The sequence below is a fragment of the Anser anser genome (assembly GCF_964211835.1).
Source record: "Anser anser genome assembly, chromosome: Z".
Lineage (NCBI taxonomy): Eukaryota > Metazoa > Chordata > Aves > Anseriformes > Anatidae > Anser > Anser anser.
The window spans coordinates 70,719,612-70,791,700 of record NC_139723.1 but is presented as its reverse complement, the minus strand read 5'-3'; the positions used below and the strand labels follow the sequence as shown (position 1 = coordinate 70,791,700).

Here is a 72,089-nt window from a genome sequence, read left to right as displayed (position 1 = left end):
CCTTGGGGGTCTATCCTAGCATGTACTTACTTTAACACCTTTTCTCCATGACCTGGAGGAGAAGAGAAAGTTCATCCTGAGCAAATCTGTGAACTACTGTGAGCCTGGGGGTGCAGTCAATATATTAAAGGTAGGGCTGCCACTCAGATGGTTTTCAACCTTTCTGAAAAATCCAGTCTGAATGAAAACAGCTGCATTTATATTGGTTTTGTTCATCTCTTCTACAGATTACAGTGCAGTAATACTAAAAAGGTTTTTGAGTGTTATTTCTTATTTTTAATGAAATTGCCGTCTGTTGTCCCCCCCCCCCTTTTTTTTTTAAACAATGACTACTTGTGTCATATACAAAAAATAACAAATATTTCTTGGAAATAAACAGTTTTCTACAAAAGCAAAGTTCATCAGGATAACTCTGTTGCTTGCTATCCTGAAGCAGACCGTTTCAAATAATGAAATAGATTTCAAATAGATTTTTGAATATATTATATGTGTGTCTTCCTCTCACCCTCACAAACTTCCTTCCCCCTTGATTTTGTTTCAGCGAGGTCTTTCTAGCAGCATTCTTATAAGCCCAGACTCTCTGGCTTATGTGTGACTGCAGGTGGTATCTCATTTTATTCTTTTTTAGAAGTCTCCAAGACTGCATTTTGTTTTCATATATAGAAATGTTCTTCCATTAAGTGTGACCATGACACTCATTTCTATAGTTATACTAAACATTAATAAAATTACTGCTACACTTTTTGGTTTTGCTCTCTGTTAAAAAAAAAAAAAAAAAAAAGAAAAAAGAAGAAAAAAAAAAAAGTAAAACTTCCTTTAAGAAAATGCCAGGAAGCTGGCATTTAGCAGGAGAAGAGCAATGAGTGAAAGGAAAAAGTGAAATCCATATGGCTTCATTTGCTTTTTCTTCTGGTCTCGAGAGGAATGTGCCTGAATAATCAGTATTAAATGGAGATCCCCACTGAACTGGACATTTATCCAATGCATTTATGATATATAATTGATCACCAATGCTTAGCTTCTATTACAGTGTTTTCCTAGTTGTGCTCTGTAAGTGCATACAAAGATACAGTCTTGACTTCAAAGAGCAAATGAATTCAAATCAAACAAAGTATGAATTTATTAACAGCATTAACATATATTAACATATAGAAACAGCAAACTTGAAACACAGACAGTTGATGGGGATTACTTTTTTCATTAGCTTTTGTGTATGCAAAATTTACTCTGCTGGGTTTGGTAGAGCGAGAAGCTCTTGGAGGACCCCTCCACCCTCCCATCCCCCAAATGGTATCTAGAAAAAAGACTGGGGATATACATATATGAAATGCAACAATAGAGGGAAAAAACAAAGAAATAGAATTATTAGCCACTTAGCAGACAGAACATGACTGGAAGTCTGAGTCTATTTTGTATAACTCAATTAGGAGAATTAGGAAAGTTTTTTTTTTCTTTTTTTTTTTTTTTCCTTGTTGCTATTTACAACATGAAACAATGGAAATCTACTACTTAGCTGATGTAGATTCCTTTGCATCTGACAGGTAAAACAGAGCCTCTGATTTATACCTGCATTACTATCTATATCTCATAGGTGAACAGAAATATTTTAAAGCATATGTTGACTTTCACAAAAAAAATGTTAAGATTCCAAAATATGCATAGTGCCTTTGACCCAAAACTTCTTTGATGACTGTTACAGCAAGTCTCAAGATCAGGACAGTGAAACCATGCATTGAAACAAATTTACAAGGGTCTCCTGAACACCTATATGCTAAAATTTTGCCACCTTCATGCAGTGTTCATGCAGAAATAGTGGGTTTTCTCCAATCCAGTTGAACATCTATCCAAAATCACACAGCTGCCTTCATAAATTATTGCATGAGAACATACTTCCCCACTAATAACAGTTATTGAGGTGATAAGAGGTTAATAACAAATGTGGGTTGTATACTTCCATCAGTACTCATGATGGAACTCACACTGAAGTTAATCTATCAAATTTTCTTTCATTCTATTCTTCAAACTGCAGAATAAATAGAGAGCATGTTGCAATTATTTACAGGGAATTCTTTTCTGTAGGTAAGATAATTTTAATTGAGATACTTATTATTAAAATGCCAATTAACCTTGATTTTCCCTCCTTTATTATTATTTAAACTAAACACAAAATAACTTTGATGCAGATGTAGAACTATAAAACATTTAATGAGGTAAATTGCTCATGTAGCTCTAGTTTAATTAGTTCAGTCATTTCCTGTCAGGTCTAATTACCTAACTAAATTCTCTACATTTGGCAAATATCACATTTAGTATGAACTTTTCTTTCATGGCAATTAGCTCAATATTCAATGACCTTATTTGTGTACACTTGTGACTCATTTTATGTTTTGTAAACACTTATTTTGATTCTTATTTCTCTATACAAGCTGCATCAGTTTCAGTATCTTTTATCAATTCAAGATGTAATTTCAGCAATTCACTTGAAATCTATGGAACGTGTTGATAATGATATAATAATGTTTGATAATGAATTATCAAAGTGGCTGTGCACTTGTATTTCCACTTCTTTTTCTAACATCTCACACTTTTATCTATTCAGTGACACAATGAAATACAATTATCTCCTATCTAGGTAAGAAAATCTGGAATCATGTCAGCAGAAAATTTCTCCTGGAAGGAGGAACAGTAAGATAATTCTTTCAGAGCAGTGCTTAAACAAAGCCAAGGTCATATCAGCTTCTCATGCTGCTCTGACAGCAAGGAGGCTGGGAGTGCATGAGGAGCTGGGAGGGAGCACAGCCAGAATAGCTAACCCCAACAGACCAAAGGGATATTCCACAATTTAGGGCTTCATGTGCAGCAATACAGCTTGGAAGGAGTAGGCTGGGGTGTCACTGTTGCTTGGGGATTGTCTGTTCATCAGTTACTGTTGGTGAACAATTATGTTGCGCACCACTTGGCTATTTTTTTTCCTTTTCTTATTAAGCTGTCCTTATCTCAACCAATAAGTTCTCACACATTTACTTCTTTTTGATTCTTTCTCCCATCCCACTGGGGGACAGTGATTAAATAGCTGTGTGGTGCTTAGCCACCTTCCGGGTTAAACACCAAAAATGCCCATGTGCATTCTTCATTTACAATGATTTGATAATAGTTCTTACATCATAACTGGTTTGTTGCAAAAATCTATTTATTTCAATTAAATGTATTTTTAAAATATCTAGCTTTAATGTAATTGTAATAATTCATCATAAAGTAAATAAAATGTGGTTAATCATCAGAAGCATTATAAACAGTGTCATAGGGTCAGTCACCTGTACCCTGTGTCGCTGGGAGACAGAAACTTATTCAGTCTCCTTCAGTAATCTGGTCAGTCAAGCCCAAATCAAATCTATTGTATGCAGAACATTCCCCAGTTGTTTAAAACATAGATGACTAGCCAGTCTTCTAGGAGCCCAGGTTGTTTTGTGAATTATGTGAGGCGGATATATTTGTGCAAGTGGGTTACTATATGGTCAGTAAATTGATGAAATTGGGAACTAATGTCATGCATTTCTTGGATGGATAATGGAGTTCTGTGGTAGAACTGGCAACTTCAGGTGAGCATACTGCTGTAACACCTGGCTGTCCAGTGGTCCTCAAAAGTCTTGCAGGTGATAAAAGGATAAAAAAGTTTTACCTCCAAGAAAGAAAATGTACACCATCTAGCTCATTAAAATGGGCTACCCATGCAGATTATGAAGCATTGATTTTGTACACTCTCAGCAAGCTACTTCTCTCAATAGTTTTCTAGCTCTTATACTGTCTTAATCCACATGATTTGAAGTTGCAGCCCCATATAGAGGGTACTTAAGTTCTTTGGAAGTGAAAAATAATAAGCAGTAATAACATGATCCACTTTCATAAAGAATTTCCAAAAGGACTTTCATCACGGTTCTGGACTTGAAGATTTCTGCAAATGGCAGAAAGCTAACTGAGATAGTGCTATACTCCTTAATTCACCTTAAGATGAATAATGTTATACATACTCTTTTAATATGTAATTACCTCTACCATGACAAATGGTCCTTCCCTAAAATCTACCATACACTCAACCTTAACAATTTTTCACCCATATATTGACAAACATCACTGTCCCATACTTTTAGGACATCTAATCAGAAGTAATGTGTGATTTACAGTATTGAAAACAAGAGATATGTGGAAGAATTACAGAATGGATGCTGAATCTTCATCTGCCAGTGGGAAGAAATCAACCTAACTGACCAGCTTGACATCCTTGTCAAAGAATACTGTAGACAAAACCAGGGAGATAATGGATAGTACATAAAAAGCAAATTATTTTTATCACTATAAACTTTACCTGAAAATGCTAAAATAACAAAAGGTGGTAAATATCTGAAAGATTGCCAGAATCCTCTGAGGACATTTTGGTTCTTTAAAAATAGCCAGATTAGCACTTGTAAAATTGAGCTTGCAGTCTTTCCATGGAAGGCTCCCTGTTTTCTTAGTTTCCTTCACTGGTCATGAGGACTGTAGTAGAATGGACATCTACCATGTAAAAGAATTAAAGGAGAAATTCAAGAGTCTAATATAAATCATTTTGAAAAAATGTGTGTGAGAGAGCTAGTTTCATGCTAAACTGAGAACACACAGGAATTAGATAAATCAAATATAGTTAAAAATAAATGAAAAACAAACAAACAAACAAACAAAACCCAGAGTAATGTAGAGCATTCAGAAACTACTTTGGTTTCAGTTGTGCCGTGGCATTCCTCATCTTTCATATATACCAGAAAGAGCATAGTAAGATTTTTTCCTTTACATCAGAAGTATCTTTCTTGTACAAACCTTCAAAAAATATGGAAAGGTAAACAATAATTCAGAGCAGACAAACAGAACATGTAATTTCTATGGTTTAACTCCTAAAGTGAATGGTGTATATTTAGTGTGATATTAATAGTACATGACATTAGCTAATGAAAACAAATCATGAAATCTGTTTCTATTAATAAAATGATTTTTATACAGAGTGAATAAAATCTGTCAGCTGACTAGTAATAATTAAAAATCAAAAATTCCTTATCATAAAGTGACTTATACATCATCTCTTCTATTAAAGCGTTGTTTGCCTATACTATGTCCAAGAATTTTAAAGGCTTTGAAATCATGATTCTCCAGTTCTAGTTTTCAAACATCTGCAGTACAATAGTACAATTTTATGACAACAGAAACAGCTGATTGGCCCCAGGACACTATCTGCTAGTTATCATTCTATTTTTCTTTAGATAGACTGGTTATAATTATTTATTATTTTACTACACTTTATGATAGTAGTAGTCAGAATCAGGCTTTGAATCATGACATCATCTTTCGTTTCAGAGAATTACATGATACAGCCACTGTTGTTTTTTTTTAAACTATTTTTAAGCAACAAAAGTTGGTGGTTTATTTTTATTTTTTATTTTTTTCCTGCAGGAAAGGTACTACATTGTTCTAGAAATAGCAAGAGCTCTTCTGCCCTAAATGAACACTCCTTAAGAATAAATTGAAATAACATGTTCATCAAGAGCAGTATTGACTTCTATCCTATAGTGCTGTGACAAATCTTTTAACTAAAATGACCATTACAGTGCGAGTCATTTCAAAAAACGTATACCCCTGCGATAGAAATAAATAGAGCCATACAATCTGAAACATTCATTCATGTGTATTTATGTTATTTGTAAAATATAACTGCTTGTGTTTGTGCATAAGTTAAGGATGAATTTATTTTCTAGTTCCTAACGGTAGCTTTCTATTAATTAACTGCTTCTGAACCTTACCTATTTAGGTAAACTAATTCAAGATGTAAGAAGTTATGAAATAGCATGCTAATAAATACTAAGACCTCCTTGATGAATAGGATGACAACTATTTAAATAGACTCCTCTTCTTTCTCTTCTTTTCTTTTTTCTTTTCTCTTTTCTTTTCTTTTCTTTTCTTTTCTTTTCTTTTCTTTTCTTTTCTTTTCTTTTCTTTTCTTTTCTTTTCTTTTCTTTTCTTTTCTTTCCTTTCCTTTCCTTTCCTTTCCTTTCCTTTCCTTTCCTTTCCTTTCCTTTCCTTTCCTTTCCTTTCCTTTCCTTTCCTTTCCTTTCCTTTCCTTTCCTTTCCTTTCCTTTCCTTTCCTTTCCTTTCCTTTCCTTTCCTTTCCTTTCCTTTCCTTTCCTTTCCTTTCCTTTCCTTTCCTTTCCTTTCCTTTCCTTTCTTTTCTTTTCTTTTCTTTTCTTTTCTTTTCTTTTCTTTTCTTTTCTTTTCTTTTCTTTTCTTTTCTTTTCTTTTCTTTTCTTTTCTTTTCTTTTCTTTTCTTTTCTTTTCTTTTCTTTTCTTTTCTTTTCTTTTCTTTTCTTTTCTTTTCTTTTCTTTTCTTTTCTTTTCTTTTCTTTTTTTTCTTTTCTTTTCTATTTTTTTATTCCTTTCTTTCTTTCTTTCTTTTTCTTCCTTTCTTTCTTTTTCTCTTTCTTTTTCTTTCTTTCTTTCTTTCTTTCTTTCTTTCTTTCTTTCTTTCTTTCTTTCTTTCTTTCTTTCTTTCTTTCTTTCTTTCTTTCTTTCTTTCTTTTTCTTTCTTTCTTTCTTTTCTTCTTCTTTCTTTCTTTTCTTCCTTCCTTCCTTCCTTCCTTCCTTCCTTCCTTCCTTCCTTCCTTCCTTCCTTCCTTCCTTCCTTCCTTCCTTCCTTCCTTCCTTCCTTCCTTCCTTCCTTCCTTCCTTCCTTCCTTCCTTCCTTCCTTCCTTCTTCTTTCTTTTTTAAAGATGTTTTTAAAGCATATAGATGTCTACAGATCCTTGTTCAGGAAAATTTACAGTGTTCCAGTGGTATGTTAGAAATCATTTATCTTTCTTTACTGAACCCAGTTACTTTTCAATTTGAATGGCTTTTTAGAATCCATAAGATTACATGCAGATAGATTTCTGTTAATGAGAAAAATTACCTAAAATAATCAAACCCTAAAATAATTTTATTTTAGTGTTAGAAATGGAGGCTTTGACTTTTCAGAAGCAATGCTCTTTCTTATTTCTTGATAAAACTAATAAAATGAAAAATATTTCAATGTCTTTTTCATATCAGGATGATATTTTGTTTGAGCTTTACAAACAAATACTGTACATTTGAACTGAACTTTTGATCTAATAGTTCCTATACAACTTGTATTTAACATCTTTGATCTCTGAGTTAGTGATCTAATCTGCTGTATAACTCAGCTTTTATTGATCTGTTCTCATGCTGAGCAAATCAAGTCTCACTTTTATGGGAGAGATTGAAAAAGATAGTAAAACTGCCTCTGAGACAGCAGTTTAAATCTGTGCAATAACAGTGAAGGCAAGAGATAAGACTTTTATTACACTGCCAAACTTCACATGAACTCCAAGTGTCATTAAATAGGTATGTGTCATTTGCCACATATATTTACTAGATAACTTGGTAACCACCCATTTAGATGCAGTGCATTACCATATTTTCTTTGCATTGTAATTTTTTTTCCACAGATTCTAGTCCTGATACTCAAAATACATTTGAAATATCTTTCTTGTGGTACTTTGTATGCATTTCATATTTTTCTGTTCTCATGCACTTTTCTGAAGGAGTATTTGAATCTCTTGACTGAATTCCAAAAGCAATTCTCAGTAGTTATACAGGTGAAACTATTTTTAATAGGTTACTCTGTCATGATGAAAGGAGATTAATTCTCATATACCCAGAGCTTTTCAATCATGCTCTATAACGTGAGTTCTGTAACACCTAGTATTATTACAGTACTAAGCATGGAGAAAAATAAAAGCAGTGGAAGTGCTGTATCTCATCTTGATGTTATTGAGAGTAATTTTAATTTAGAGGGTTTCCTGTTGTGGCATTTTTTCCATAGTTACCTAAGAAGAAAAACCTGATGAGTACACTGAACATATATGGTATGTGTAATGGGTGACACTTTTCACTGTCATATACAGAACAGTGGTAAAACAGAAAATGCTTGAAAAGGGGTTGCCTGATTTTTATTTTTATTTTTAACAACTTTAATAACTTGGTGCTAGTCCAAGATTGCTGACTGCACCTGATGGTTTGCATGGTATTAATTACGTGATTCTGGTGAACACTGTATATTCCTATCTGAGACTCAAATATTTAATATTATTGGGCCTGTGAAATGTTGAATGCTTTCATGTGGACCATGAATAAAAGATACCCTTTGTTTACATTGCTTCTATGTTCTATTGTATGCTCAACCAAAAGTGCATACAATACATATTGTATGGGCATACAAAAAAAAAAAAAGCAACATATTGTATGTACACCCAAAGGATGGGTGAGGATTGAATGCAGGACAGAATAAACCATAATTTCCTTACAGAAATCAATAGGCAAGGATGTGGGCTAGGAAGACTTATTGCTGTTGATTGTAGTGAGATTATATGAATGAAATGTATGTTCCTGTAAAGGCGTAAGCACATCAGTCAGATCTATTGCCATATGTTAGTAGCTTCATTTTCTCTGAGACAGCTGAAGGATTGGGATTTGCAAATGAGAACATGAACAATGGAGGAATATGACTCAGGTCTAGAAAAAACTGTTCAAATCTAAATTATACGTTATCCACTTTATGAACACATTTTTATTTCCTTATAATTTAATATGAAATGATAGAAATAATTTAGAAGACAACATACTGATTATATGATGTGCCACTTTTTGACTGAGAGTTGAAAGGTGTAGGGACAGCATTTAAAGGATTGCTCTCCTTTCTCAGTGCCAAACACAAATAGACAATGCTTTCAGCTTTCTTTAGGTTGTCATATGGGAGCAATTATGAATTACCCATGATAAACAGCATTAATCTTGATGTACGGTCTCAAAATACCCAGTCTTAAAACTTCAGTTCCTGGCTGAGATACCAAGACTTCCTATCTTTAGCAAATGCTTTTAACATGCATTACAGAATAATATATTCCCATCCATCTATCTATTTTAGGCATGTAGTACTTGGGTGAAGACTTGAAACATAAGTATGTCCGGACTGTGGGAGAGAGTGGATGCAGACTATGATGAGCAACCAAGAGGGAAAGAAACAAATTCATTATATAGACTGGACAAGTTACAAGAGACAGTGGGACAGACTTACAGGGTAGAAAGAAATCGAACATTTCTACATCTGTGTTATGCTGCTGTCAAGAAAGATCTCTGGAATTCGTTGAGAAAATTTGTGCCACCATCCACCTGTTGTGGTTGGGCCACATGAAGGTTATTAGTTATCCTTAATTTAAGAGATTTAAATCTGCCTGTAGTGTGGACCGGATATAGTTCTGGTGAGAGAGTTAGAAGTATTTTAATCTCCTTTCCTCCTTTCCATCAGCATCAATCAATGAAATGAATACTCCCAAGTCCTGCAACATGGCCATATCTGGACAGGCCTACACACTCAGAATCTAAAACCGTCCGTGAAAATCTGAGTATTCTAGCCCTATTGATGAAGAACAGATCTTACAGCATAGGGCAATCCAACTCTTTGTGGGTTTGGCTTGATTCTAGCTATGCATTAAATTAAAAACAGAAAATATTAAAAGGAAAGTAAATGAGTAAAATTCAATGCTCACCATTGTTTTAATAGAAATACTGCTATTGTTTTAATTGACTTGCTTGGTCACAGAAACACTAATCAAATCACCAAATTTTAAGGAAAACAGGCAGGATAATTATGCTAGAATATTATCACCAGTGAAATTAACAGAGTTGAATATATTTAACAAAGCTAGGAATTTTTAATTTTTTTTTTGTAGTGTCAGAAGTATATTAGAAAATATAGACTGAAGATACTACAGCAAGAAAGCTGACCAATTCCTGAATTCAGGTTGTGCATTCATTCTGTCAGGAAGGCATCTTGCCAAAGTGGTATCATCTTGATTTCTGAGCAAACAAGTTTGAAAAGCTCCTGATGGTGTGAGTCTTTTGGCTGCCAAATCACCCATGGCTTTGTTAAACTTCACAGCAACCTCCCTCACCCGCTTGTTTTTCAAAGGAAAGAAACTATGTTCCTAATTTTATTCTTTTGGCTTGCATACTTGAAAATGTTAAACAGGAAATTTGAGGTCTCGGGGAGGGGTTGATTGCTTGTTTTAATTTTTGATTAAAGATGAGTCAAATCTTGAGAAAAAAGCTTTTTTTTTTTTTTTTTTTTTTTTGTAGAACTACACAGGATAGTATGGGACCAAGTCACTTGTTTTTAGGGCAGAGAGAGAACGGTCTGATTTCCATCATTAATAATTAATAAAATTATTTGTATGGTCAAAGAGATGTACTGGATGGCATTCCTGTGGAGGAGTCCCTACATGCAGCCCCTTCTGCCTTTTAATTATTCAAACATAGTTTTGTAAATAGAATTTAGGAAACCTACCAGAGAAATGAGGCATGCCAACCAACATTAGGGGACCCATCCATCTCTCTGCTGGAGGTGTGAGAATAATAAGACAGAAGTCTTCAGCAGTTCTGAGCCGCATGGGACTGACACAGGATATCTTTGGTATTGCTGATACACAACCTGGGGGTCATGACCCCACAGTGGATAGTGAGACTATTCTCTGGGGAATGCAAAAGTTTCCTTTCAGAAACTGAGCGTCTATTTAAATCTGTTTATAGACTTTCTGACTAAGAAGATAAGCTCCAGGAACTGTTTCCCTCACTAATGAATGTATGAAAACAGACTATGGCCAGATCCTGAGACAGACAAAAGAAATGTTGTTCCTCCTTTCCTCCAACTCCTCCTAGCAATTTGCTTTTGTGAGAAGTCCCTGGTAAACCAGGGAACACAAATATTCTGCATAACCAGAGCTTGCCTTCAAAATACCAAAGGCTTCTCCTGGCCCTCCACTCACCTGCTGATGTGGGAAGAGAGTGCCATGTCAAGGTGTGCCGACACAATTTTATTTTCTGCATAGAATGACAAAGTCTTTGAGATGGAGAAAGCCTCAGACTTTAAGTCATGCTGACAGCAATACGATCTCCATCACTGTGGGACTTCTTAGTACTACGTTCATAATAACAGGAAAGCATTCCTCCCCTTCTTGACTTCTAGGGAGCTTGTCAGCTCTCCAAGAGTTTCTGATGTGCAAAAAATCAAGACTGAATGAAATAATGTTAGCTAACATGGGAATATTGTGATGTATTACTGTATCATATTTGGAAACTAAGAATTGAACGTTTAAATAATCAAATTTTAAAAGTGTTTACTTTTGCATAATGTATTTTTTTCTTCATTCTTTTCATGTTAATCTAGGTATATATAATATCTATCATTCACAACTGAATTTCTTTTGCAGATGGTTACATTTTCTTATTGAATATAGGATAATAAAATTATTATTTTACAGCAAAACTTTTTTTTTAATCTTCTAGACACTAAATTTCAATGCAATATGATTTAACTAACTTTAACATTATGTTGCTTTATGATCTAACTGTTAAAATGTTCAGAAATGTCACTTTAATGTCCTGATGTACATTTGAATGTTCCTTGGAAATGTAAATGAGTAGTGCTTAGTGATCTCAGTTCAGTTCCTAGTAAATGTCCACATCACAAAACCACTATACTTAATTTTGCATGATTGATAGTCTCTGCTTAACTGAAACTTAGGGCTGAGCCAGCCTGGGGACTTTATTACCTCCCATTGTAGTAAGGGTGGTCCAGCCAGGTCAAAGTCGAGGTCAATAGTAGGACAGAGAAGGCACTAATTTTGCTTTGAAACAGACTGCTCTTCATGAAACAAAGAACTTCACTTTCAAGCTGTGTTTCATGACCAGATTTAATCTGTCTAGGAATGAAAATTCTTCTGATAAATATTATCTTCTTCACATGCTGCTTTTAATCATTTTAACTGTAATATTTTAGATACCATTTCAGCATTAAATGATCACTGGTTTTATTTGGAAGATGTATTTTTTACCTAATTCTGAATTATCCTACTTAATAAAAGTCACGCTTTTGTATATTCTTTTTGTCAGTGCTTAAACAAACAAACAAATAAATAAAACTTAACCTTTATTTAATTTTTTCCTCAGAACAGCCAGGAGTTTCCTCAGCCTGCTTGAAACAGCAACTAACTACATGAAGATTTTGAAGTCTCACAATAGTTAAGAAAGGTGGGCACAATCAGACAAAGTATATTTTTATGTACTACTTATCTACTTAGTACTGCACCTCTGATGAATTCTGGATATTATACACAAATAGATTAGCAACAGGCTATAATCTGAAAGAGCATTAACAGCAAGAATGGGGCACCCTGAGAAATCCAAAAGGAGGGTAATTCAGTGGATTGGGTTTGCTTATTTTGTTTCTAATTACAACACATTTCTCCAAGGTTAAAGTAGAAGAGTAGGATCCAATAGCACTATGAAGAGCAGAATCACAACCAGAGTTACTCATACAAGCCAGGTCCAAATTCAGCAATGAATGTAAATCCATAAGAAGAATTAAACTTAAGTTGTACTCAAGATTGTACTCAATGTTGAGTGGTGGTGGGTGCCAGCTAATGCTAATCATGTTTTTAACTTTTTCTTTCTTCAGTCAGGGAAGTCCATGATTTATACTAAAATTTGGGAATAATCTGTACTCTAGGATTTTGACAGCCCTTCACTTTTATAATGTATATGACTGCAATATGTGTCTACTTTTCTTAGTGAATGAATTTCACTGTAGCATTTTTAAAATAAAGTGTAGTTATTTTTTTCAGTTTGAATTGTAAAACCTGTGTGATGTTGTGCTGAACCAAGCTTCTCCAGAAACAACCTCTCCTTAACGAAACTGGGGTGTGTAAGGACACTGCTCAGGAAGAGAAAAAAGGTCCTGTTTTTGTCTTTTCTTACAGCTAGGGAGTAGAGATTCACATCCTTTGATAGATGAGAAAATGTGACAGAAAATTTCAAATTCAAGTCTTGAATATCTAAATTCTGGGAGAAGTTCAGATTTCAGATTTGGCTTATCAAAAAGAAAGAAGGCTTTTGACAATATTGGAATGTAAGCCTCATTTAGGATTATATTATTATATATTATCCTCATTAGGAATGAGGAGTCATTCATATGTGTTTGGAGTTTCGTCATTCTGGTATATATATATATATATTTTTAATTCAGCCCTTTCTGAATGAACAGGTCTCACTATAGCATTTTTAAATTGAAGAACCGCTGTTAATTTTTTTATACTTTGTATTGGAAATCTTACGAACATACAAATTATTCAGCTAGCAGGAAGGTTATCCAATTCAGTTTTAAGACATTAAAGGCATTCTGATCTCTGTCATTGAGTTGCATCTCTAAAATATGAGAACGACTTTTAAATTGAAGATCATGAGAACTGGCTCTACAAAAGGAATTCATCTATGGTTCCTCTCTTTTCTTTTCCTCACTTCTCTCAAACCAGTAACTCATTTTCTCGATTTGAATATGTAGTGAAAACTAAGTAAGTGAGGTGAAAGCTAAATAAGTATTTTAATATCAGTGGACTGAAACAAAAGAGATGATCTTTTTGAACTTGAAGAAAAACACGATTAGATGTCCTCAATAAAGGGAATAAGGACAGTATATATACAAAAGCAAACCTGTTTTGGCTGGATTTATTTGCTACTGTTTCAAAATCCCTATGCCACTAAAAGTCTTACAGAGGGATTAGTATTGCACTGTTGATAAAAGATCAAGAAGACAATATACAATGACTTTGCTTTGTAAAAGTAAAGATTGAGTATCTAAAGACTTCTGGAAACAAAGCGTAATCTGCAATGAATTGGAACCATATGGAGGAGGGCAAAAAAAACAAGTCCAAGAAGTAAACATTAGTTGACGTTCATAGTGAAGATCAAAAGCACCCATAAACCATCTCCCACAAAAAAGATGGAGAAAGCTCAGATTGGAAAGGTAGTTTATATTCTGCAATTCCTTTCACACTTCTGAAATCTAATTCTGAAGAAGGGAGATCGAGAATTGTATGACTTTGATAGCAGGTACTTTATTTACATTAAAAACAAAACAAAACAAAACAAAACAAAACAAAAAAAAATGATTCATCTTTGTATTCCTTTAGTTTTACAGTAAAGTAACTTTGAGAGCAATATCATTGTAAAACAAGGAATAGTGCCATGATGAATTACAGCCACAGTACTACATTCTGTTTATTTATTTATTTGGGGGGTTGGGTTATTTTCGGATTGAGTTATATTATACAAATAGAAGAATATCTTTTTTCTGAGTCTGATGGTTATTCTCATACATGACTCCATACTGTTTAAGCAAGATGACTTATTCTTAGATGTTTTCTTCCACCTTCTTGAATTCTATAGGCTTTTTTGTTTTCTAATGGTTGATCTCATTGATCTGTTTTGTACCAACAGCTAAAAACTCTGAGTTGATATTTGGTTCATTCATATCTGATTCTATAATATAACAGCTAATTATTCAAAGGTGTGTGCATTCTATCCTTTATATATATGAAGGTCTAGAATTATTTACAAAGTATTAGATAAACATATGGTAAATATATTTTATTCCATTCTTGAAAGACGCCAATTCACACTGGACATGTACAAGTATTTGGACCTGTAACTGTACTGTAAGACTATGGTCAGCATTCTTGGTACAAGTGTCTGCATGTGTTTTACACTAGCTGTAATCTACAAAGTGCATAAGGGACCTGAATTCTCTTCCTGTCAGGCTTCTCTTGTCCAGCACATCCTTCACTCCATGATGTTTCCTATTAGATTTTAGCTATATAACTTATATACTCTTAAAGAACCCTGCTCAGAGCAGCCCACCCTCAAGAATATGCAGTACATAGAGAACAGAGAGAAGACTGAACATGATTGAAAGATGTTTTTGCGGAATGGCCAATTCAGAATTCCTCTGTAGTTCTGGTTTGGAAAGTGAATTTAGCAAATAATGGCTGTAACACCCATGGTCCATTGATATAAAACATTGATTTCAAAACCCATGGAGCTACTCTCCTTCTGGTCATGACATCTCTGAGGCCTTTGTGAAGGCCAGCAAAAAAAGAAAGTGCAAGTACATATGTTTGTGCTGACCAAAATAGTAAGAAAAGTTTCTTTAAAAAAGTCTTCTTTAACACTTTAAAAAATAATAATATTAATAAATAAAATAAAATAAAATAAAATAAAATAAAATAATAAAATAAAATAAAATAAAATAAAATAAAATAAAATAAAATAAAATAAAATAAAATAAAATAAAATAAAATAATAAAATAAAATAAAATAAAATAAAATAAAATAAAATAAAATAAAATAAAATAAAATAAAATAAAACAATAATAATCCAATGACCTCTGTCTCTTGTATTTTGCTTTCCAAACAACATGGCGTGTGATTTCTATTAGCATGTTGCTAGCATCCCTGGTGCACCCTGCACCATACAGAGCATGAAATTAGGCCACAAAAAGCTTATTATTATATATATATGTATTTTTCCTCAGGAATTTACAACATGTATGCAGTGAAGGGACAATGCAAACACAAACCCGCAAGATATTTAGAGGACAGGGCAGGAGTGAAGGAGGGAAGCTTCAAGGAATAATTCAGTCTGCAGAAGTTTTTTTTTTTCCTTTTTTTTTTTTTTTTTTTTTTTTGAGGAGTGTGGATAGGAGAGTATTGCTTGGTTGTTTCAGGTGTCAGACAAGGTAGGGAGAAACACAAGGTGCAGCCTGGATGAAGACAAACAGGAGCAGAATACAGCGAGCAATGGGAGAGCAGTGGTGAACTCCAGTGAGAGATTTTCCCACATTCATTATAAGGGTTCTCTGCCATATGGATTCAGTGAAGGTTTGAATGAGCAAATGCTGCATGCCACACCTGCAGTCACAAATGCCAAGGGCAATCAACCCCTACAGACACTGCTTATTCGTTCTCCGGTTTAGTTCCACAGGGAGTACTTGTACAGCTCCTTTTCCAGAATTCTTGATGCATACAGTCAGAAAGATGTGTATGTACTCATCTCAATGTACAATGCTTCCAGCAGCCTTTTGGGCATTTTCTGGAAGCTGAAAAATGCTGATTCCTAGCCTAGAGACTGATAGTTGGTAGTACAAGGCAAAAATCTGAACTGCAGAATTCATGAAACTCTTTGTCATGACAAACAACAGACAAAACTGACATTGCCTGGAAGGGGAAATTTGAGTCTGCAAGCTGTTAGACTTTAGGTACTGATAAGGGAAGAGATCCTGCACTGCATTTTGAAAAAAAAAAGTATAGTAAACACAATTCCAGTCAGACCAGGTCATTTAAAGTCTTTCCTGCCTCAGGCTTAACATGACACTTAAGTGCTACTACCTGTGAAAAGGCAATTCAGCACTCATTACAAACTGCTTTTTCTCTATCATTGGTGCTAAAATACTGAGGGATTCCTGCAAACTAGGGAACTGCTGTCTGCAAAGATGTGTTATGTTTTCATTGGATCCCATTTTTGTGCAAGTTGAAGAAAGAAATATTGTTCTAAATAAGAATAAAGTGAAAGTATACTATATATATATATATATATTCCACATATATAAATGTAATAAACGGGCATCTCTTTTCAGACTTACTGTGCTAGAAGAGCAAAAGATTTTCAGTTCAAAAGCAGAACACTTTTTGCACCACAGAAAATTCAAAGGCATTAGATTCCCTGGGTTCTCTGGAAAGAATACCTTTGGTAATTGTTCTCAAAATTCCAATTCTTGCACTAGAAACATGTAAATGTGAAACACAGCTTCTTTATCCCCAGGGCAAAAATATTTGTTAACAAATTAAATCCTTTGAAGCTGAAGTTCATTTTGATGAAAGTAAAACTTTGTATCTTGCCATACTCCTGACTGTGAAACCACTGAATGAAAGGCAACGTGTGAAATGGAGAATTCAGCAATGCATAGGAAGGAACTTCTCAAGAACAGGGCAAAATAGTTTCCCATTCAACTAAAAATATGTAACTACTCTGAAATCAGGACAAGATGTCATAATTGTTAGACCTATCCTGAAACTTTTTCTTGCACCTGTGCCAATCAAAATGACACATTCTGAAATTTGGGACAATTTGAATATGTCACAAAAGTGACAATTTTCAACCTGCAAATTATACAAATTAGTTAATTAGTTTTGTTTAATTAATTACATAAGTAATGGTTTAATTTTCCAGTTTGTTCCTGATTTTTTTTTTTTAACAAAAATTCAAATCCATCTAAATGTACCTTTCTATAGCTGAGTATAACTGAATACGTTCAGAGGATCTGCAGCATACTGACCTCAAAATGGAAACATAAGTATGCCATTCCTTGAGCATGAGCTACCTTGCTACAGATTAGTAGAAATGAGGTTATCCAGCAAACAAAATTTAGACCCAATCCAGAGGGACTACCCTTAGGGAAGAAAAAGACATTTCATAGTCCATGGACTCAGAACTGCTGCTGAAATTGTTGCCTATTGTCAATAATATCATTGAAAATATGCTTTTGTGCTACAAATTTAATACCGAAAGAGTGTTTGTTATGACTTTAAAAATTAATAGGACTTGATAAATTATTTCATCCTATTCTCTGTCTTGGTTCTAGAAAAAAAAATCCTTGTCACTGAAGCAAATCTTGATTCATCCAGAACTCCTGCAATCATATTTTGTTTGCTTCCCCAAATGTACAGCTAGTCTTTAAATAAAGGGAAAAAAACACATACATATATGTAAGCAAGATTCTGTCTGGTGTCACTTCAGTAATAGGTGACTACAACACTCCACCATAATAGTGGAATTCCAAGAGGTACAGCCCTCCTATAGCTACTCCTGAAGTCCATGGGTGGACTTCAGTACAACGTGTCGTGAAGTACAATGTGAGCAGTTACGTGACCTTTAAAATGAACTCTTTTGTTATGAGTAATTGAGCTTACTTATCAAGGTATTGAACATAGCTTAAACTTCATGACCTTTCCATGCAGACCAATACTGAACTGTTTGTGCTATTTCACTCAACCAAATGCTTGGGTGAATTAAGGGATACACAAGAAGGTTCTGGGGTAGTTACTTCAAAGGGAAGAAGGAAACCCCAAATCAATGACAGCAGGATCAGACTCCCGCAACACCCAACAGGACTATAGCAAGACTCCTTTTCCTGCTCACAGCCCCTGCAGCACTGGAGGATGATGGTGCATGGGTAGGTGTTGTGGCTCCTGCTGCTGGGTGGAGGACAAAGGGGTAGGCTGGCTGCTTTGTGGTGTGGGCACAAGAGTGGCAGCATGGGGCAGGAATATAAGAGGAAAGTGATGTCTTTCACAGGGGGAAAGAGAAGGAATCCAATCTACAAGGAACTGTGAAGGGTCACAAACTGTTTTTCGTCCTTAACTGTCAAGATTGGATCACTGTGTTTTAGATTTTCAGACTTGGTTTTGCCTCTTTCTTTCTTTTTCTCTCCTGGTACTAGTATACATGGCTTTGTACCATCACTCCCATGGATTTGATTTGAACATGGACTCTGACAGTACTTTGGCTATTTGCAAGCCAGAAGATAGATGTGAAGCGGAAAAGGATCTTTGACCTCCATTCTCTTGGTCCATTACACCCTAACGAACACCCCCATGCCTTCAGAAGCAGCTTTTTAATTTTGTCTTGTTCTCTTCTTATCTCTCCTCGTAAGATATTTCTTTTAAATCTTTAAATTGTTTTTGTTAATTGTTTGTATTTTTTTTCCTCTTTACTGAAGTCTTTCCAGTTTGTCCTAGTGCATTTCATGTATCCATCTTCAAATGCTATTTCTGTTCTGCACAGCCCATACTCAGCACAGTAACTCTGATATTTCCAACACAAACAGCAAACAAATGTTCTCAGAAAGAATAAACATGTCAAGGACAAGCAAGTTCTTTTCTCTTACCACAATAAAAAAAAAAAAAAAAAAAAGAGGATATCAGCAGTATGCAAAATTATAGATCTTTCTGCCTTTCTTACTATACTGAGCATGTCCCAGCTGAAAATTCTCTGAAATGGTAAAAGTTGAAAATTAAACCCTTGATAATGGGTTGGGTAGTATAGGGGGTGTGGGGTTGTATTATTGCTTCAGAGATGCCTTTGTTCATTTCTTTGTTTTTCTTTTTAACATTTCATTCTCAACATAGGGAAGTGAAAAAATGATGTTATGAATTTTTAGAAGTATTGACACAAGAGAATAGTTTATCTCTTTCTAAGCCACTGCAGTCTATTATATAATAATACACATAGCGCATAATAACATATATTTGTGCAGCATTTAGGAAGTGTGTGCTATTTACCTGATGGACTAAAATAACTGCCTCAAAGCTGTTGCAGTCTTTAAGGTAAACATGTGTTTTGGCATGCATACTAATCTTAAAAACATATACTATTTACCCCATATGCTGTAATTACACAGTCCATTGTACACACCTGTAGAAAGGCACACTTAAATGGATTTTTGTCAAGATGGTTCATAATAGATCCTTCAGATTTCTTAAGTCTATCACGTACAGTAAGTACTTAGATGATAAATCAATCATTTTTGTATCACTTTTACCTGTTTGTTGTTTGGGTTTTAAATAGATTAGATCATAATAGCCAACACTGTGGCCAAATGTTATGAGGAGTAAGCATGAAAAAAAATGTCTGTGAGAAAGTGCCAAATGGCTTGTTCATTAAAACCCAGCTGCATATTCAGGGGTGGAATGTGTCTTTGTGCAATGTGTTAGCAAAATGCCTGGCATAAAGTGTTGCTGGAAGGGCCCTGAGATCCTGATCTAACGTGATTAATGCAAGCAGTTTACTTATACTCAGATAATATCATATTTTAGACATGATATTCTGATTACATAAATAAATTGTATTTTATTACGATTTTTCTTTTTCATACCTAATTTCTACAAAACACAGACAAATTATAAGTGAGCTATGTTCAAGTTAAATAGTGTGGCTGGGAAAATTAAGATTATCACTTACCGAATTAAATTATGACATTATTCTATCGACAAAAATCAGAGCTTCTTTGTGATATAAATAGAGACATTTTTAGAGGTGGAAACCAAAATATAGTTATTGGGGATGCCTCTTTATAAAGGCTCTAAGATGCTTGAGAAAGGAAGGTATTAGGAATTATTATAGGAATATAAATAGTTAATAACATCTATTTACTCAATAAATGTTTATACTTTTATATTAACAGCAGATTCAGACGTTTTTTCATGCTATGTAGAACCCAAAGTAATGGATAAATTATTATTCATTGTGAATAAGGATACCTAACCTCAGATGTCCTTTGCAACATGAGGTCTCTTTTTAAAAAAAAATACATTATGCTTTAAATTATATAGAATGTATACTGCAAGCACTCATTAAAACAACAAATAAATGCTACATTAAAAGGATAATAAAATTGGAAAGATACAAAGGACACCCTGAATAATTTAGCTTATGACTGCTTCTACATAGACAGTTTGTAGGGTCTTCAACATTTCCTTACTCAGAGCAACAAAATGTTAATACGGGACAGCTGTGATAACTGGGAAATGAGAGCATATTTGAAGATCTTTTCTTTTTTTGAAGCCAGCTTTTGGATACCTAACACTACAATTGCAATCTCACTCAAAACAAAAGTAATTTATTGAGTGGTGGCTTGTATTCTTTTCACAAGTGAACCATAACATGCTTTGGTACTACAACTAAATATATATATATATATATTTAATTTATATATATATATAAATTGTATAAAACTTCTGGGTTAGAGGCAAATAAATGACCAGAATCATTATTCTTAACATAAACCAGAGACAGTTTAACCTCTGCAATGTTTTATTGTTCTGCGTCAGAACAGTGTGACAGCTACTAATTGTTAGCTGTTGTTTTTTGTTGCCTGAGGATCAGCTAAAGAAAAAAAGCTTCAGAGAATTTGAGGGAAAGAGAGGGAAGGTTACACAGTGTGCTATCATGAACAAATATTTGCAAGGCATCTTCACTATAAAGCGTAGCTGTTTAGAGCAATGTAGACCACTTTTGACTCTGTGATCTTTCACACTAAATTATGCCACCTAGACAAAAACCCTTCTGTTCAGATGAACAAAATATAAAAGTAGTGCTAATGGGAGTCCTTCCATTTATTTGACAGTATCAAAGACACGAAGTCTAAAAATTTGACAAAGATAGTAGATTTTCAAATATTAGTTATGTAACAGCATCCTTAAATTGAATGGTTGAATTCAATGGTGCACCCATTGTCTCCATTGGCTTACATATGGGTTATAAAACATACACCAAATCCACAGGAGAAAATATGGCTGTGATTGTTTAGGCTGGCAGTACTCTGTTTTCCTCAGAAAAAGGGAAATATGAAATGTGAGTATATAAGACACACAAACACACATGAATAAATAAATAGAGATGGAGTCTAGATTCTATGTGGTTTTGAAAGGACAAAAAAATTTAAAAATGCCCATCTTTTATACAGAAACATAAGATGTTGCCAGGGGTACAAAAAAAAAAAAAAAAGTAAATATTTAAGGAATACAGTTTCATTCAAATTAAAATCAATGGGAGAACCATGAACAAGTTCTCAAAAGAAATAGTTAAACATTTTTGGAAACAGATCAATTTAAAATGTCTTATAAAAGTCAAGTGGTTGGAATTATTGACCAAATTGCCTGAAAAATAAGTTATATAGGGACTTAATGAAATATTGGCAAATATGGGCCAAGAATCTTTAATGTTCACAATAAAATCAACAATAAATGCCCTCCTAATGCCCATATTATACAATAATAAAATTTTAACAGATATGGGGTATAATCCTACTTTCCTTAAAATCAATAGCAGGTCTTCCCTTAATTTCTTTAAGAAGCTGGCCTTTGTTTATAATCAATAACATACCTGTGAAAAAACAGTCATACTGAAATCTTTTATTTTTTCTTTCTTCTTTTTTTTTTTTTTTTTTTTTTTAAGGAGAAACCAAAATCATACTATATTGCATAATCTATTCCAGGAAAATGTAGAGGATACCATGTGACCTACCACAAGTTTTTTTCTGCTTTTATTTTTAAGTAGCTAATATATTCACATTCATATATTTTTACTGTATTTAAAAACATAGTAGATTGAAAACATCTTGGCCATTTTTTTTACACTTTAAAAGCACATAATAAAAGGCATATATAAGGAAAATTGGTTAAAATGATAGGCACATCAAAGATTTTGTAGATCATGTAACCACTACCTAAGGTTATAAAAGCTTGTATATTATTTGAAATACACAAAACTCTCCTTATGATGTCTCCAAATTACTGCTGCAAAATATGGGATAATGTTAGATCACTGTGGAATATAGAAAAGTAGTATCCAGATTGTTAAATTATCCTCCTCTGTAAGGGACAGTTTAATGGTCTGATTGTGAACACACAATACTCATTTCTAATAATAGAGGGGAAAACATTGGGGATACTCAGAAATGCTAATAAGAAATCAGGCCAAAAGAATATGTAATAATCTACCAGTTCCTGTGCAGTCTATTGTAAGTTTTATCTTTAAGGGGGGTGGAAGGAAAAAAAAAAAAAAAAAAAGCTTAAACAAGGCCTATTAGCAGTAAATACTTCTGCCAATATCCCTCACAGTAGGTGAAGTCCTCCAGCAATTTTCACGATTAATTACCAGTGGCAAGCGTATTCATAATCTGGTGTTAATTTTGCAATGTCTGAATGAACTCGGCTCTGGCATGCTCAGTTATTGTTTCCCTGCTACTAGTAGGATGTACTACTTGTTCAGGTCATGCTGTGTCAAAAGAGTGCTAATGTGTTTATATAAACACTACAAACAGCACCTGCTTTAACCATACTTTTTATTATTTTTTTCCATCACCAGTTGGAACATAAAATCCTTTGGTGCAGGAATGCAAATGATGAGAAAATATTATTTCAGCTTGTGCTTGGGAAAGAAATATCAAATGCAGACATATAATGAAATAAAAAGTAATGCCTTTATGACTTCTTTGAATCAAAGCTTTTCTGCCCTTAGTTTACAAGGTTTGAAGAGACTATTAGTGGCTAATTTGTCAGCTGCTACTTAGCACTGTGGTGCTTTCATTGAGACCATCTCTTATTATCAAGGCAATGAACTGCATAGAAAGAAGGAGCAGAGTGGACAAATGTAAATACACTCCTCATGCTAGGGTTGATTTCATTTTTTGTGTTTTTCTTCTCCTGGTCATATTTTAGAATAATTTTGATAATACACTTTTGCAGATCCTATGGGCTGCCCAAGGAGAGCTTTTCCTGATAGGATTAATTGCCTGAGATGTCCAACATGCCAAGCAGAGACAACCCTGCTTGGTTAATGAGGATTCTTAGATGTGTAATTGTGCAACAACATCTGCCCAGGTTGGAGTCCGTTACCCAAGTCATTGAAAGAAGTATGATTTTTATAAAAGCAGTAATACGCTCCAGGGTGTACATTTTCAACCTCATACTCCTACTGTACTTGAGGCTTGTATAAATGACACTGTAACTGCACACCAGGCCCTATATTCACTTAAAGGATTTATACATACCAATCAGTACTATTCTCACATTTATTGCAGTAAAGCCAATAGAAAAATCTAAGGTGCACGTATTCTTTCCTCTTTTCAGATGGAGAGAACCATTCAAGCATTTAAATGCAGTGGGTTCATATATTAAAATATAAAATTCCACAGTGTTTTAAATGGTGTAAAATTAAAGTGTTACTTAGATGACTGCAGTGCTAAATGAAATAACATAACACAAAATGAGACCTTTTCAGACAAGATTATAAAACAAGGACTGGAGTACCTTTAAAAGTTCTACTGTTATAGACAAGAAATTAGATAAACCCTATTGTGCGCATGATATTTCTACAACATTTTTTATTTTCTCTAGTGGTCTGCATTTATTCTTTATTTTAAGGTCTGGACTTGGTCGTATTTGTAAGAACTGATTAAAAATATTTTAGGTAAATCCTAACCAATTAGACATGTATTAAACAGCACCTACAGAACATTGGTGCTTAACAAAAAGAAGGATTTTTAGGCCAAGTTATATTGCTCCCTGTTCCTGTTAATGTTCATTCACACTGATTTCTGCACATTGCTAACTGAAGTTAAGGTGATATGCATGAAGCAACATGTAATGAAACCACTACATCTGTATTATTCATAGCAAAGAGAAACTCATAACCATAATTCCACTACAGAGGTCTTAAAAAGAAATAAATAAATAAAATCAAAACATACCCAACACAGTGGGCTGGGTGCACCTGTGAAAGGGATGAAACAAAACTGATTTTACCATCTCACAGTGCCTCCAGAAGTTGTCAATGTATTTGGTCAATATATTTTCTCTGCCAGGTGAGAAGAAAATCAGCCTACAACCCACTAAAGCTAAAGCAAGCTCTGTGATTATCTTCCTATTTGTATATGTACTCTTTTTCCACCCTCAGCTCAACTAAGGCCTCATTGTACCCAGATTTCTGCAAGCAAAATGCTTTTGAAATGATGTCTGTGTACTCAGTACTGGGTCTTCCAGCTTCATCCAAAGTGCTGTGTTAAAGAAAAGCAGCGTAAGGTGAGGTAATGTAAGTATCAAATTCTCAGCTTCGATTATGGAAGATATGCCTAAGGATGTACAACATGTCATTACTTCATGGCATGAGGAAAGCTTCAGACTCCCCTTTTGAGCTTACCTCACTATGTCTTGCACCTCTGATATTTGATATAAAACAAAAAAAAACAAAACAAAAATTTTTATTTTATTTTTTTTTCTTCACAAATCAGAGGCCTGTATTCAGGTTATAATAACTGTGTTGGGCTCCATTCTCCAACATTTATCGCTGTGATAGTGACAGTGGTGTCAAACGGCCATGAACAATAACCTCATTCTGCACTTGCTCACGATGGGACAAGGCAAGGAACAGACGGAGACATCTGAGGAGGATTAAAGGCCAAACATATGGAGCCTGAAGGAGCAGGGCATGCTCCTCAAGCTAGCAAGGGGCCCACACTAACCTTTATTGTTGAAAAGAAGCCGCCAGCTGGATCAAGATTGGATTTCATGAAAGGAGTGTTTCCAGGCCTTAGCAGTGCAGACAGAGTAAGCATCTGCCTCCTTAGGGAAGGGATGAGTCCTGCACCCTATAACGGGCAAGGGCAGCCATGCACAGAGAGCTATCACACCCACCATGCCAAGGGTAACTTTTACTGCAATTCATGCACAGAAAGAGAGCCCAACTGAAAGAAAATTAACCTGGCAGAGAGCTCTGCCATATCTACATTTAGGATCTAAAAGAAGAAATTACACAGGCAGTAAGAACATGCTGCATATTACTGGAATGCAGATTAATACTGATGCTGGTCATATTACCAAATTCTACACCCCGAACAAATGAGATCTGTTTTTAATGAATAAAATGGTAGTAAAGTCTCTGGTTAAAAGCTTCTGGGTGAAAAGCATTACTGCCTTCTCATTTGAGATCACTGATAGGACAGCACCTCTGGATACTGAATGGAATTTCAAGTATAGCTGGGGTATCAGCAGCAAGGTGGAGAAATGAAGGTGGTTGTGAAAATGTATTTATGACCTGTTGCTTATGACATTGCTTTTTGGTCTCTTAATCTGCTCCCTGATTTCATGCAGCACATTCCAGCCTAGACAGGCAGGGCAGCATGTCCTGCCCCAAAGATTGCTTCAGGATTGTCATCACATGCTGTCCCCTGGCAAGAGTACATGACATAGTTTATCTAATCCAATAATAGAAGAAATGGGCAGATGGCAGCTAGAATTCCTGAAAGGCTTGTTACATTATTATCATCCAAAAGAAAGAAAACAGAGATAACAGCCTGCAATGGGGTATACCTCTATATTTTAGTACCTGAGCACAGTGTACCAGGGAACACATCCAGGAAATAACTCCAGCTCCCCATTCTTCCAGCCCACAGCCACCAGAATGTGCTGTTTAGAGCAGCCTGCAGTTGAACTTGCACTAAGAAGATCGATATAATCAAAGTGCAATGTACCCTTTCCCTGTATTTCTCCTCATGGGCCACCTTTGAGTGCAGTTATAGGAATGGGTAGATGGGATGCAGAGAAGGAGCAGTGAAGCTGTTCTGACTATATGCACATCTAGGCATTTTCCACGTGAAGGAACAATCCCCTCCACTGTATGACAAGTGCTTTCTATTCTATTTGTACCATCTTGGTATAAGAAATGGAGCATGGCCAAAAAAATCTTCCCTCACTTGTATTGAAGATTCCCGGTCCAGTATACTTAAGCTAGATGTTAACTGTGTATGCTAGTTGATACATACATGTTTCATTGGGAACTCTATTATAGTGAAAACACTCTTGTTTTCTTGCTATGTCATCAGATTGCAAACTTCAACAACCTTGCCATTTCTTAATCATTTCTAGATTTGAACTTAACTGGTTAGGAATTCCATAAATAATGGTGTCTTCAAAGTAATTAACTTGAACCCTGTGAATCATCACAATAAAGCATGACTACAACAATGTGTAGAAACTGTGTACAAAATTCATGATCCTGCTTCTTTGCATTTATCTCAAAGAAGCCAAAAAATCCTGTAGTTTAAAGTTAATAAAAAAAGGAATCCAGCAAAGAATTCATAGCTATTTTGAGGTTGGTTTTCGTCACTAATTTCCCTATTCATGATTCACTATTGCTGGCTAATTAGCACAGGTATCAGCACTTTAAAATAAATGTTTAATGATTTGCTAAGGAGGAAAACTTCCCCAGCAAAACAATAACAAGAACAAAGGAATATCTTCTTTAATTTTATGAAATTGGCCTAATTATTTGTCTTTTGGAATCTGTGAATTAATAATATTTATCTGAACTGAAATTAAATAGATTTTCTATATTGAAAATTATGTCACTTCATTCATGTACATATGTAGTGTTTTATTTAGCATCAGACTGCAGTAAGTTCATTTGCATATCTTCTAGTACATTACGGAATAATTTAAAGGATCCTTAAGTACTTTGCAAATTTGTAATTTGTAATTTAAAAAATATATATTCACTTCTCTCAGCCTACTTCATGCCAAGAAGATAGTATAAATAACTGGCTCAATACCAATGTAATCCCTTTTAGCAATGATTTCTCAGTATTTACTGGCAGGCAGCAAGCACAAATTTGCTGTAGATATTTTGCCTATGAACAGAGGCTGAAGCAAGGGATGATGGACATTATACTACCCAGGAGGAAGCTCAGGAGACAATATTTCTCAGGGACTATCTCTGTGAGCACTTCTTAGAGACTAATAAAAATATCTCCCTTACATTTGCAGAGGCTAAATAGCAGAGTTCTCAATCTACGTGAATTTGTGAGAAAGTAAAATCCAAAGCCACAGAAACAAAACATTTCTGAAGCAAAACATGCTCCTTGGATTAATTCAGATTTATAAATTGCACAAGGACTTCCAGCTCATGTTTCAGCAAAGCTGGTAACTTCATTTGTGACTCTTAGATTGTATCTTTTTCTTGCCACAGAGCCCAGTCCAAGAAAAGCCATTTCCCACTGTTCTATGCTGAGCCCTGAGATACTGGCTTTGCTGTGTGGTGCCTACCTAGGATTTTGTCCTAGGGTCCCTGACCACCCAACTATGGCTCAACATAACAGTAAGATTTTTAAATCAACTAAACGTCATAAAACCTCATTTTACTGTGTAAAGGTATGTATCCTCTTATTTTGAAGCAAGATTTTATTATAAATAAATAAATAAAATCAGCAAATCTAATGGTAAACCAGTACTAGATACTAAGTACTACTGAGACTACTGAGAACTTACAGCTCACACATGTTCATAATTACTTCTGAAGAAAAGGAAGAGTTTGTAATGGTTGTCTGTGATCCTGGGGGACTAATTTATAATGCAACTGTTAATTAAGTAATCCATCTACTTTGAAGAAATCCTGATTAAAATAGGGACAGTAAATGATGTCAAACTGGTAATTTCAAACTTGTAAGGTTGAAACTTTAAATCCACATTAAAGTTGGGTAAGTCAACTAAACCACCGGTTCCTCATCATATTATGCATTTCTCTCTTTCTCTTGAGCAGGATGGGAATAGTCATTTAATTTCTTACCTCATGAGTCAGCTTCTGCATTGAGCACTGCCACAGATTTAGACAAAGTGGCAAAAGAGGGCAGCTGTGTTCATGCCAAAGACATGGTACATGTACCTAACTTTTCTCTTCACTGCAAAGCAGATACTGTGGTCAGTATTTCCCACTCTCACAAGCTCTGACACAACAATCCTGGTGAACACAACTTAAAAACAAGATACCTGGAAATTCAGGTAATCAGTAACTGATTTGGGTACTAAAGGACTGGAATATCACACCAGTTCTTTTATAAACAGCTGATGATGTAGGTGAGGTCTATCTGGCCCTAAAATGGGAAGGAATCCAAGGAGCTGCAGCAAGCTATTTGGCCAGTACTGAAGTGGGTGTGGGTGGGGAGGAATGAGAGCTGTTTCCAATCAGTGAAGGCATTGTTTGCTGGGGCATATGGAATAAAACACTTTGCTGACCTAAGATGTCAGTTTGACCAGATGTCATCATTTTTTTTGGTACTCTTTGACAGGGGAAGCTCAGTGACTCCCTCAGCAATTCCTCTTCCTGTCTACATCCAGTTTACCATTTAATTCTGAAGCTGTCCCTAAGGTAGAATTTACATATATACCATGTATCAGTAGCTCTTTTATTTTATTTTTTCCAATTTCTCTTTCATCTACATACACCTATTTGCCAAGGTGAGCCCCTTGTTCCTGTTCTGCCAGATTTTTCCCTTGTTCTGAACATTGCTAATTGCAACTATTTCCTTGTTATGCCTGAACTGAAAATAGTGGGAACATTTAGATTGTTTTTCTGTGGTACCAACACAGCTGCCCTCTTTTACCACTTTGTCTTAATCTGTGGCAGTGCTCAATGCAGAAGCTGGCTCAAGAGGTAAGAAATTAAATGACCTTTCCTAACCCATTCAAGAGAAAGAGATAGATGCATAATACGATGAGGCACTGCTGGTTTAGTTGTCTTATCCATCCCATGACTTGTTTCTTCTCATTCACAGAAGAGCCTGGTATGTTACTAGTAACGGTATTTATATTTTCTTTTTTTTTTCTCTTATCCTGTTTATGCTTTCAGTTTTCAATATATTAGTCTTCCTTCTTTTACAGTATCTAAAATCTGATATAAAGAATGTTTGTCCTTGCACATACTGACTCCTTGAAGATTATTTAGTTAGTCAGTTATACTAGAATAATGCACTTTCTGTTGTTTCCACATTTGTTCAGGAAGAGTATCAGTGACCTTGTTCACCTAAGGTAATATCCATCCGCTACCATTGTCTCTGAGTAATAAAACTACGGTTAACTTTAATTTATTTTCCAACTGTTTCAATACATGGTTGAAGATGACACAACATCTCATTACAAGATGTAGTTCTCTTGCTCAACAAAAAGAGGCTGCTAATGGTCTCTGCACCACTGGAATTGTAATACAGTTCTAGAAAGGCAGTGATGTATTTTCTAATTCTAAACACAGTAAAAAAGATGTTCTTGAATTGTTTTACTCAGAGGCCAAAAGAAAATCCCTTTTTCCTCTTTTGGTTTCTCCATATACCAAATATAAAAACAATGAAGTGGCCCGATCAAAGACAAAGTGCAAAAGATTTGTTGCTATGTACTCTAGGCTAGGTAAAAGAATGGAAAATTGTGAGTTGACTCTACTAAATACCTGAGACTTATAGAAGATGTTTCAGAGCTGACTACTTCACAAGTCAGCTGGAGAACTAACTCCTTATCTTATATTTTAGGCAGGTCATAATTGAAAGATATATAATTTATTACTAAAATACGTATTGTGTCCAGATTACTGAGTTCCAAATTATGCTTGATCTTTACTACTTGTAAATAGTAAAACACTAGTAACAATAACTCAGTGATTTAATGTTGAGTCTTTCAATAGAGGATAAAGCCCATCAGAAATATATATATATATTTATATTGCAAAAGTCTGAAATAAAAAGAGAGAAGGAAAAAAGGTTTGAAAACATGTTTGGAATAGTTATTGATATAGAACTATCTCTTTTTCTAACCTGATGTAGGTGTTCAAATCATGAAGGGTCTAGGGGGGAAGCTATTTTAGGAGCAGCTGAAGGCCCTTGGCTTGTTCAGCCCAGAGCAGAGCAGGCTGAGGGGAGGCATCATGGCGGCCTGCAGCTCCCTCATGAGGGGAGCGGAGGGGCAGGTGCTGAGCTCTGCTCTCTGGGGACAGCGACAGAACCCGACGGAACGGCATGGAGCTGGGACAGGGGAGGGTCAGGCTGGGTGTTAGGGAAAAGTTCTGCACCCAGAGGGTGCTCGGGCACTGGGACAGGCTCCCCAGGGAAATAAGTGCTTATGGTCCCAAGCCTGTCGGAGTGTTTGGATGACGCTCTCAGACACTTGGTCTGATTTTTGGGTGGTCCTGTGTGCAGCCAGAGTGGGACTTAATGATCCTTGTGGGTCGTTCCAGCTCAGGATATTCTGTGATTTTATGACTCAGTATTGGTGAGCCAAAAAAAAAAAAAAAAGCTGGGAATGAGTTTAAAACATTAAAACAGTGACTGTGCAGCATGTAAACTGTGAAAAGATAGAGTAAGAAAAAGTCTAATGGATCAGAACTGGCCTAAATGGTTCAATTGACTTAATTCCTAAACTGACCAGACAGTGTCTGTTTCAAAGTTTACTCTTGGATTTAATACTGCTGTTGAAGCAGTTACAAAACCATGTAGTTTGTTAGGAAGTATGAAATGTACCAGTACAAATCAAAAGCATGAAATCAATTTTCTAATTTTTATGAAGACAAGTCAAAAAGTTATTATTATGAAAGGTGATACAATTTAATAAGACCAAAAGGTCAGACATGCTGTCCTGGCTCACACATCACAAGCACAATCACAGCCCAACTCACTCAATGCTCACTAAGGAAAACGCTTGTGCATGAAGTTTAAGCATACAGTGAAGCAAAGAAGAGCTGAAGTTCCCTATCTAACCCATGAAGATGTGGGTGTCTTTCTGAAGGGTTATGGAGCTATCCTGTCCATCTATTTTAAGCATCAAAAATGTAGGCAGATATGACACTCTCTAAGTGAATCTAAGAAATCTTCCTCCTTATATCCCACTTCTTTTAGGAGTGCTACTTCTTTAAAAGTAGGCACAAATTAAATGCTTAAGGAAAATGGAATGAATCCATTTCTTCCATATTCTTCCTCTCTGTGTTACAGTGACATGGACACACCTTTGCCCTGTCAAAACCCTGCTTTTTTTTTTTCCTTTTTTTTTTTTTTTTTTAAAGGCAAGAAGACAACGACAGCTCCTGCTGGTCGCAGAAGTAATTTACCAGGAAGAGACCTATTTCTTGTATTCCGTCTTCCTTCAGGGATCACCATTTGTTTTAAATGGAGTAGAGGAACTTTGAATTTCCTTGATTGCCATGTGTTCTGCAATGCTTGCTGAGGTTTTACAGTTGAGAAGCTCAGTCTACAACATAATAAAACCCTAAGTGAGGTAGGACTACATATACGGGGAACTGTTGTGAAATATATACTTAAATCATACAGTCTCTTTTCAAAATTTTATCCATGTCTCCAGGAACAAACAAACAAACAAAAAACAGGAAGTGATATATGATTACCATGAACTGTAACAAAATCTAATATGTGTTTTCAAAGCTTAAAAAAGAGTTGGGCTACATAAATTTGGAAAATTGGACTGGGTAAATTTAAATCTCTGTTTCTAATTGATATCAGCTGCTAGAGCAAACTAGATTTGATCACTCAGTTTCAGATATCCTATCTCTGGAGTCAAGTATTTCTGAACTTTCCTTAGGTTTACATTTTGCTCTATCATTTGTTTAAAAATCTGATTCTTTAGAATTAAAAACAACAAACAAACAAAAAAACTCCAAATGAAGTTTTTTTTCCTTCTGTAGAAATCTTTTTTTTTTTTTTTTTCCCCACCAAGACTGTATACCATTCCTGCAGAAACTTTAAGATTCTTTAAAAGTATGTTCAAAATTAGGTGAAGGGTAAAATTATGAATTTCCCACTTGGAAGAAAGTGGCTTAAATTCTATCCAATTATTTGCCATGGCAACCAGCTAAACACAAAAAGGCTGGAATGGATGTAGAGTACTGCCTCTATAATCATCACTGTATGTCCTTCAAATCATGGATATGCAGCACCACTATCCCAATCTACTTCAGGGCCATAAGCCTACACAGTAATTATATGCTTTGGAACACTCCACTTAAGTGCATCAATAATATAGTGAGTGAACACGTTCTTTAATTCTGCACCTGTAAATGGAGAAAAAAAATAAAGAAATATTTCTATCAGAAGATGGGGAAAAAGGAAATTAGATGATTACATTATTTTTTAACCTACTTTCTGATATATCAAGTCCAGCAAATTGCTCATTTTAAATGATCTATAAATAATCAACAAGTAAAAATGTTGGCGGAGTATCTTTCAGAACTATGATACGTGCTTACAAAGAAAGTAAAAATGAGGGGTTCCAGATTAAGGGCTTCATCCCATCGGTTCTTTATTTTGCATAGGGCTTGCTTTGTTTCCATGACTTTGCAGGGGAGTAATTTCGAGTCACAGATGTATTTGGAATATGCAGAACAGTATATAATATAATGACATATGTAGGGTCCACCTTGACCTCCATACATGCAAGTCTATTGTGTTGAGGGTTACAGGGGAGGAACTGCCGTCCGAGTTTCAAATGTTTGAGGAGGTATGAGTTCCACTCTGGCTCTGTTATGGAGCTGTTATATTTCACCTGTGTGTGTGCCTGCTTGCCCTCCTGCTCTTCCTCTGCTCCATGTTTGGCTTCTGAACTCACCAGAGATGGTGCTGTCTCATGTTTCCAGTTTGTTCAGTGCTTTGCACAATGGACCTCCTTATGCCTGGATGTAGGTACTGGTACAAAACATGGTCAAGGTAAACTTGGGTTGACTTTGAAGTTTGTTGTTTCTGTTTCAGGTCTAAGAAAATCTTGTGTGTTCTTGTTGATTTTTCACAACCATATTAGTTAGCTCATAAAAAAGATAAAATTTCTCCCCATGATCTTGCATTCTTAGACTACCAACAGCTATTGTGATAATAATTATTGTTAATAATAATCCCTGAGACCATTAATGCTACAACTAGTCCTACTAACAGTAAGATGAATACAAAAATGGATATGACACAATTTTAAGGATTTGACTCTTGTTAAATATGTGTGGTTGGAGTGAGTGTCAAGTGTTAGTTTTGGAGCTACATACTTTGTATGAGCAAATGCGTGTTCATAATTGTAGTTTTTTTCTTAGACATGGAAAGAAAGAAGCCAACCCTATGGACAGCAGAACTGACAGGATTGAACAGCTCTCCAGCACACCAAGGCATTTTAAGGGAATTAAAATAATAATAAAAATAATAAAAATTGAAAAATCTCTCAGCTGTATAGGACATATTAATCCTACCCCAATGTCTCAACTAACACACCAGCTTCTAAAAATGCTTTTTATTCTGGTGAGTTACCATAACTAGAATGCAAAAAAAAAATAAATAGAATGAACTGCGAAAAGTTTTATCTATGCGTCTCTCCTATGTCTATGGCAAGGCATTAGAAAATGTCACAGCCTATGTATGCCTCCTGAATATAAGCAAGAGTATACCATAAGAAATCCATTAACGCTGGTGCTTATGTCTAAATCTCCCCTAAAGTAACAGTCTTTATTTGTATACTGTTCTACCAAAATGAGACATCTGAAAATTAAATAAAATTGTTTAATATTTGCTCAGGCTGTTTTCACATTTAACAATATTATAGAAGTAAAAAACAAAACAAAACAAAAAACTTTAAAGCTTTAAAGACAAATAATTTATGTAGTTTAGTCTGAAAAAAAAAATAAAAAGTGGATCTTACTTGATTACTACTCACAAATTTTTTATAATAAAAAATTGTGAAGGAACAGTGTTCCAATTAGATATACATTTTACCTAGTAGAAACTTTGCTTTCAGTGCTTCAACACAATGCATTTTGTGTGTGAGGAAAACCGTCATTTTTATGAGGCAATTTGAACTGCCTGTAAAACTGTTGGGGGCAAAAACGGTTAGATTTTTAACAACTCTGAGTCAAGAAGAATATTTGTTTCTTTCACTGACAGTTGTCATTGTTCCATGTAAAAATGGAACCTGATTTACTCAAGTAAATACAAAATCAACCATCAAACGCATATAATTTTACTCTACCTGTATTAAAACTGACCTCCGTGATTTTTTTTCTGTCCAAGTACACACGAATCAGTCGGTGTAGAATCCCTGCAAGCATAACTATAGTGATCATATAGAAATGATATCTCATATACATTCTCAATTTTATTCTGAAGAATCTTAAGATATTTTACAAGCCACACTTTAAAAAAAAATAAAAATCATTGAAAAACAGGAAAGAAAGTTACACTTTCTTAAGTGAGACATCAAAGATGATGCTGTGCTTCATGTGTTCTCCAAAATCATAGTCACAAAGTAACCTCCATGTCTTACAGGAAGAGGTCATGCAGAGGAAGAGGACTTTACTTCTTCCAGTTTATTCAAGTGCCATATGACCCCTGTTTATAAGCCTTATAATTTCCTTGTGAGATGACTTGGTGTTCTTTCTCTCCTTTTCATATACTCGCTTATTTACTATATCCCCACACCCTTGCTTTAGCCCTGGGCTGGTGACTCCTCCAAAGAAATCATCTGGGCATGCTGTCCACCTCCCACCAGCAACTACAGCCATCGCATTGTCAGCACCAGGTTTTCTATAGAGCCATGCACCTAAGCAGCAAGTGTCTCCTGGACCAGGCAGTAGGTGATATTGGGAGAGACACCCAGCTCTTGGGGCTACAGTGATTCCAGGCAGGAGTTCATCCAGCTCGCAACTCAGACCCAGCCATGGAGCAGGGATGACAACAATTGTGTCATGCTGGTCAGGCAGGCTGTGAATGAGAGATCACATCAGTAGATTTTAATTTGTTGCCTGATAGCAAATGCACTTGAAAATCCAAATTACTGGTTTTGCTACAAATATGCTCAATGTGTTTTTATGTTTTATTCTCTGTTGTTATATGCAGAGTTCTACAGCAAGATCCTCATAAGTACTGTCTTCCTGTTAATTATCACTACCATAAAGAACACAGTAGACATAAAGTACTGCAAAAGTTTAAGGACAACCATACTTAGTTAAATTTCTTCAGTAATAATGTTGAGGTGTATGAAGCATATAGGCATACCTAAAACTTGCTCGTATGAGAAGAACCTACTTTACTTCACTTTTGTTGTTGTTGCTATGGTAAAATAATGAATGTTTATGAATGATTGCTTTTGGTGAATGTTTATTACTTAGTTACAGTGGAAAATATAGGGGAAGAAGTAGAAAGAATTACCAAAAAAGATTTGAAGAGAGTTGTTGCCCTATGACTTGCATATTTTTTTCTATGACCAAGATAACTCTCTGTATCATCAAGCAGGCTCTGCATCTGTAATTGACATTAATAAGTGACATTAGTCAAACTATGTTGCTTTTATGAATTTATACACAGACACATGAAACAAAATTTCTACCAAGCACTTAGAAATGTGGGCCACTTTACGTTAATGTAACATCCATGCAGACATGCCAACCTTGGATATTTATATATATAAAAAAATGATGTTAAAAATGAAGTGTAACTGTCAATTATTAAAATGCCATAGCAGGATAATCTCAAACTTCCTTCCCCTTTTCCATTACCAAAACCTAAATCTCAGAAATTTACAGTAAGAAGTATTAATAGTGACATTTCTTTCAGTGAGGAGAAACATTTCTTATTTCTTATTATCAAAACCTGTAGCTTTAGCTCATTTTGAAAGAAAAATGAAAGTAACAGAGAAGAGCAAAACTGGAATAAATAAAGGATCCTGCAATGAGGTTTGACAATACCAAGCGTTCACCTTGCGTGGATTTGCAGAGATCAGCTGTAAGCCACCACAACTGCAAAGTTTGCTGTAGGAGTACTGGTAGGCTCAGGGCTATGGCAATACAGATGATGCTCCTGTAATAACAAATTAAAGGTACACACAGCAGGGAAGTAGAGGTAATATTTGAGATCCACGGTCCAAATGATTCTAAATTTCAAGCTCTTTGCACTCTAGGGCAGTAATTGTTAATATTAAAGTAAAGTAACTATTAATACTTGCCAGATCACTTAATTTGTATACCTCTGTAATCTTAATTACAATCTCAGGAAGAATATCACCTTTTGTACAGGCAGAATGTTCTTTGAATAAAGAATAAAAGAAATCAGATCTATAGGAATTATCTCTTGGTGTCATCTAGTGGTTACATTCCCATACTGCAAAAAGAAAATTTTTTGTGGACTTATTTATTTAAATATATATATACACACACACAGGCACACACACACACATATAAAGTATGTTTGTTTCTGACTGAGTGGAGTAAAGGGAGCTTCCATTTTTAGCAGACAAGGCAAGGTTAGCCTTTCTCTGCTCTTCATCCTGGCCTTTTTGCTGTGTCTTCTTATGAGGTCAAGACACATTGATAGAGAGCTCAGTTAACACACACTGGTGTGAAGGTGCTGTCTGCTGCCCCATTTAGGCTGCATGACTGAGCGACTGGGTGTTGTGAAAGGACATCCTCTGCCAACAGACAAGGTATTTCCTTATGGCTGACTGAGTCATGCTCAGGGGATGCTGACAGATTGAAATGACATGCTATCAATCTGATTGACCATGGCACTGGAGAAAGACTCAGAACAAAAAACAAGCATACCCTGACCCTCTTGCCAGCTCTCTCCTCTTCTCCGTGTACTGTCCTGAGAAGGTGACAATCTTGGCTAACACCAGAACAGGTGGCACTGCAAGACACGCTTGGATATACAGGTACTGAAGTGTCATTTGAAAAAAAATAAAAAATAAAAAGACAATAATTTTTAATATAACTGTATTATTATATATGTATATATATTATATGCAATTGGAACAGGCAATAAACCTCTGCTTAGAATGGTAATGGATTAAAACCCACAAATTTTGTCAGAGACACCAGTCAGGCATACACATGATGTCCAGACTTAGAAGTCCTTTATCAGGAAGAATAACCATTGTAAGACCCCACTTGGAGTACTGCATCCAGGTCTGGGACCCCCAGCAGAGGGACATAGACTTGTTAAAGCAGATCCAGAGAAGAGCCTTGAGGATGATCAGGGGGCTGAAGCACCTCTCCTATGAAGACAGGCTGAGAGAGATGGGGTTGTTCAGCCTGAAGAAAAGAAGTCTTCGGGGAGACCTTACTGCAGCCTTTCAGTACTTAAAGGGGGATTGTAAAAAAATGGAGATCAACTTTTTTCTCAGTCAGATAGGACTGAGTAAATAATAGGACAAGAGGGAATGGTTTAAAAATAAAAGGGAGGAGATTTATATTAGAGGTTAGGAGGAAATTCTTCAGTCAGAGGGTGGTTAGACACTGGAGCAGGTTGCCCAGAGAAACTGTGGATGCTCCATCCCTGGAGGTGTTCAAGACCAGGCTGGATGAGGCTCTGGGCAACCTGATCTAGTGGGAGGCATCCCTGCCCATGGCAGTGAGGGCTGGAACTGGATGATCTTTAAGGTCCCTTCCAACCTAAGTCATTCTATATTTCTATGATTATGCCAGTGAATTTTCTATATGTGTTAAAACAAGTTGTGTTGCCACATGAAAGGGAGATGTATAGCCCTAAAAAGCTGTGATTCCAAAGAGAAAAGGCTGAAGGAGGTTTCATCACTGAGTCAGTAAACTCTGTATTTCCTTTCTAAGCCAAGATTTCCAAAGTTCATACTGATATCATAATAAATGTTCAGATATTCAGAAAAGTTTTGTCTGCAGTGTTATCCACTGATTTTGGTAGGGCTTACTGAGTGTTCAGCCTCTACAACAGTATTTTTAATAGTGATGATATCTACTTTTTATTGCTTCCTAACAACTTCATTAGTGCTTTACTCAGCTGTTTATGAATCTATATATGGGCTCTGTCACCCATACTTCGAAGTATTGATCCAAGTTGAGTATAATATTCAACAACACAAGAGTGCCTAAAAGTGCTCCAAAAAACCATCAACAAAATAAACAAATTTTGAAAGTAATTTTCAAAAGTGAGTCTGACGATGAAAATCAGAAATATGAAAATAAAAGTTTGTTCTCAATTATGTAAAATGTATTTCCAGTATCAACAGAATCCATTCTTTGAGAAGTTGCACACAAAATCATATTCCTGGTCTCTGACTCTTAGCAAAGGTAAAAGGAGCAAGTACCAAAGGATTTCCAGCACTGGAGATTTTTGTTGTGAGGAACATGAAAAATTCAGCACCAGTAAGGACTTGATTCTGTCTACCTCTGAAAGAGCCCATAGCCAGGACTAGGAATGAATGAAAAAGAGAGAAATAGCCAGCAATGTTTAGCTCCAGCAGACAAATAGACTAGGGCACCACTAACGACTAGCACAAGCCAAAGCAGTGTAGAAAAACATCCAAGTGATGGAGATCCATTTAGTCTCCTCCAAAGGCCGCTCCAGGTCTGTTCATCGAATTTTGGAGAGTATTAGACTACATGGACCTGCATTCTGAATTGGTATAGCCATACTTGTGTTTTTATCTTTAAAATTAGCATTTCACAGGCTCATAAGAAGCCCTGTTACAGACTGGAGCTCAGTTGCATTGCACATGACACATACATCCAGCCTTCAGAGACTTTTCAAAAATTCAGCCCCAAATGCTTTTACATTTTAAACCTGATTAGAAATAACTCATTCAGATGGATGTTATGCAAGGGCACTAAAATATTTACTGCTTTGTATAAAAATAACTGCTCCAAATACAGAATTTTGATGGTAGGTAGAGAGGGAATCTATCCAAATAAGCCACTAAAGAAACTATTAAAAGAATAAGACAAACTATACAATTATGTATGCTCTATCAGGCTGAGTGAAATGCATCAGTAAGAATATTTTTAATCTTGTTAAGAGTCCTTATAAATCATCACTAAGATCTTGACTACAACAAGGCATTTACACAAGGGCTTGTTTTTATGCTTGAGTAAACCATGAGAGCCAATGTGTTTTTAGATGTGCTTAAAGAGAAGCGTATGCTTTTTTTTTTTTTTTTTTCCTTCCCCTTTTCTGGATTGTAACACCACTAGGTAAATCTGTTCTTGAACAATATAAAAAGATAGCTCTCAAATATTATCAGAATGGGCTCAGTTATGAGTCTTATTTCTCACATTTTATTACCATATATTTATGATATCACTGGAGTTATATTTGCTATTTACATCAAATTAAAATGGCTAAAGAAGTTTCCTAAACATGTGGCGAGGCTATGACCAGCATGCAGGGAGCACTGAACATGGGGACACTGATCTAGACTCTCATTATGCTTTTTGTACAACTCAGATGTATTTTAACTTCTATATCATAGAATGGCTTTGGCTAGAAGGGACCTTAAAGACCATCTAGTTACAACCCCCTGCCATGGGTAGGGACACCTTCCTCTAGATCAGGTTGCTCAGGGCCTTATCCAGCCTGGTCTTGAACACCTCCAGGGATCAGGCTTCCACAACTGCTCTGGGCAACCTGTTCCAGCACCTCACCACCCTCTGACTGAAGAGTTTCCTCCTAACATCTAATCTAAATCTCCCCTCTTTTAGTTTAAAACATTTCTTCCTTGTCCTATCATTATCTACCTGAGTATATGTATTGTAACTCTATATAGTACAATTAAGCTTACTTTAGATTTAAAAATATTTAATAGAACATTTATAATAGATGTAAATAGATTTACAATAGAACACATATCTCTAACCCTACTGTTCTAAGCTGCAGAGTAAGTCTGTTGTTATTGCTATATTTATTAATATTTATTTTTGTTATGTAACTTCACTATTACATCCTGGCATCTTAGTGGAATTTGACTGTGAAAGCAATCCTTAAGATACAACTGTGAAGTCCAATTTGCAGTGTTAATTTTGTAAAAGACGTCCAAAGAAATAAGGCAACATCAGCAGGATTAAGATCTTGATTTGGCTTACCTTTTTTGACTACACTTTCACCATCACAGCACAATCAATGACTAACAGTTTCATTTAGTTTAAATGAAGTTAGAGTTGTTTATTCAGAATGGATAGTCTAAAAGTAAGAGAAACAATCCAGTTTACATGTGTCTAGACCTGAGTCAGAACGATACCAACACTCAGGGAAGTCTGAGTTAACAGGAATTGAGAAGAGAACACAGGATGTTAAAAAGGGAAAGTGGGGAAAAAGGAAGTCATTTAAAAAGAAAAAAAAATCTTCAAGAAAAATTCTTTTACACTGAGGACATTTTTCATCAAAAATGACAGTTGCACAGTCACATTAAATACATACACGAATAGGTTATTACTATTCATTGCCAGTAAAGTTTTCTCTGTAAGAAAAAAAAATATTATACAAGAACAGAAGACGCAATCTGCTATGAATATTTTACCTTTCTTTAATTCAAGCCTGCTTTCATAACTAAAACGTACAAAACTTAAAGTCAATAATTTTGCTGTTTAGAGATTTACAAAAGTAATTAAACTTTTGTAAACAAAAGTTTGTGAACAACAGTTTGTGAACTGTAAACAGTTCCAAGATATAGCAGAATATTTTCTGATTTGCACATACAAATATTTTTTTTTTCTGTGTGCCCGCAAACTGATTTTATCTCCTAGATTGCCATGAGAAGACATAATTTGGTCACCAACTTACATTCATATGATGCAAAATGCTATGTTTTATGTTGACAGACTTGAAGTTACGGTCTGAACCAAATTTCTGTAAAGAAACGTTACTCAGAAAAATCTGAGAATATAACTGCATTTTCTTTAAGAAACAATGCATTTCTCCTAAGTGAAGCTTGGAGCTTAGTACATATTTTAGAAAATGAGCCAAAAATGCTTTGTTTTTATTAATATCAAGACTTGCAAAGTGGATAAAATGCAACAACTACCTCTGCCATTATTTTTATTTGATCATGCTGAATTCCTCCTAAGACCCAGCAATGCCAACAACAAGTACAGTAAAATTTCTTGTACTGTCTGAGTTGAAGAATTCTATTTTTTTTCACGCACTTTCATTGCTGCTCCACTATTTTCTTCTGCTTTTTAATGTACCAGTTCCAGCAGGGCTGTTTTACTGCACTTCCCAAATAGAAAATTAGGTTAGACGAACTCTACTTCTTCCCCAAGGTAAATTACATTAAGTGCTGACCTGGAGACAATTTGATATAATAAGAATACTTTTGTAACTTTTTCCCCATGTAGCCATAACCTGATTTTTCTCTAAACACAGAGAAATCAAGGTTATAACTCAGAAACTGAAGTAGTAACCCTTTTAACAGATTTTTTTTTTTCCAAATGCAATATTACTATGTAGAGCTAGCAAAAAGCTGTATATTGCTTACATTGTCTCTTGAAGTTTGGCACCTCCTTCTGTGAATAATCTCATTGGGAAAAATAAAAAGGAGAACTATTTTTATTTCCTACTTTAGAAATGAAACTAAATACTATAGGAAATCTCATCATAAATATGGTGGGGAAAAAGGACTTTAAGGTTTGAATCAGAGCAACTAAGACAGGTGCTGGGTTAGGAGCTATATATGATGCTTTGAAGAGATCAACTACTTCCCTGCCATTATACTAGAAACAGAGTGCTGAAAGTCTTAAAATGTTTAATATGCTCAAAAAAACCTGTATGGAATAAGCGGTGCAAAGTTATGAAGACCAAAATTCAGGACATGATTTATCTGTGGTTATGCAAGAAATTCTTCAGAAGTAGTATTGCTTGTTTCCCTTTATTTTTTAATTCAAGTTTTGTAATTCATAACTAATGCCAGAATAAATTTTAGGTTAAAAAAATAAAGGATTAACCTATTTGATATCTTCTCACTGGCTAACAATATTGGCTGTATTATCATTATTGCATGATCACTTATTAGCTTTGTGTCTGTGAAGAAAAGAATTTAAAAATTCTATCTTTATAAATGATTTAGTATGGCTCTTGTTTTCCATGCTGAAGACAATCCTTTCCGGTCTATGAACACAGCACTTAATAGGTGTTTTCTGTTGTTTTGTTTTGTTTTTATTTATTATTTTTATTTATTTTTTCCTCTTGTTCTTATGTCTCTGTTTTTGTAATTCTTGCTTTTGGCATGCTTCCTAATGTATATGTACTTGAAGAAAGAGACACACTTTTTATTATGACATGAAGGCTTTTTCAACAAATCAGCTGATTCCATTCAGATTGCACTTGAGACAGACTCAAAACTGCAAGGGATGGGCCTGCAACTGCTTCTCCAACTATATTCAGACCTGAATGTCTCTACTTGTTTTGCAGGTTCTTATCTTCCAACATTTAAAAAGTCTTTTCTGAAGACGGTATAAAGATCATTAATTGAAAACACTTTTTTTTTTTTTTAAGGTTTTGCAGTAAATAAATAAAAGTTAGATGCTAATAGTTTTCCAGAAAAGTTGATTATAATCACTACCAGTAGTTCCAAATTCAGCTGTAAATAAATCTATTAGTCATTTTTTTCCGAATCTCTCTCTCTCTCTCTCTTTTTTTTTTTCCTTCTTCAGCTGCCTTATTATATAACATTTCTGAAGGCATGTAAAATGGAAAATTGTGGATATGATTTAATATTCAATTTGAAAGAAAGAGATTAAGAGTGCATCCTTAGCATCTCCACCTGTTTTGTCCCCAGCTCTTGTTTGTTTTAGTAATGTCTGCCTAATCAGTCTTGGAGAAAAAGGCTTGTTATACAAAAATCAATTAACCCCCAAAATACAGGTGTCTCCTTGGATGTATACGCAATGAAGCATTCTCTGCAGGTGAGCATTGTACTCTTCGTTAATTAATTTAATCTGATGATGCTTTTGCCTCTTCAGAGAATTATCTTAAAAAATTCTGGGACAATTTTCTTAGTGGAATAATTTCAGATTACACCAGTTTCAACTCATTGTTTCATTGACTGTGCTGCATTTGTATCTAGGAAAATTAAACAATGAAATATTAGTAAATACTGGATTTACATAATTTATTACATATACAGTATATTAATATATTAATATATTTATTATAATATAGATATATTTACTATATATACAGTAAATTTGGGCATATGGAGGTCACAAAACTGAGTTGTACTCTTCTCATACTAAGGATAAATCAAATGAAGTAAAAAATCTGGCCCATTAATCTGATAAACTAAAATAAATGTATATCATATCAGAGTATATTTCTGACCTTTCACTAAACAGCATTAATCCTCATTTATCATGAGCAATATATAACATCTTTTGAAAAAGAGCGTATCTATCTATTTATGTATCTCATACATACATTATATATATATACAGATAAAGAGAGATGAAGAGGTAGATGTATGAATATTATTATATTATTTTAAAACTGAGAAAATATGTGAGAGAAGAATGTATAGCCAGTCTTTGCAGTAAACAGAAGTGAGAAATCCAATAATACATTTTGGATTTCTTTCCTCTTTACACAATATAGAGTAATACTCTATTGAGAGTTTATACTGTAATTTAATACTCTATAGAAAGTTTACGTAATATAGAGTTTCTTCCTGTCCTAACTAATTCTGATTTTTTTTCACAAAATAAACAAACAAACAAAACTCATTTGGAAATTCCTAAAAATGTTCTTAATCTGCACTTACAAAGTCAGAAAGAATCAAACCCACAAAATCAAGGCCAGAATATAGTTAATTTAAGAATTCCTAATGTAAAGAGTTTTAAAATTATTCCACAGACCATGTATTCATTGAATTTTTTTAAGGTCATTTTACATTGAATTTCTTAACTTTTTCAAAAGATAAGGATTGTCATCCACATTGACTTATTCATGCAAGATATGACAAGAAACTCTTTTGAGCCTAGAGAAGACAGAAACTATTGATCCTTTAGCTATAGTATCTGATGAAAACAAAAATGTTGATGAGCATATTTAGCATATACACTTACTGGTTATATTATAATGGAGAAAATAGAAAATTCTTCAGCAGAGCCATGGCTAAAGATCTCTAGTATGTCCTTTTCCTGACAAATATTATTAGTGATAAGTTAAAAGTTTGTCTGCTGTCACTGGTACACTAGCTGACCTCTTAATTTCTTGAGTTCAAGTCCAATTAACCTTTGGGAAGAAGCACAACTGCTCTAACCAGACAAGTCAATAGAATCCAATAGTAATCATTTCATTTTCTGGTTTGTCAAAGGGCAGTGGTCCCACCTCAACCATTTCACACAAAGGTGGTAATTTATCAATGTTTGGAATGATCTGTACTGGCCCATACCCAGCCCTCTCTCAAGTGTACTAATCAATTAAACAGGCAATATCTCAGTCATGCCACCCCGTGTGGTTCCACTGAAGAAGGCGCCAGTTGAAAGATTATTCTCCTCTCGAGATATTTGCTGATTTAGTTTCTGGAATGAAAATATTGATATACACTACAAACTTTTTTGTCAAAATAGGCTTGGATTAGATCTATGAAAGTATGAAGGGAAAAACTGTCCGGTGTGAAAAAATACTTCTCAGCATTGTCTCTCTTCCACCATCTTGTCTTGCATGTGTAACTGCTGTTGAGTTTATTGAGATGTAACTATAGGATTGTGGAGAGGCAGAAAAGCATCTCAGGAGACCAGGAGGAAAACAAGATTAACTAAAGGTGACATCAGGATTAAGAAATAGAAAGGGGCAAAGAAAGGCCTGGCAAAAAAACTATTATTTCAGTGGTACTTCCTGTCTTTCAACTCTGACCTAGAGAGCAGCCCCAACCCATGAATGAAAACATCATCACCAGGGAAAGGCTCAGTATGTAGTATGTAGTGTGTAGTGGAAAGAGGTAGTGACACTTATACATGTGGCAAAGCTCTGCTGATACTTCACTAGCTATCTAGGTATGGGTACCAAAGTCAACAGCCATCTAATTATGGGCGTGAGGGTATTCTGCGGAAACGGGTGAAGACAGCCTGTAGTGTACAGTAGGGGCCGATCAATAAAAGGAAAGAGATGAGAGAATCTGCTAATAAGGTCAGGTTCCTGCTCCCCAGTACATCTCTAAGGTGACAATCAGGTTTTGCTGCTGTCATGTGAAATAAACATGAAATGTGAATTGTCCTGAGATATAAGAAAGCTGAAATTAAATTCTTCTTTCCAGAACAAGCAACAATGAGAAGAACTCTGGATGAAGATAAGGAGGAACAAGTTAGGTTCTGAAATATGGGGCCTTGGACTTAATGTCACAGATAAGAAAAGTCCCACACGGATTCAGCACTGAACAAGATTAAGACTTAGCTGTGGGAATACCTCATTGTGGAAGAAGCATCCAAATGATGGGAACGAGAAATGTGCTGAATTTGTTGTTTGCTTTTTCCATGTTTATTGTAGTGACACATCAGTCCACCTTCTTAGACCAGAGCCCAGCAAAGAAATAAAAAAATCTGGAGCTTATAGGGACGGAGTTTTTACAGTAAGTGAACTACAAATGAACTTCCTAACCAAGTGATTACTTTAATAAGAAATTTTATTTCTAATTACTTACTTTCTGCATGTCTAATTTAAAGAGGATGTTTTTAATTCTTCGCGTATCCAAGTAATTTTTCATTGACTCATGACTACATTAATATATAGCAATATTTGACAGACAGACTCTAAATTCTTCATTCACTAAAAGCAAGAGCAATATTTCTATTGCCAAAGCTGCTTGAAATCATAAGAAATCTATAAAATACAACTGGAGCCATTTTTAATTTACCTCTTTTCTTGACTGTTCTTGTACAGAATATACAGAGAAGATAGTAAAAGAACAAAAAATCCCTTTAAATTAGTTTTGCAGTTTCCTACTGTCCTATATTAAAGGCAGCCTAATAGAATTTATAGTAGTAGAACCCTTTTAGGCAGCACTCTTTGTATTTTTTATTAAGTCCATACTTGCAGAATCTACTTAATGTCAATTTTGTACAATGGTTACACTGCACAGAGTATTTTATTTTAAACCTGCAGGACACAATGATAAATTGATAATTGACCCCAAGGCCATAGAAAATAAAGAAGCCCTGTTTTTCATTAGTACAGTATTACACAGTTGTTAGGGGAAGGGAGAGCAATGCTAATTGAGTACTGAGGAATTGCACAATTAAGAAATCGTCCACGGTTTTAATTTCACATGTTTAAGGCTGCAAAATTCCTAACTGTGAACAGTAAAATAAAATAAGATTAATGTGAGATACAATTATATAAAGCTTAACTATCCAGAAGCAATTTCCAGCCCTTTGTATTTGACTGTTCAATGGGGGAATAGTCAACAAATACTGTATTTTTCTTTTGTCTCTGCTCCCTTAAATCCATAGTATTTCCCAAGGCTTCAGTTATCATACAGTCCAGAGGACAAATACTGTGTTGGCTGTTAAAATGAGGGTGCTTGTTTTCTAAAGGAACCCCAGAGACTCCCATTGTTAATGAGTTGATTTTGTATCAGGCTTTCTTACATTAAGACCAGGGCTTATTCATATTCTAATCAGTACCAGGCTAATTCTCTGATGGAACAACATGGAACATGACACAGTGTGTCACGACCTGTTTTTGTTTAGTGTTAATTAGTTGACTATGATGTTTGTAAGGAGTTTTCCAAGCATTCAAAGTTTTAGCACCTTCCCACATACAAAATTAGCTGAGTCTGATTGCCCCATTAAGGACCTCATACTTCAGCCCCTGATTACTTTTCCCTCTCTCCAGCACTTTTGAATTCCTTTAGCTCATGATCACAAGTCTTCTTTGGTTCTTTATCATCTGATTTTTTCTCAAGCTCTGAGATAGACTGTGTTCATTAGTGAATTACACATTTTATGCAAAAGTGGTATTGCAGGTGGTATTGTGACTGTAGCAGCACAAGATTATATCCAACGTTGCAGCACAAGGTTGCAAACAGTGTTGCATTACATTCAAAATGATCAGAGAAGAAAGGGACATGCCCTGACTACTTGGGAGAGCTCCTGCTTTACACCGAAATATTTAATAATATAAAAAAATAGCAGTTTATAAATACAATTTATCTAAAATTTGGAAGTCAGGCAGTAGTATGTTCAGGTCAGCCAAGCATTGATAACATCCTCCCAGAGGAGTGAAAAGGTTGTATGGAGTTAATTCTCTAGGTTCTGGAAAGCCAGTTATTCTAACCTGTTTTGTCACGTGGGGTAAAGCAGAAAATTGGGATTTATGCAAAGTACCATAAGAGTTTTCCCATGTGACCTATCCCAATCAACTAGTATTAAGTATAAAATGCACTAGGAGAAAATTATCAAAGCTGAAACATATAAATAAATAAATAAATAAAAGTGAAAAAAAAAGTGATTCAGAAATACAATTCAATCATAACACACAAGCGATTTTTTTCAAGTTAGATAATTCATACAAGGATATAAATCACAGTCGTTATTACTCTGAACATGGAAAACACATAGCTTTCACTGAATCATTGATCTGATTTATCAGTGACCTGGAGGAGGCATTAGAGTACTCTCAAGTTTGCAGATACCTCCATTTTGGACATCGCATTCAAAACACCCGAGGGCAGCTCTGCAGGTTAGAGGGAGCAGCCTGGTGGGATGAATAGGCTAATAGGAACCTCATGAATGAGGACAAATGCCAGTTCCTGTATTTGGGAAGGAAGAGCTCCTGGCAGTAATAGAAGCTGGGGCAGGCATTGGAGCAGCTCTGCTGAAGAGGCCCTTGGGGGTCCTGGTGGCCAGTGAGTGGGCTGAGCCTGAGCCAGCAGTGAGCCCTGGAAGACTAATGGCAGCCTGGAATGTTTTAAAAAGAGCAGTCAGTAGATAGGAAAGTGATTGTCCCTTTTCACTTGGTACTCATTAGACTGCATCTGAAATACTGCACACAGCTGGGGGTCCACCAGTAAAAAAAGGATGCTGTTAAACAAGATGGAATTCAGAGAAGTTCCAAATTGTCTGTTTTGAGTGAAACGCAACTCCATAGGTTAATCTAGAACAATGCCTATCTGGAAGACAATAAATTTTACCATTTAGTAAATGTCTCTATATTTTTAGTGGTACTGTCACACAATACTGCAGTTTTGCTATTTAATTCTCTTACAATTCCATGGTTCATGAGTCCTTGCTATCTCTTTTGCTTCTGAGCATAGCTTCCAGGTCTAATCTGTGATACATTTAAAATAAGATTTCAGGTATGAAGAATGTCTTTTCTTTCAGCACCTTAGTAAAAATAACTCCTTTGGGATGATAAAGAGCAATTGTGTAACTGTGAAAGAACTAACAGCTAGATGTAAAACATTTTGGAAATGGTGCACAGACCCTCTGGTTAGCTCCAAAGGTGGTCACAGAGTTTAGGGCAGAAGGAGTGAGCATCCTGTCCACCTGGTCTGTGAAATTCCTTCACTGAGGAAACCCAGGGAGAGGGGCCAGGATGAAAGAGCCAGCCAGCACCCTCCCTCTGTCACCTGTCCACCAAATGCATGGTCTAGGCCATGGGCAAGCTAAAGAAAGATGGGCAAGCTGGCTAGAGGGGACAGGGAGATGGAAAATCCATAGCTATCAGGAAGGCAGAATCCCACTAACAGATGAACTAGCAAGAATCAGTCTATCCACCTGACTTGCACCAAAACCACAAAACTGATATTTTCATCTAGTTGAGGTTTTTTGTTTGTTTTGTTTTTGAAGAAATTATTCCTAATAAAGTGTGTTTGCTAGTCTTATCAAAAGTGGCTTGTGTTCAACAGTCACTGACTTCTGTTGTTACTCTTACTTTTTTATCCCCCTTCTATTGAGACACTTAAAGAATTTCCCAAGAAAACATATGAAGACAGAACTACAGAGCTAGAAGGCAGCCAGAAGACCACATGTGAAAGTATTTTTTTCTGTGAATTACAGCAGGAAGTGAACACTAAAAGGAAGAAGTTCTACAGTAATAAATAAACACAAAGAAAGAAAGGCACAGCAAGGCTACCATCAAAATCAATACTTCTTTAAATTCTGTTTCCCACTTAATATGAGAAAGCACCTCTTCCTGTGAGACTTTACGATTGATATATAATAGGGTAGGCATACAGTCACATATCTGGACCAATCTTAATCTACAGAAAGAGGAGTGATACTTCCTATTGGATATATTCTCTGATAGACAGAAAATCTTGTCTGGAGGCAATACTTTACAAAATTCTGAAATTGTAACACTACAAATTTTGGATACCAGAAGAAGAGGATAGAACTCACTTTTTCATCACTGAAAATGAAATAAAAATGACTATCACCTTATTATTTGGAAAACAAACAAACAAACAGACAACAACAAAAAACAAATGAGTATTTAATTCCATAAAGCAGTGACATAAACTAATTACATTTTTTCTAAATGACGCATATTCTTGGTGAAAACCTCTGTGAAAAACAGTGAATAAATCTTGCTGTATTTTCTTTCTTTTTTTTTTTTTTCTCATTATGATGTCATTAACAACAAGAAAGTTTTATCAGAGGTCTAGGAGCAGCCGTAGATCAATGATTATAATCTGTGTGAATCAAATGCTTTGTTCTTTCAGTTTCCTTTTCATTCCATCCTTTTTTTTTCTTTTTTTTTTTTTTTTTCTAACTGTCGCCTGCAGTAGTGCAATAGTGCATGGAGTGCAGTAGTGCAGGTGAGCCACAGATGCAGACTATTTGATCAGTGTAAGATAATCTGCTCCTTTAAGAATTTGAAAAGTTGGCTCATACCCATAGTAAAAACTGTGGCTAAATGTTGCAGATCCTGACTTTAGGCACCTCCCTTTCTAGGACACCGAGATCCCTGTAGAACAGGTATTGACATCTGTGTGGAAAACATAGTGCACAGATAAATGTCATCAGTACACCCATGTCAACAGGGATGGTCTCATCACCTCTCCAAGTCTAGATCATGAAGTAAAGCGAAAACATGATGAATCCCTTTAAGATGTTCATAGATTTGACTCATGAGGATGACATATTTATACATCACTGTTCTCTAAGTTTATCTTTGTAATATATTATTAATACTTGAAATATATATACTTGAAATACTTTCACTTTTCCTACAGTGTCAGCTTTCTCTAAAACCAAAATTAGTTCAAAAAATATAAGGAATGGAAAACAGGCTTATACATACTCTGTGCAAACTCATAGTACATTGGGAAGTAGCAACTAATTTTATTTGTTTCTTTCTTTAAGGATACTAAATAAAACATTAACACCTGCTGATAAATATGTATTAAGAGAATAAATTACTAATGAAATGTTCTTTGGATTCATTACCTTTGTATTGTTATTAAAACAGATGACAAAATATTGCAAAATATATTTGACCCAAATATCTGAAACCCTTATCTTTACAGTGGTCTGTTCAAAAAGAAGAGTTTGTGTGTGAGTCATTATCTTTCAGGATCAAAGAACATGACATTCAATCTATGGAGAGTGTGATAGCCAAGAACAATTCAGTTACAGTTGGCAGATTTTATTAAGTAGCTCTCTTTAGAAGACCTACACCTCTGCTAAACAGGAAAGAAAGAAAAAAAAAAAAAAAAAAAAAAAAGGCCTTCTGTCCTTGTCTTTGACTAATCTGTTGTCACTATAACAAGTGTGAAATCTCTAAATATACGCACATCTACTACAAGCAAACAAGCTGTCCAGAATCTAATTAGACAAAAATCTGCCCATCTGTTCTGCATTATCATGGGGCTTGCTCACATGCATGTTGTCTCATTACTAAAAGGCAGAGAGGTAAATTGAATTGAGCTGGACTTCCTCTTAAAGTGGGATCAGGACATGAAGTCAGCCCCTTGCTGTGAACCAACAAAGCACCACTGGGAGAAAGTGGGATGAGAGAAGTTTCTTGTTTCTAAAGCCACATGTCCAGTGCTTAGTATGAGGCCTAAGGGGGTGTTAATACCATTGTTGTGCACTATACAGCACACACTACAACCATATAAACCTTGTTTTCAGTGAAAATTGTTTGGTTTTTGTTCTTAGTCTCCAGTGTCCCATGTCTTTTTATTACTATTTGCCTGCCATGGTATGCTGCGTTTCAAACTTACAGCTTGTTTAGTGGGAGGCAGGAAAGTTTAATTGAAGCAAACTTTTTTATAAAAAATGAGAAAAATGTCTATTTTTTATACTTTATTTTATTTTTTAAAAAATAATTACACATTAATTAATTTTAAAATTAATTACACATTAGCACTTTAATCAGGTTTTTGAAAGTGTTACTCAAGGACACATGTTTTTGAGAATCATTTAATATGAAAATAAGAAATTTTATATGAGCATAGTAATTTACGTATTTTCTAAGCACTTATATTATTAATACCTAGCACTTACAAACATTTATATATTTCTCCCACCTTGCAACAGTGGTGAAAAACTCTGTTGTTTCTGAGAATAAATTTCTCTAGTGCAATGTTATTTTACGTGAAACAAATATAATTTTATTTATAGTTATGAATGCTGTAAGTGAACAAATACTTTTGTGAAAACTGGTCAGTTCTGAAGATTAAGCAGGTTAAGTACAAGATCAGTGCAGATATGCATTCAAAGGAAAGGAAAAACTGGGATATATTTCTACCTTTTAAACAGTTCCCATTAGCAGAGCATTTGAGTGCATCATGAATTATGATTTGCTAATCCTCCTCAGTTAGCCTGAAAAGTGTTAGGGTGCTAGATCATCCCCAGGACCAAGATGAACTCCCTTCTTTCCTCCTGTTCCTTCACTCCCTGGAGTCCGTCTCGTCTGCTTTCTTCAAACTACATGACTTTTCATTGATCAGATGCAGTAAATCAAAAGAAATGGAGAGTGGATATACACGGGACACTACAGAGTTTATTTGGATAATTTTTATGCTAATGATAGGCACACAAACCTGAATACAGGGAAGGATATATAACATTTTCCTGGGAAACAGAAGGGGGACTGTAACTGAATGACTGGATCCTCCTATGCAGGCATCTTTGATTCTTCTACTGGGAAAGCAGTTTGCCATTGGAATGATATCCCCTGCTCCACTCTGAAAGTGTATTGGCCATTTCCTATCCAGTGTCAATTTAATGCAAAATGGAGAAACTGACCTGGAAAATAGGACCAGAAAAAAAGCTTACAAAGAACCACAAGAAATTGTTTGCTATCAGGTAAGTTCAGAAGAGCTGGTGTCCCTTATAGGAATAAATTCATTTGAGCAAGCAAAATAAAACAATTGAACAGAACGAATAATAGGAATTTTGATACATTTAATTTCTTTGAAATATATAGAGTCCATAAAAGTTCAGAAAGTACTGCAAAATTGTGCCTCTAAGGAAAGCAGTTCTTTTAAAGTGTAGAAAGCAAAAGATTTGAAAATACTAATAAATTCCCATGCCAGGATTAAGTTCAGGTTTGGAACTATGTTTTCTCCTTTCCTGTGAAAATTTTTACCTATGCTGTGCATAATCTACAATCATCTGCAAGGATTTCATAGACAGTGCTGTGCTATGCCTAGCCAAAGCAGCTGTGGTAACTGCATTAATCCTGTACATTTCAGAGAAATGGAATAGGAATGTGACAAAATAAGAGACTTATGTTCAGAAACTAAGAGCTAACTAAGGGCTAGAACAAAGAACAAAGGGAAGAGAAGGGGAGGGAAGCTCAAAGAAAGAGTGAGAAAAGTTAAAAAGAAAAGAGAGAATTGACCTGCATAGGGGAATAAAAGGAGACAAAAGAAATAAATTCAGACAGAGACCTAAGTTTTATCCTAGGAAAAATCCAGCTTTAAGATCATCTTCATGATCCATTTAACCACATATCATATGGGAAATTCCAGCAACAATTTGGAACATTCTCTTGTGGATTTATTTGTGTATACCTACACTTAACCTATACTGAGAGTGGCTCTAATAACAGATGATGTGGAATAAAAAATTCATTGTTTAAGGTGACTGCAAAAATAGGTGCTCTTGTCTCTCTCTTTAGACTTTGTTTCTTTCCTTTTTTTTCCTTTTTAAATACTCTTCCTAACAAATATATTTGGCACAGTTTTTCCACTCTAATCTATATTTTAGTATTTTAGATCAAACTATGCTGTGCAATACTGGTATTCATCTCACATGCACACTGTAAAGATAATATTTCTCCAGAAATTATTTAATAAATACCTGTTTTTTCAATTTTAACACTGTCCCCTTTTGATTCTTGCAGCTTCTTAGAGTCTAAACAGAGTAAAGGTATCATAAATCCCTGAACTATGTGTTCAGTATTTCTAAGTGGACATGATACTTCACCTAACTATACATTTTTTTTCTGTCACCTATATGGAACATATTTTTTATGCTTGTGCTGCACAAATAATTAAAGAAAAAATAAATAATATTTTCCTTTTTAAGCATCTTATTATCTTTATTCATAGAGGCGGAACGTGAAAGAAGTCTACAGATTTCCCATAAATGATTGCTTGCCAAAAAAAAAAATATATATATATATATTTTTTTAAAATATATATATATATATATATTTTTTTTTTTCCTTTAGAAAATATCCATTGATATATTGAAATAGCAGGGAAGGGGGAAAAAAAGCCCATAATGCTTCATTAGTTAATTGCGCAGAGTACAGCTCTTTAGGGGTAAACAAGTGAAGGACATTTGCTGAATGGTCTATGCCCATCATGCATATTATGGTTTAATGGTGTTAGTAATGGTAGGAGGCTCCCAGAGAGTCATCTGTCAAATTAGCACACTGAATTATTTATTGCCTCAGAATAAAATTGTGGAAGGAAGCAGCTGAGACCCATGCATAAGAAAATCCAAAATAAACATTCTCTCCCCAAAATAACTAGTACAATTACTTTGCAGTTCAGTAATGTCACTGATATTTGTAAACATACACAGTATTTAAATAGTATGTGTGTGTAAAGATATTGAGATCTGCATATGGCTTCTAATAAAGAGTAAATAATATACATATATACATTATCTCTATACATACAATGAAAAGACATGAAAATATATTTGCAATTAGAATAGAATTAGATAATTTTCATTTATACAACAGTGATTGTACTACTTACACTATGTATTTCATACATAGTAAATTTAAAGATTTATATTGTATATAAGTTATATATATGTATAATATGCAATTAAAATTTATAAAATGAAAGTGTATAAATGCAATAAGCAGTGTAGTTCAGTTGGAATCACTTATTCGTTCTTTGCAAATACTGGAATGTAGGTTTTCAATAAATAGAAAGTGTTAAAACTAATTCATAAAATCATGAAATAATTTCTGTAATTACTGCAATCCATAACTGCAACTATATCTAGAGATTATGAAGGCATGTAAGACTTTGTAGTTTCATTGTGATAAAACAAGTCACTGCTGGAGTTTCCCACTGGTAATGACTTAAAATTAATCTTAATTACTCAATATCTCTTTTTAACTCTTTTCTGTTTTTATCCACAGTAAGTTATCAAAGTTACAGTAATTTACCAACACCTCTGATGACAAATCTCTTCTGTGAATGAATCTTCATCCCTAGATGCTTTTTACTGCAGCCATGTGCCCAGTATCTTAGTCACCAGGTTTGCTGTACATCTGCTTCCCTCAAAGTTGTTTGAGTGAGATTTTTGTGGTCTGTCACCATAGGAAGAGATGTGCTGTGAGTTATCAATCACTTGTGGAAGGTTGTTTTATTCTTCATATTACTTATCTTGCTTGATACTTTTCTGCAAGGCACTGAGCATTCCTATGAAAAGTTTCATCATGAATTTCAATGGGGTCAATCTCCAAGAATACAATTAAATATGTTAATGTAAGATCTGCTTCATTAAAAAATACAGAGCCCCTAAGAGACCTTTTACAGATCATTTACTCACTTTTAAATGTTGGTGGCTACAGATTCGTGTTTCAGACATTTTGCACATAGGTCTTTGGAAGACAATATTCCCCTCCAAATTCATAGACTTGATCTCTTAATATCCTAACTATAAAACTAACCTCCCCATCTTCAGTTAATCCAGAGAACCTCAATACCTGTCTTTCTGCAGTATCTGATATTCATTGGTCTACTCTATAGGTTTGCTTTCCTGTTATGATATAGAGATAAAAATGGGATTTTGGAGGTTTTCTTATAAGGGCACTAATAAAATATTCTTTAGCATGTTATAGAAATGATTACTGCTTGACTTATATCTTTGAGGTTTTCTGTAGCTTGTTGTCCAAAGACAAAAGAAGTGTCTGGGGGCAAAGCATGATTTTCCATAAAACAATTCTTCACAGTTTTTTTATCTATGTTATAGAGAGAAGTTTTAAGGACCAAGGCAAATAACCAATAATATACATTAGCTAGCACATGAATACCTGCAGAATTTACAACTTCAAACAAAGAAGAATTGTATATTTGAATCCATCTGTGTATATTTTTATATTGTATAATGTATATTTGAATCCACCTAAAATTGATGTTACTCACTTTCCAAATACTTGTGTAAATTTTTTTTTTATTGCAATATTAACTTCAAGAGCTCAATATTTCTTGTGCTAAATAGCATTTAATCTCTCTAGCCATGATATTTCAAAGCTTCCACAAACTCTTTCCTGAATGGCAGTGGCTATACTCTTCAGAGCACTGGGCACTAGGAGAGGAAGAATCAAAATGTGCATGAGGAAAACAACCTCTCAACATACCCAATATTCCCAATATTAGAAATATCCCTTGCCATGAATCACATGTGAAGAGACTTAATTAAAGGAAACATTTATGTTGGCAAATGTCTACAAGCCAACAATGATGTTAATATTGATGGTAAAACATTGTCGTTTGTTGAAAGTTTTTCTGCCTAAATTATGTTCTCAGAATGTATCTCTTTAAATCTGTGACTCTTCCCTTTTATTTCCTATCTCTCTTCTTTGCGTTTCTTACAGAGGTAGATCTGGGCTTACACACACAGAAAGGTCTCTAATGCTACTATTTTTATCTAAATATACATGCTGGTTTAAAGGTCAGTAAAAGAACATTTTAAAAATGACAGCATACAGTTGCTAAAAACATTCCAGGAACTCGCATTTGTGAAAATCTTGCCATTAGATGTAGGCTTCCATGTATTTTGTTGTTGTTTAACAGTATATGCTTTTTATAAGAAGTAAATTTAACAACTCTGACTGGACAAAGAGAAGAATAAAGCTAGTTGTCTGTATAACACAGGATAATTGTTCCTGCATAATTCACATTTAAATGAGTTGTCTGTTGAATGATTATTCATTTGAATAAACTCTAAAAATGTAGTGTTAGAATGAAATCTGAATTTCTGAAGGCCAAAGATCTTTAGCTGTCCATCTAAGATTTCATTGTAAGTTTTTCTCTGAGAGAGAGAATGAAGTTATGCCTCCATGTTCACTGCCTAGCAATAAAGAACTGAGCAACCTGCAAGTCCACATGACAAGCAGACCACCACCTAAGCACTAGAGGATAGGTAATATTTAGCTCTTCAAATCCACGTAAAGCTTCAAGAAAGGAACCTGTTCCCTGAAGCAAGGCCAACATGTAAGACATCATTACCATTTATTGACCAGTAAAAAGAAGAAAAAAAGAATAGTTTCAAAGGCAAAACACCAGCTCTAGCAGAGCAGCTGATGCAGCAAAGGACAGTTGGTTGTACTTTATCATCTTCTCAATCAGCCCCCCATAAAGATCTAAAGCAAATGTGTTCTGAAGTACTGTTTATATGTGTTTGCAACAAACAAACTGTGCCTTGTAAACAGCTGACATCTGCTCAGGATCACATGGGTGCAGAGTCTACTCTCGTTGCATTCAAAACTATTATTCCAGGAATAAAAAAAAAAAAAAAAAAAAGGAGCTAAATGACAAGTGAATAGTTTCAATTCAGTATTATGTTGAAAATCCTTTGTAAAAGAACACCTAAGTCCCTAGCTTGCTTACAGGATTATCTGTAAACTTTGTGCAAAATGGAATTCCTGTTTGTGTTTTCAGTTATCAGCTGAAACTAGCTTTGGAGAGCAAAAAGTTATTTAATAATAACCAGTTTTCTAAATTAATTTCATTTTGTTGTCACAAGGAATATGTTCTGTCAGATTTTCTTTGCTGAATATTACTTTTTTTCCAGAAGCCTTGTTGGAATTAGTCAGACTTTCCACATACAAGCCTGGATTAATGAGTCTTCATAGAGCAGATACGGATCTTGACCTGAGGGAATAGCATGAATCTGTGTCAGGGGAGATTCATACTAGATATTAGGGAAAGGTTCTTCACCGAGAGGGTGGTCAGGCACTGGGACAGGCTCCCCAGGGCAGTGGTCACAGCACCAACCTGCTGGAGTTCAAGAAGCATTTGGGAAACGCTCTCAGACATCTGGTCTGATTTTGGGTGGTCCGGTGCAGACCCAGTTGTTGGAGTCAAACACAGAATGGTTTGGGTTGGAAGAAACCTTTAAAGATCACCTAGTCATCTAGTCCCTCCCCTGACCCGCGACCCGGCACCTCTTCTCTGCACCCGCCCCCCCCCCCCCCCCCCCCCCCAGTATGGTTATGGGCAGGGACATCTTTCACTACATCAGGTTGTCTAAAGCTGCATCCAACCTGAATTTGAACGGTTCGAGGGATGGGGCATGCACAATTTCTTTGGGCAACCTGTTCTACTATCTCACTATCCACATCTAGAAAAAAATATTTTAAATGTTATTCTCACAGCACTGCCACTGTATTAAAGCTTTATTGCTTCCCTTCAAATTAAGTTTGAATTTCTTGTTTTTATTTCCAGGATAATTTCTATTCTGTCCTTTCACCAAATCTGTCTGGACTGCATCGCTGCCCTCTTTTGGTACTTCTTCCTTCTTTAACAATCCCACCCTTCTGATTCAGTGATCCTTGTGGGTCCCTTCCAAATCAGGGTATTCTGTAATTGTATGATTCTATGATCTTGGGAAGGCTGTATTCTGATGACTGATAATGTAAATTAGTGCTCTGCTGGATCAGGCAGTAGCATATGTTTGAGCTGGATTAAGCATGGATACATAATCTCATCAGTGTCAAAGAGAATATAAGATGAAGGTTATACGAGATTGCTTGTTTAATATTAGATGTATCCTTGTTGCAGGAAGGCAGGCAATGCCATATCAAACCTAAAGACAGGGTAGTATATGCTGCCCCTTCTTGCTGTGGTAATGTTCCCTTTTCAAATGTTTTGGAATAAATTTGACTATAAGCAGATCTGCACTTCACATCCTGAGGCCAGAAAGCTTTGTTGAAGGTCCAGTTAGCTTTAAACCGTTAACAAGTTACAGCTACAGTAGGTACATATAAATGATGCAGCTTGCTTAAATATGAACCTGCTCCCAATCTGTGGTTCTTAGATAGCACCCACTGCAAATACATTGACTTATACTGTGTCCAAAGGCTGGGCCAAGCCACGTCTGGCTCACCTAGAGAAACATAGCCACAGTTGGAACAGTGTCTTGAGCCTGTCACGTCTGGGAATCATGGGTGCAGTGCTGGCTAGCTCTCTCCCAGTCCTCACTGGGTGACCACACAAGCTTCTTTGCCACCGCACTGTATCCTGCCATGATGTCCCTGCAATGGTCTACAAAAATAAATGCAGTCTAAAATCTATATCATCTGATTGCTATGTCAGTTCTCCATGCCTATCAGGAGGATGATTATAGGATACAAAGCATGACTTGGAATTTGTTAGCAAGGAGGAACATTTGGGTTCCTCAAGGGACACTCCTGTATTAAGTCCTCACAAATAGCATTGGCATTTGCAGAATAGTTTAACTGTGCAATATCACAGTAAGATTTTATAAACTGTCTGCTCTAAAATGAAAGACTATATTATTCTTCCTATTAAAAGTCTATCAGAATGCCACAGGATCCGGCTGGTTCATTAGAATGAAATTTTGAGGAATAATAATAATAAAAAAAAAAAAAAGTAAAAAAAAAAAAAAGTCAAGGCATTGGAAAATGCCTTTCCCTGGACTTTCCCTGGGCTGATAGGCAGTCCCCTTCTGTGTCTCAACCTAGAAAGTTCCCAGGGGCATGGACCTCTGCCATGGCCCAGGAGCCTGACTAGTGTTGTGTTAACTGCTCCATAGGACAGAGAGACACAAGGGTTACATTAAAAGACCAGGTGGAATACACTATGGCTGTGGCATTAAGGACAGGTGATATAGCAGGCACATTTTTAAGGACAGATTATACAAGGATAACCACGGCATAAGAGGCCTCCTCCCTACCTACCCCCTGAGGCCACGCAGGGGGACAGAGAGAAGGGAAGACTTCTTTGCAGGAGCAGTGTGAATGCAGAAAGTTTGTAGGAGATTGGTACAAAACAGAAGGATGGGATGTATATTTTATTGAAAGATCAATAGAGAACCACCCTGGAGAAGCCGGAGCACATTACAAGCTCATGCCTAGTAGTAAGGAAGGCAGTTTCAAGGACTGAGGAAGAGGATGAACTGTTAAATGTAGAATAGGGAGCGAGGGAGGGAGGGAGGGAGGGAGGGAGGGAGGGAGGGAGGGAGGGAGGGAGGGAGGGAGGGGAGAAGGGGAGAAGGGGTGAATGAATTATGAGATTGTGGGTAGAAAGATTTGAAGCTGTGGACATATAACAATGGATGTGATAGAGGGCCAAGAAGATCAGAGGGCTGGAGCACCTTTCCTGTGAAGAAAGGCTGAGAGAGCTGGGGATGTTCAGCTGGAGAAGAGAAGGCTCCAGGGTGACGTCATTGCAGCCTTTCAGTACTTAAAGGGAGCTTATAAAAAAGATGGAGAGCAACTCTTTGCTCAGTCAGCTAATGATAGGACAAGGGCGAATGTTTTTAAACTAGAAGAGGGGAGAGTTAGATTAAAGGTTAGGAGGAAATTCTTCACTCAGAATGTGGTGAGGCCCTGGAACAGGTTGCCAAGAGAAGTTGCAGATGCCCCATCCATGGAGGTGTTCAAGGCCAGGTTAGATAAGGCCCTGAGCAACCTGATCTAGTGGTGTCCTTGCCTATGGCAGGGGAGCTGGAGTTAGATGATCTTTAAGGTCCCTTCCAACCCAAGCTATTCTGTGATTCTATGATTCATTCTATCTGGATTCTTATAATGTCTTTTCTATAGTAGGGTCAGGCTCAATGGTTGGCTTTTGGGGGGTTGGTATAAATGATCATTGGCTCTCTTCCCTGTCCAGTCTTTTTGCCTGAGCACTGCGAAGTGTTCAGAGACCTCTGCCTGGCCATTAGCAACCTCAGAGCACAGTCCTTAGTACCCTGCAAATGCCAAGATCCTACTCTAGGCGTTGTGATTGTTCACATTTTCCTGCAAGACTAAAGGCTGTGACAGCAAGAATTATGATACAAAAGAGAGTCCAGTCTCCCAGACAGGAGCATCTTCTTGTCCACGGAGTGGAGATTAAAATGCAAATGCACCAGAGGAGATTTGCTAGCAGCAGAAGACATCATGCTTAAACATCCAGGCAAGTTTGGATGTTTTGGGGCCATGGTAAGCAAGTTTCTTACACAGAGTATGCCACAGGGGCATGGAATGTGCCTAGTCTGAGTAAATTGGATAAAAAACAGACGAGGAGGGCTGTAAAGGCATGAATGCAGCCAAGACAGCAAGTTTACCCTGAAAGGTAAATGTTAGCATTTGGATATGCAATAATTGCACCCCATATTATATAAGCAATCATATCCTGTGAAACAAAATTCCTAAATTGCTTTATCTGACACACATATACACAATATTGTATATGTGTGTTTTACACAGTTCCACACACTTTCTGAAGAAGTAGGATCTTTATGCCCAGAGAATATTACATTTACAAATTGTATTTGGGGAAAAAAAGAAAAAAAAACTCTGAAAAGTAGTTGTAATTTCTGTTTGCAATCTTTAGTGTTGGCTAGATTTTTGTTAAGAAAAAAAAAAAAAAAGAAAAAAAGTTAAATTTGCCTTAAATTTCAAGTCTCTAATTATAGCTTATGTGAATTAAATGATCGATGTATTTTTTATTTGTTAACTACATGAAGCCATAATTCCATTTATTTTGAATATCAGCAGGAATAATTTAATTTAAGTTCTTCCTTCAGGAGCTTTTTCGTATAAACGTACCTGTTTACTTTTCCAAAGTGTTCTCAAGTAAACAGACAGCAGCACTGGATCATAAATATAATTTTGTTTCCAGTTTATTTTGTGTGACTGGTAATGATTCTGGATGATTAGTTTGGCATATTTCTTTCTACTTTAGCTTTGTTATCAAATGATTTCAATTGCATATTTCATTTCTTTAGCAGGCAAAAAGTTAACATTTAGAAATAACCTTAATTTACCAAATGGAGTGCAGTTTTAGTGAGATGTGATTTTATTACATGGAAACTCATATAATTTGAAATAATTATGTTGTTGAGCACATGTACAATACTACAGATATTTAACAATTCTATTGTAAGCATATATAAAAAATAGATTCAAACCATGTATTAGAAAATTCTTTGGTGGACTGAATTCTTATGACTACAGCCACTTCACAAAGATATTTTATAATTTTACTGCTTCTATTTTAATTCTACTCATACACATGGTTTATTTATGAAACTATACTTAATAAGCTGCCTCAAATAACACAGTAATGGAAATATTCTATTTAATTTATATGTTCTTAAAAAAACACTACCTCTGTAAATGTTTTCTAATCAAGCTGATATTGGATTGTTGAAAGTGTATATTTTTATGAAGAGAAAAATATGCCTTTGATTTTTTTTTCTTCCATGAAAGGCCACTAAGATTATCTGTGTTGAGGTTTCTAGTATTTACTGCTGTCTTTCCTATGCGCCCAACTTTGTTTATATAAAGTGACCTTTAAGTCTCTAGTCTAAAGCAATAAAATGAAGGCTTCCTGTCTTATTGATTTGGTGAGGCCTATTTTCACACTAATAAAATGGAACCTAGTTTACTAAAATACACTTTTAGACAATGTCTGTAAATGAACCTGAGTCTTGATAATTTTGGAAGAGGTCAGCCTAGAGTAAGCAGGTCATATCTGTGGTAAATCAACTCCCAGGAACAGATCACTGGACACTATAAAAATCAGGAGTGTTTTTTTAAGAGACCGACTTGAACCCTCCTTAACCAGAGAATAACATCTGACCTTGGCAGTGAAATTTATCACAACATTTCAATTAAAACTTGGCAGCAACGCAGTGCTCTGTTACAACTGACCTTATTGCAGAAAGCATATATGGGAGGTGAGACTCAGGTAGGCTGCCAGCTCTACAGTGATCATGAAGGATACAAAACACAAATCTTTCTGGTGTTATCTGAGATTTACTAAGAGCCTCATTATCATTCTTTCTTAATAAAGAAATTACTGGTTGCCTAATGTTGTTGATAATCATTCAGTATATGTTTTTTATTTCTAAGTACCTGTACATTAATATTAATGGTGTTCCACTTACATCCTGTGCTTCACAATGAATGAAAACTATATTATATAACAAATAGCTATTTGGTTCTCTAGAATATTAAATCCAAAAAGGGACGGAGCTCAGTTTTGTCATATTTTGCGGTACCTTCCTAAACAAGAGAAGGAAATGTCTACACTAACCATGTGACTTGCTAGATAAGGCTGCTATAAATTTTCTATTTTATTGATCTGTTTTTCATGGCTTTTCCAAGTGGAATTTCCACTGCTGTGCCAAGCACAGAGCTGCCATTGAGGCAAGGACTGAGCACGAACAGAGCAGGGCAGCACCTTGAAACAGCTGACCCCAAATTCACCACAGTACTCCCCAGCTTTGGGAAGTTTCTGCCGGCCACCTCCAACCTTTTGCTGGTGACCTCCAGCCATTACATCAGGGGCTTAGCTGCTGATAGAAGTCATCAGGGCTTGAAAAAGGGTGAGAGTAAAACCTCCATTTTCTTGCAGACAATGACAAATTATATTAGCATATCTGCTAATGAGAAACCAGAACTCAGCTATTTTTATGGTATGTGGAGAAAGGACCCAGAAGAGAGCTTGCATTTACCCTCAGTTCCTTTGAGATCCCCGTTCACTCAGTATTCTGCAACAACAGGTGACTGCTTTAGGTCCTTTGTTTAAGATGTACACACTTTTCTGTTGACATACATACCTACTAAGCCTAGTTTTAAATTACAAGATTTATAGAGCTAGATTTTCTTCAGCAGTTTTTCTTCAACACTATTTTACTTTTTTTTCCTGCAACAGCATTTTAAACTGGTCTTCAAAACCCCCCAACTGTTCCTTCAGTGACAAAGACCCCCTACACACACACACACACAACTTCCAGAACTGTAGAAGTAAACTCACTAGGAACAACTTTTTTCAGTTTCTATTGTTATTCTAATATCCACATTCAAGCTGTGCAGCCCAGATCCTTCCTCCACACCTCCCACAGGCTGTAGTCTGCCAGATACTTGCAGGCAGCACTACAGTGAACAATGGAAAGTGCATAACTTGGAAAGTTTGTCCACACTATAAATCAAGTGTCTGAAATGCACACCGCTTTTAACACTTGGAAATGGTAGCAGCTAACACACGACGCTGTGCAGCATGTAGTATGGGAAGCCAATGTGTAGGCAAAAGGGATGATCTCAGTGTCAGGTCAGTGAAAGAAATTATTTTTTATGAGATGAATTTGCTTTATAGATTTATTTCTGTTACAGCTGAGTTGTAACAAGACTATACAAAAATCTTAGGACTTGCATTTCACCGTTCAGGCCAGAGGAAGTAGGCAAGTTAAGTTTTTTTCATGAACAGCTATGCTTCACCCTTGTTTGAGGTCAGACTATTTTTCTTTTAAAACAATCATCATTTCACATGTATTGACGTATTTTGACTTGGATTTTCTGGTGTCACCTCCTTTCAATATGTGCAAATATTCTTTTGCCATTAGGTGTGGAAATTTTTTTATGGATTTCTAAAAAGAGGCCATGTCTTCCTGGGCATGTCTTGGTTCCCTACACTGACTCAAATCACTGTCTGAGATTCCGTGTCTCAGAGCACTCATCTTGTCTAACATTTCTCAGAATAAAAGACTTCGCCTGCCGACCTAAGTAACTGGACTAATTCCAGTCCATACAATTTAATATAGGAAGTCCTTGTGGCTTATATTGAGTGGCTCAGATGAATCAGTTGGAAAGTTCCTTCTGGTTTTATAATCTATGCACTTATAGTTCAGCTTACACTGAATCAAGTCTAAACTCAGAAGTTTCTTTGCCAAGACAGGAGACACTGAGCTAGCAAGAATGTGGCAGCAGGAGAAGTTAGCGACAGGAGTAATGGAATCCCACAGCACAGCAAGGTTCTAGCACTGAGATACCTTCTTCACTCCACATACTGCAGACCACGATGGAAGTCATCTGTGGACAGAGATATAGATGTGATGCAGACTTGTGGCATGTCCACCTTTCTGAGTTACATGGACCTGAGAAAGCTTGAAATGGGTGCTGACTTGTGGCATAGGAAGGTAGAGACGTTTAATGCCTTCTTTGCCTCTGTCTTCAACACTGATGATGGGCTTTGGGACCCAGGGTGCCCTGAGATGGAGGACCATGATGGTGGGAATGATAAACTCCCAAGCAACCCTGAATGTGTGCGGGATTTGCTCCTCCACCTGGATCCATACAATTCCATGGGTCTGGATGGGATTCATCCCAGGGTGCTTAAAAAGCTGGCTGATGTCATCGCGGGACCTCTCTCAATTATTTTTCAATGGTCTTGGGAATCTGGAGAGGTCTCAGTAGACTGGAAGACGGCAAATGTTGTACCAATTTTCAAGAAGGGCAAGAAAGAAGACCCTAGCAATTACAGGCCTGTCAGTCTCACGTCAGTGCCTGGTAAAATTATGGAGGAGATAATCCTTGAAGTTACTGAAGTGCACCTGGGGGACAATGCAGTCATTGGTCCCAGTCAACATGGGTTCACGAGGGGTAGGTCCTGTTTATCAAATTTGATTTCCTTTTATGATAAGATCACCCATCTAGTCGATCAAGGGAAACCAGCTGATGTGATCTTTTTGGACTTCAGTAAAGATTTTGCCACAGTTTCCCATAGGATCCTACTGGACAAAATGTCCAGCATACACCTAAACAAAAACATCATATGATGGGTGAGCAATTGGCTGATGGGCAGGGCTCAAAGGGTTGTGGTAAATGGGGCCACATCAAGCTGGTGGATGGTCACTACTGGGGTCCCCCAAGGCTCCATTTTAGGGCCAGTCCTCTTCATTGTCTTTATAAATGATTTGGATGTAGGACTAGAAGGTGTTTTGAGCAAATTTTCTGATGACACTAAACTGGGAAGCGTTGTGGACTCTGTTGAGGGTGGAAAGGCCTTGCAGAGAGATCTGGACAGATTGGAAAGCTGGGCGATCACCAACCGCATGAAGTTTAACAAGAGCAAGTGCTGGGTCCTGCACCTGGAATGGAGAAACCCTGGCTATCTGTACAGACTGGGCGACGAGATGCTGGAGAGCAGCCGCAGCCCTGCAGAGAGAGATCTGTGGGTTGTTTTTGACAGCAAGTTGACTATGAGCCAGCAGGGTGCCCTGGCAGCCAGGAGGGCCAACCGTATCCTGGGGTGCACCAATCACGGCATCACTAGTCAGTCGATGGAAGTGGTTGTCCTGCTCTACTCTGCGCTGGTGCGGCCTCACCTTGAGTACTGTGTGCAGTTCCGGGCACCATGGTACAAAAAAGATGTAAAACTGTTGGAGAGTGTCCAGAGAAGGGCTACAAAAATTGTCAAGGAACTAGAGGGGAAGAAGTATGAGGAGCGGCTGAGGTCACTTGGCCTGTTCAGCCTGGAAAAGAGGAGGCTGAGGGGAGACCTCATCGCAGTGTACAGCTTCCTCACGAGGGGGAGTGGAGGGGCAGGCGCCGATTTATTCTCCTTAGTCACCAGTGATCGGACCCGCGGGAATGGTGTCAAGCTGAGGCAGAGGAGGTTTAGTCTACACATCAGGAAGAGGTTCTTTACTGAGAGGGTTGTTGCACACTGGAACAGGCTCCCCAGGGATGTAGTCACTGCACCAAGCCTGTTGGAGTTTAAGAAGTGTTTGGACTGTGTTCTTAGTCATATGGTCTGAATTTTTAGGTAGACCTGTGTGGTGCCAAGAGTTGGACTCGATGATCCTTGTGGGTCCCTTTCAACTAGGGATAGTCTATGATTCCATGATTCTAAGGTATGGATTGCTAATTCCATGGAATTCCTTTGATAGCCTCTGCAGTGCAGTTCCTAGAACTTCTTTTTCACTTGTAGAAAGAAATTGAAAATATTCAGGCACTGGCTATTGGAATTTACCAGCAATATGGCTAGATGAATTTCAGGGATTTGTGAATGTTTAAGTCTGAATAAATGCACCCTAAAAAAAACAAAGTGAGACCAAGAAAGACATAAAGGAATAAAGAGATGCACTAGTGATAACTCATTGATAGACTAGGCGTATTTACATGGTACACATCACTAGCTTTAGTTCTCTGCTACTCCAGAGTGGTAGGCAGGCATTCAACACTGTACACAGAGAAAAGAGAGAAGTGGCCACGGTGTGATGCTGGCTGGATAACTGTACAAGGTAATGCAGAGGCATGGTTATCCTCCTCTGAATCTCTTGTGGATCTGACTCTAAAGTAACTATTGTCCTGCACATAAGTGCACATATATGCACATTCCAACTATGTGCTAGTAATGGTGTTCTCCTCTTCTGCCACGGGCTTCATGGTAAATGTGTATACATACATATATACATATATGTATTTATATATATATATACATACGTATATATAATTTTAGCAGGGACTGTTTTTTTTTCTTATTCTATATCAAAGAAATAATAAATCAAATTCAAACAGGAAACAGCACATGTTTTCCAGGTTCTGATTCATACAATCACTCTAGAGAGGCCTAGTAGAGAAGCCATTTTATGCAGCATGTAAATAGGTACTACTATTGTTTTGCTTTTTAGGTTCTATTATTTATAATGTGATTCAGTCTTGAGTCTGCATTGGTGTAGTCTAAAAGATGTGGTACTGGGTGCAATTATTATTGCCCATATTCTGTATTGACAATCAGAATTTCATGTGGGAAGGTAAGGGGTAGCAAAACACTTCATTATCCTTACAGAGATAAAATAAAAGCCATCCCTACCCCTGGTAAGCACAAGATCTGCTTCCTTACCTGTTCTCTTGGGTATGTACATCCATTAAGTAGTCATTGGATAAAATACAGAAGCAGTACCGGGAGCAGAGCTGTGGTCCCTTACCTCACAAGTGAATGCCCTAATCATTGGTCTAGAGCACTACACTTGTTCTTGTGAGCTCGTTCTGGCTGAATAAATCTTGAATTCCTTCTGCACAGTAGTACATCTTCAGCAGGAAGGGTATGCCTGCCTTGCCTCCCAACAGAGCTTGTAGCCTGTTGACTTTATTAGAAAACTGAACACCTACGGCGTGAGATGGGATTGAATCTATCTCACTTTTTTTTTTTTTTTTTTAAATAATTTAATCCATGGAGCAACGTAACCAGCTTCTGCTTTGGCTGTACTTTAAATGCAAGTGCCTGATGCAACAGTATATAGCAAAGGTGCAAATTCTGCTGGTGGGCTTGCTTGCTAAAGGTGCACACAGGTTTGAACCTCTCTAAGGGCAAGCTAGATGTCTGGGAAACTTCAAAGTCACAGAGTAGTTTATTAGGTTCAGACACCCCCCAGATTAGCTGGCAACTGAAAGGAGAGTCATAATTTAGGATTTAATTATCTAACTTCTGCTCAAGCCTTGCTTACTTTCAATTATTTATTGGCTTTGGCCCTAACATAGTGTGGGCTTCTTTTAAGACAGCTATGATTTTGCAGTAGAAGTATAGCAAATTGGCAGATACTTAAACTAATATTCCCTCCAGACGAAAACAGTTAATTGGAACAATCCTTTCCTATTAAATCTGCAACCTGATTATAATTTTCTTCTATAGCCAACTCTAGCAATACAATGACAGAGATTGAATGAATCATGTTCTGCCGTGGGTTAAATATACCATGCAACTTAAATGAAAAACATGGTTGAATGTAACAAGGTCTCTGGTTTAAATTATACAATATTTGCATTCTTATCTTCATTTTAGAAAAAAAAATGTGCCCGATACATAAATGTATTCATAAGGAATAGAATCAGATAGATTAATGATTGTGATTTAAAACAGATATTCACTCTGACATATCATATAAATTGCAGATTTGCATGAGAAAGTCTGCTAGGTAGCAGAGAGGTCTCTGAGACAGAAACTGAGAACATTAGGACACTGAGTATTATCTGTAAACTGTAATTGCAAAGCTACTTGGGTAGAATATGTACCAATTATTAATTAGTTCCTACTATTCGATGGGGAAAAAGAAAAAAAAAATTATCCTGTCACTAGAAATGGTTAGTAACTGCTTAATAATGATTTTTTAACCGTGTTTAGAATAAAAATAAAAAGGTATTTAAAATATCATTTCGACAGCGTTTCATTATGTTACATTTTTCCTTGAATATTAATTTATAGTTTTCTCACACCATTTCATCTAATTTTACTGAAAAGTGAAAAGATTGTTTCAGTGGTATCTCATACTGCTTCCATAAGTACTTTCATAAAGTGTATGAGAAGAAAAAAAATATATATACCATATATTTATGCATAGAAAGGCATGTTATCAAGAATTATATGCTCTGGCACCTAGTCGAAATAGCCATTTCTATCAGGATAATGTGAAGAAAAGTGTGAGTCAAGTGGGAAAAAACAATTAGCTTCACCACCTCCAATATTGCAAGATCTTACATGACATTTTTGCTTAAACCAAGGATTCTCTTTCACTGAGCTGCAATAAAAGAGTATTTTATCTGTTCAGGTTAGATTGTTGTAAACATTATTATTGTCATCATACTAACTTTAGACCTTGTCTTGTAACCTATTGTATGTTTACCCATTTTGCAGACAGAATAGGTTTCAAGTCAAGTGTAGTCACAGCGCTAAAATATTGAATGCATACATCTGCTGTGTTCTAGGGTGGCCTTAATTTCACATGTAAATTTATATTATTTTAAACATCTACCTGACATGTTTCGATAACTAATTTAATTACTTATTGTTGCATCATCACAACTCCAAAATATTGAGAAACTTCAGCAATGCCAGTGGCATAGCTGTACTCCTCATAGAATCATAGAATCATAGAATGTCTTGGACTGGAAAGGGACTTCAGAGATCATCTAACTCCAACCTCCCCTGCCATAGGCAGGGATGCCACCCACTAGATCAGTTTGGCCAAGGCCCCATCCAGTCTGGCCTTGAACACCTCCAGGGATGGGGCATCCACAACTTATCTTGGCAACCTGTTCCAGTTCTCACTACCCTTACAGTGAAGAATTTCCTCCTAATGTCTAATCAAAATCTATTCTCTTTTAGTTTAAGACTGTTCCCCCTTGTCCTACCATTATCTACATGAGTAGAGTCAAAGAATCATAGAATCATAGAATAACCCAAGCTGGAAGGGACCCATGAGGATCATAAAGTCCAACTTCTGGGTCTGCATGGAACCATCCAAAAATCAAACCATAAGTCTTCTTGAAGACCACACTTCTTGAACTCTGTCAGGCTCGGCGCCATGACCACTGCCCTGGGGAGCCTGTCCCAGTGCCTAACCACCCTGTTGGTGAAGAACTTTTTCCTGACATCCATCTTGAGCCTCCCCTGATGCAGCTCCATGCCTTTCCCTTGGGTCCTGTCCCTGTCCCCAGAGAGCAGAGCTCAGCTCCTGCCCCTCTGCTCCCCTCGTAACGAAGCTGCAGGCCACCATGAGGCCTCCCCTCAGTCTCCTCTGCTCTGGGCTGAACAAACCAAGGGACCTCAGCTGTTCCTCATACATCTTCTCCTCTAGACCCTCCACCATTTTCATGGCCCTCCTTTGGACACTCTCTCCAGTAGGTCTGTATCCTCCTTATATTGTGGCACCCAATACTGCACGCAGTACTCAAGGTGAGGTTGCAGCAGTGCAGAACGCAGCAGGACAATCACTTCCCCAGACTGGCTAGCTGTGCTGTGTGCCCAGGGTACACTTGGCTCTTTTGGCTGCCAGGGCATGCAGCTGACCTTTATTCAACTTGCCATCGACCAGAACCCCCAGATCCCTCTCCACGGGGTTGCTCTGCAGCCTCTCATCCTCCAGTCTGTATGTATACTCAGGATTGCCCCTTCCCAGGTGCAGAATATGGCACTTGGTTTTGTTAAAATTCATACAGCTGATGATTGCCCAGCCCTCTAGTCTGTCAAGATCTCTCTGCAAGGCCTCTCTGTCCTCGAGGGAGTCAACAGCTCCTCCTAATTTAGATTCATCTACAAATTTACTTAGTGTGAATTCAAGTCCTGTGCCCAGATCATTTATGAAAACATTGAAGAGAACTGGCCCTAAAATGGAGCTCTGGAGAACCCCACTGGTGACTGGCCACCAGTCTGATGTAATCCCACTTACCATAACCCTTTGAGCCTGACCCTTCAGCCAGCTGTTCGCCCATCTTACTATGTACTTGTATAGCTGTGTGCTGGATATTTTGTGTGGGTGGATACTGTGAGAAGCAATATCAAAAGCTGTGCTGAAATTCAAACAGATTACTTCAACTGGCTTCCCTTTGTCACCTAGATGGGTAACCTTGTCGTAAAAGGAAAGTTAGTTAAACAGGACTTTCCCCTTGTGAGCTCATGTTGGCTATGATCAATGAGTGTGTTGTCTCTGAAGAGTTTTTCAGTAACTCTCAGAAGACATCCAGAGGTGCCTTCTGACCTCAGCCAGTTCTGTGCTTTTGGAAAACACTTTCCAATTCTGTGGCAGTGGTACACTCAGCACGCTATGCCCACGTTCCCCCACAAAGTGCTGTGCAGACATGGTCAGAGCATTTGTTCACGCAAGCAATTTACTGACATCAGTGCACAGGCTGAAGCTCCTGGAGGGAATAGACTCTCTCCAACAGTTTGGATGGTTACTGCCTAGAAGAAGTTGAGCAGTCCAGCTGTTTGGGAGGCTGAGGACAACACCATCTATCTCCTCTGGCACCCTCTCCTTGCCTAAGAGGAAACGTTCGAGGCGTTTCTTCTCCAGGCAGCAGCAGAGGCAGGAGGTCTGGAGGTGCAGGGGGCAATCTTTTATTTGCCAGGCTTGCCAGGGTTGTGGCTATCAGGTGGTGAATCACAGACATCTTCAGGGCATAGAATCAGAGAATGGCCTGGGTTGAAAAGGGCCTTAAAGGTCATCTAGTTTCAACCCCCCTGCTCTGGGCAGGGTTGCCAACCACTAGAGCAGGCTGACGAGAGCCACATCCAGCCTGGTCTTGAATTCCTTCAGGGATGGGACATCCACAACCTCTCTGGGCAACCTGTTCCAGTGCCTCACCACTCTCTGAGTGAAAAGCTTTCTCCCAATTTCTAATCTAAATCTCCCCTGTCTTAGCTTAAACCATTCCCCCTTGTCCTGTCACCACCAATACATGTAAACAGGTGTTCTCCCTCCTGTTTATATGCTCCCTTCAAGTACTGGAAGGCTGCAATGAGGTCTCCCTGGAGTCTTCTCTTCTCCAAGCTAAACAAGCCCAGTTCCATCAACCTGTCTGCATAGGACAGGTGCTCCAGCCCTCTGATCATCTTAGTGGCCCTCCACTGGACCCGTTCCAAGAGCTCCACATCCTTCTTGTGCTGGGGGCCCCGGGCCTGCACGCAGTATTCCAGGTGGGGTCTCACAAGAGCAGAGTAGAGGGGGACAATCACCACCTCCCTCTCCCTACTGGCCACCCCTTTTTTAATGCAGCCCAGGACATAGTTGGCCTTCTGGGCTGCAGGTGCGCACTGCCGG

The 72,089-nt window shown here is 36.5% G+C and overlaps 1 long non-coding RNA gene across 1 annotated transcript; it reads left to right on the top strand.

Moving 5' to 3' along the window:
* The first annotated feature begins 29,011 nt into the window (after positions 1-29,011).
* On the top strand, positions 29,012-34,970 carry LOC310890091. Its single transcript, XR_014577016.1, has 3 exons — positions 29,012-29,139; positions 31,398-31,609; positions 33,423-34,970. It is a non-coding gene; the product is annotated as an uncharacterized lncRNA (long non-coding RNA).
* The last annotated feature ends 37,119 nt before the right edge of the window (positions 34,971-72,089 follow it).